At 28.5% G+C, this 55,210-nt stretch overlaps 2 protein-coding genes across 3 annotated transcripts; both read left to right on the forward strand.

Moving 5' to 3' along the window:
* The first annotated feature begins 7,272 nt into the window (after window positions 1-7,272).
* On the forward strand, window positions 7,273-11,062 carry LOC110283126 (uncharacterized). The gene is made up of 2 exons (XM_071177556.2): window positions 7,273-10,332; window positions 10,489-11,062. Exon 1 carries the CDS (start codon window positions 9,519-9,521, stop codon window positions 10,200-10,202), a length of 684 nt encoding a protein of 227 aa, XP_071033657.1. The 5' UTR covers window positions 7,273-9,518; the 3' UTR covers window positions 10,203-10,332; window positions 10,489-11,062.
* Window positions 11,063-14,587: 3,525 nt separating this feature from the next.
* Window positions 14,588-54,545, forward strand: LOC107437920 (U2 snRNP-associated SURP motif-containing protein). Of its 2 annotated transcripts, none has more exons than XM_016050066.3 (25): window positions 14,588-14,716; window positions 17,574-17,641; window positions 19,116-19,214; window positions 22,317-22,431; window positions 22,532-22,653; window positions 30,152-30,216; window positions 30,293-30,396; window positions 30,527-30,615; window positions 31,233-31,398; window positions 32,060-32,265; window positions 36,397-36,440; window positions 44,281-44,385; window positions 44,663-44,729; window positions 44,812-44,987; window positions 45,435-45,597; window positions 46,292-46,371; window positions 46,462-46,549; window positions 48,391-48,492; window positions 49,402-49,579; window positions 50,642-50,761; window positions 50,843-50,915; window positions 51,221-51,359; window positions 52,011-52,121; window positions 53,203-53,444; window positions 53,972-54,545. In XM_016050066.3, the coding sequence occupies exons 2-25, from the start codon at window positions 17,606-17,608 to the stop codon at window positions 54,090-54,092; spliced, it is 2,811 nt and encodes a 936-aa protein (XP_015905552.1). In that variant the 5' UTR covers window positions 14,588-14,716; window positions 17,574-17,605; the 3' UTR covers window positions 54,093-54,545. The 2 variants fall into 2 exon arrangements, with proteins under 2 accessions (XP_015905552.1, XP_042894653.1); XM_043038719.2 differs by having other exon boundaries at window positions 14,644-14,865.
* The last annotated feature ends 665 nt before the right edge of the window (window positions 54,546-55,210 follow it).

Raw genomic sequence — 55,210 nt, forward strand, 5'->3', positions numbered from 1 at the left:
AAAAGATTTTAGAGATAATAATATCTTTTCCTCGTTTACCTCTTATACACTGTTTTGATTTTTTTTTTTAAATATAAGTGTGGCATAAAATGCATAAATATTGTTTTACTTAAAATATTCAAAATACATTACAATAAACAAATTGCTGTCACACTACTCTTATAGCGCTACTAATTCTTCATGATTTAGGGTATTGACAATTATTCTTGACACGTGACTGCAATGTGTTAATCTATGAGCGAAAAAAGCTTCTCACTTTGATTCAAATTCTTTGCACTGAACGGGATGGTGAAAGTTTGCATGTTTATGGCTCCTCAAATAGATGATACTTGCTCTGTTTGCAACAATTTACATTATCATTTACGTAATTTACATGTACAAAACTTCCTTTCAACAATTTTTCATTTTTCAACAGCCAATAATCCGAAATAGTGCCAAATTTAAGTCTTCAGCAAACTTTGCAACTAAATGATGGCTACTCTAGAAAATTGCCGTCGGTATTTTTTATTTTTTGGAAGTTTTTTGGGGTTCTGGAAAACAAATCCGCATTTTATGACGAACGTTTTTTTCCCCAGGAAAACCCCGGAAGAATCAGTTTTGTGCGTATTGCTTTTTTGGTTTAAGATGGAAATCTTCTGAAAGCATATTTAAAAACCAGAAAAAATCTCCTACAAATTCTATACCTACAATGAGTCAGTAGGATAATAAAACAAAGAATTCTGAGCATGGGAATAATGATCAGATGTCATTCCTATAACATAGGAATGACATCTGAATACTTCAACGGGAAAAAAATAGAGCAGAATAATTGACAGATGTTTGAAATTTATGAAACAATTGTCTTGTGGATCTAGTATTATATTAAAAAAAATCTATATATTTCTATCCCCTGAAGGGAAGACTCCCCCCATTTAACTGTTATTTTTCCTAAACCTTCCCCCGAAATTGCAACAATTTATACAGTTGCTCTACTCCCTTTATAAATACCAAACAAAAGAGTGCAGTTCCGAACATTTTTACCCCCATTTTCGGTTTGTAACGTCATACATGCATTCCACATACTAATTTAACACCTCAACAATGTTTTTGTTTATTATTATTTTATTTATTTTTGGAAACAGTATCCACCACTTACAAATATTCATTTCGAATCTGTGTCGTGAAGTCTATTTCATCCATTTAAATATAAAATTACTAGTTCCCTTCAAATTTTATTTCCTCAGAAATTTAAATTATTTCCCTAGTAATTTTAATACTAATCCTTTCTTTTAATCATAGTTAGAAAACAATCCTGCGGTGCGAAAATTTATTAATAAAAACTATTTAGAATCCTCTATATGCACTTTCGTTTTAGAGAATCTATGGTCTAACATTTTTAATTTTTGTCAGAAAAAATATATATACTTGCATTGAAGATTCTCGCTATTAGTTTGTCTAAGCAAATTTATTTTCAATAAAAATACACATGGCTAGGAAGATAAATAGAATAAGATAAATCAGTTTCAATTTAGTAATGCTTAAGTCTAATTTCTAATAATCTAATTTCTTTCTTTTTGACACCGTTTAACACCGTATATAACATCTTTGTGCTCTTCTTCGAAATTTGAAAAAGCACTTAATCAGTTAAAGGTATTATTTCTGTTAAAATATCATCATGCCCGACCCTGACATGTCACACAATATAATTTTCAGACATTTCAAAAACATAGAAAGGTATTTTTTCCCCAAAATCTATCAATACCTTTACGCTTCTGAAATTTCAGAGTTTTCATGTCTCTTAACAGACTAACTAGCAATACAATAGGAAATACAAACCAAATCTTGCAGTTTTGTACCTTTCAATAGGGCCGGCCTAAGGTAAATATTTTTGCGTGCCTACTGGACACACGCGACATTTTTTTTATATTTGTAAGGAAGAATTTATTCCCTGATTTAATAGAATTAACCCAGTCTATTTAATGCTACAGTCTTATGTTGTTTGTAATAACATATTTTTCAGAAATGCGCAAGTCACGTTTATTACAATTTTTGTAGGCTATAGTTAAAAATTAAGGAAGTTTGTTTCAATTGGTTTGCTCGGTAATAAAATAAAAATAATGACCTAAAATAAAACCTATTTTGCAAATGAAGGTCTTATTGCATGACAGTAATCAATCGCAAAACGAAAAATTGAAAAAGCAAAATAGTGAAAATGAATTCATAAATTAGCCAAGAAAATTATAATCAAATTTACATTATTATTAATAATAATTAATCTAGTAGATTTTCTCTCTTCAAAACGAGATTGGTATTTTCGTATGATTTTTAAATCTATGGTCTAACATTTTGGAAAAGATTTTAAAAGCCACATCAAAAAGTATAATGCCTTGGTAGTTGCGTTGCGACAGTTCATTGTTTCATTTAATAGTCTCTTTAGCCTAAATATTTCTTGCTGCTTTCAGATCTTAGTTTCCTACAGCTGTAAGACTCTACTTCCATATTTAAGTGGCCAGTACATCTATATAAATATTATCCACAGTCCCTCATTCTACTCACAATCATTAGCATGTCAATAAGTATTACTACTTGGAACTGTCGCAGCATGAAAAAAAACTCCACTGGCTAAAACTAAAACCTTTCTCCCAATCTCAAGTGATAGTTCTTCAGGAAACATTTTTAACTAAAGAAAACAATTTTCATGCTCCCTCCAAAACAATATTTCGACAGGATCAAACTAATGGCCGCGAGGGGCGGACTAATCATTGCAGTTGACCATGATTTACCAACGAAAGTTATACCCATATCTTACCTACCACCATCCGACAACGAAGTTCTAGCAGTTCACATTACCACTTCTGACAGCACTTTCTCTCACGTTAACCTCTACACCCCTAAGGGCCGATTTTCAGTCGACTGGTTACAATCCCTTAGACAATGGCTAATTAACTCATTCATCTTACTAGGAGGCTTCAACTTACACCACGCTGCTCCAGGAGCCCAGTCAACGTCAAAAGATGTAAAAAGGTTTCTCGAGTTGCTTTCTTGAAGCACGATATTGCCTTCTAAATACAAAATTCCCAACCTGTTTCAAGCCAAAATGCCAACCCTCACTTCTTGATCTCATCATCACGTCTACTGAGCTTTTTCCAAAAGCAAACTTTGTTGTATCCTCTGATACAGTTGATAGTGACCACGCTTCGGAAAATATCACTCTGTCAATCTCCAACAACAACCCTCCCTTAAGCAAACAAATTTGAGTACTTTGGGACGACTTAATCGCAGACTTAGAAGAAACTATCCTGGCAGAAAATAACTTTTCCACGCAAAGCTTTCAAGTAATGTACCAACAAAAACTCAAGAAACACGGCTCAGTTAGAACGGTTCTTAATTCACGCTTTCCACCTTTCAGTAACAGTCGGTGTTTTGTTTTTTTCTATTAGGTAAAAAAAAAAAACAAATATTCCAGAATTGCTCGTCGTACTTAAAATCCGGATGTGTGGAAAAATTTATAGAAAGTTCGCCGCAGAGTTGCGGAAGGCACTCAGCCCGCAGGAAACACTGAATTGAAATCTGCATTAACGCTTGTCAATCTAAATCCCTCTATAAAATACTCCGTATATAAAATATATCACATATATCAAATGTAACCTGAGGTCCTTCATGCACCTTCAAATATTATCACAGTGAACTTTACAGTGCCTTAGCACTAGCAAACGCATTTGCAGTCTTCTTCTCTAAACCGCCAACCAAAAACTGGCTTCCCCTGGACTTCAGCGGAGCATATCAGGAATTCAATCTACGCTTCACTTTTCAGGAATTCAAAGATGCTCTCTCATCCTCCAAATGCAAATCACCAAGACCAGATAAACTTCCCCTAAAAGTATTGCACTCTCTCTCGGAAGCAGCTCTACAAAAACTTCTGGATGAATTAAACTCTATCTGGGCTTTTGGACGAATCCCAGAGTCCTGGAAATTGGTCCACGTCATTCCAATCTACAAAAAAGGAAAACTTACTGATCTGGTGTCTTCTTATGGACCTATATTGCTAACATCCACTCTAAGCAAAACTCTCAAACGTATGCTCCTAAAACGCCTCATTGACTTTTCACTCAAGACAGGAATTTTTCACACTTTCCATTGCGGATTCCTTCCATTTAAATGAGCAGATTCAGCTCTCGCCACCCACCTTTATGAAGTCCTTCGGGCTTGACATGAAAAGAAGTTCGTAATCTGCTGCTCACTTGACATCCACGCAGCTTATGACAATGTCAACCAGGAAGCCTTAATTCTCAAACTCCTAAAATCTGGCATTACAGGCAGAGCTGCCCTCTTCATCCATAATTTTGCTTCTCCCTCAATTAGAAATGGTTTTGTCTTTATGGCTACCGAGGCCGGTACCCCCTGAAGACGTCGGCTTCGGTGGTCATATTTTTATTTTTATTTCCTTCGTTTCCTTTATTGTTACTTTTTTCTGAAATTTCTGCTGCTTTTCAGCGCGTTTTTTTTTTCAAAGAAGTTTTATTTATTTAGAATTAAAAATATTTGTGTTTTCTTTTAGTATTTGTCAAACACAGAAAGATTGCCGTGTGATGGCAAAATTTGCTACCAGCCTATTACCCAATGAACCAAGCTGTTCCACATGGGTCAGTTCTTTCCCCTTTCCTCTTCATGATATACTTGTCTGATCTACATCTGAGTCTTCCTGGTGATATATTGAGCCTTGTTTTCGGGGACGATATCTATCTTATTGCAGACGCAGAATCTAGTTACGAGTAAAACGCAAGATCCAATACTCTCTCTCCACCAAATTCAGAAATAGTATAATGATTTGAACCTTGAAATTGTTCCAGAAAAAAGTACCACCATTAACTTCTCTGGAGGACTGATAGCAGATAATTGTAGCTTCAACGTTTTCGACAAAGCCATCCCTTGGGTCCAAAACCTTCGAATACTCGGCCTACATTTCTCTAGCAAAATGACCTTTCACTATCATTTCAGAATGTTAAAACAAAAGTTAATTAAGAAACTCTCTGTGCTCCATTGCATCTCTAGCACACATTGGGCTGCACAATCAGATCACCTGCTTAGAATAGTCAATTCTTGCATCAGGAGTGTCGTTGACTTTGGAAGTCACATATTTTCCTTCTCCAGTCAAACCGGTCTCCCAACCTTAGACGTATTATGCAATGCTGCACTTCGAGTCGCAACTGGTTTGACTTGTTGAGCGCCTATTGCTCTCCTACTCAAAGGAGTGGGAGTGAGCTCTCTAGCTTCACGACATAAATGGCTATTGGCAAAATTCTACTTCCGACACATCTCCCTCCAATCATCTTCTTCCGCTCACGATCACCTACATCTCCTTCCCTCCAGCTTTCCATAAGGTAAAACAATTCCACTTATACTATTTATGCATAGATGGATGACAACCAAGAATATCTCTCAAGATGAAGTTATTAAATATCACTCTCCAACTCAAATCCCTTCAAAAGTTTCAGTTTATCTTGACAATTTACCATTCCAAACCAAAAATTTACTCCCGCTACAGGTTCGAGCGCTGTTTGAAGAGTTTCACCTCCAGAATCTCTCAAACTGCATTGTTCAGGTAACAAATAGATCCAAACAATCAGACAAAATTGGCGGGGGATTATATACCTCCAAAGGGTACACCATCTCATGTTATCCTAGCAACGACCACAGTATATGTCTAACGGACAACCGGAAACGGCATCCGGAAATCTCCAAGAATCTCTTCTTCTTGATCAAATTATAAAATCAAGTCAGACAATGAGTTCTCTCTCATTTATTTGAGCTCCAACTCACACTGGAATAAAAGAAAACGAACACGTAGACCAGCGTGTGAAACAAGCACTAAACCAAAATTTCATTTCTCATCTCATCCTTAATTTCATTTCCCATCTCGCCAAGCTTTCCTTAACGAACAGCTCAATAAAGAACTCTGTGGAAGGAAGGATTGCAAATACTTCCGTTCCTTCCCTCATCTTGATGGATCTCAAGATCACCGTCCACTAATCAGCTCCCGAAATCTCTTCCAACAAATGCTATTTTTACACAAGTGTAAATTGATATAAAACCCAAACTGCCGTACTGTGGAGGTATCGACACAAACAAATACTTCCTACTGGAATGTCCCTCATTCCTGAACCCCCGGAAAGAGCTTCACCAGTCCTCATCGCTTCTGAATTCAACATATACCGATATCGTGAACTTGTCTTTTAATCCTCGAACCAAACTCAAATTGGCAATCGAAATGGGCTGCAGGTGGCGTAGAGCAGATTGTTGTTGTTGTTAATTTACGTCACACTAGAGCTGCGCAATGGACTATTGGCGACGGTCTAGGAAACATCCCGGAGGATGATCTGAAGACATGTCATCACAATTTTAATCCTCTGCGGAGGGGATGGCACCCCCGCTTCGGTAGCCCGACGACCTGCGCGCGAAGTCGAGCACTTTACGGTAGCACAGTTTAACGAGGACCAATACCGCACACCCTCGGTCCCTATGCAGACTGATCCAAGTGGTCACCCCCCCCCCGCACACTGACCGTAGACAGTGATGCTTGACTTCGGTGATCTGCTGGGAGCCGTGTCTTAACGATCAGTCCACTGCGGGACGGCGTAGAACAGAACTCTCTACCTATGGCAACACTTCTCATGCTTTCCCCATTAGCCTGTGGAAAGTCATAGAGGAAGGAAGTACACTAGTTTCTCTCCTGATTTTCATGTAGATTAAAATCTTTTAAGTTAGAAAACTACATTAAACATTGTTCTAAAGAAAAGCATCACGGAAATTTCAAAAAATATTTTTATTAAATAAAAATAGTCCCGCAGAGGACTGATCGTTAAGACACGGTTCCCAGCAGATCACCGAAGTCAAGCATCACTGGCTGCGGTCAGTGTGCGGGTGGGTGACCACTTGGATCAGTCTGCGTAGGGACCGAGGGTGTGCGGTATTGGTCCTCGTTAAACTGTGCTACCGTAAAATGCTCGACTTCGCGCGCAGGTCGTCGGGCTGCCGAAGTGGGGGTGCCATCCCCTCCACAGAGGATCAAAATTGTGATGGCATGTCTTCAGATCATCCTCCGGGATGTTTCCCAGACCGTCGCCAATAGCCCATTGTGCAGCTCTAGTGCGACGTAAATTAACAACAACAAATAAAAATGAAAAATATTAAGAAAAGGGAAAATATTGCAGTACATTCGCATACAACTGAAAAGAGGGGGAGAAGGAAGGGAGAAGGGCCAAAGGCATGAAACCGGTCTCTCCCCATCGTTCGAGCGTCCATCTTCGAGTGTTGCGATGACAACAACAACAAACCGCTTCTGACTTACTGCAACAACCTCCAGCTATCTATCAAGCCTCCACCCTAAACTATAATAATGGAAATGCAAAGCTATAAGCTAACGCAGAGAGCTCGTCGCAGTCTTATACATCCCTCACCACCCACAATAAAACAAATGTTACTGTCATGGTTACTGTTAGAATTTAAATAAGTCTAACTATAAACTAATTTAAACAATACTATCTTGCATAAACTGAAGAAGACTTTCGCAACTAAATATGTGTAAAGAAAATTGTTTTTGATTTGTATTTCACTTAATGTGACATTTGGATTTAGAAGATTTATCCGTACTTGGGGACAGGATGTAATAAAACTATTTCCATGCAAATAGTATTCATATGATATTATCTTCGTTATACTGAAAACAAAAATCGATGGAATGATAAAATAACATTTTCTTTGTACTGACAGTAAATAAAATTCCTGTTGTGCGTGCCTAAATATTGAAAAAAAAGCGTGTTTTCTGTTCGATTCGTTTAAGATAGATTACTGGCAGAAAGAGATATTATTATTGAAGGCAATATCTTTTTGTGTGGACAATAACATTCTTTGTAGCGACACTAACGGTAAAAAGTATCTCCGCCAAGTGTGACACACAGTTGCAATGATGTTCTAAGAGAGAAATGTTTTCGTAGAAATTTAATGTTTGCACTATGCTTAAAAGTTTACAAGTGTAATTGATGATAGTTCTGTAAAAAGTATGCAATAACAAGTGATTTCATTTAAATTTTTTATGTTTGCAATATAGGAATAATTTATTTAAGCAAGCATGATGAATGAAATTCGTAATTATCTAACACTTTATACGAACTTTTCCGTGTAGTGCATTATTAAACTGTAAAATAGATTGTAATTGCAAGTAATTAAACTGTCTCTTGCGTTCATAAAGCACATGTAATTTGATATTTATATACAAGTAATTGAGATTGTGATTTTCTTGACACTGAGAAAATGTATTTTATATGCAGTTTGTAAAATTTAAAATTGTTAGATAAAATTAAATTTTTTTGACCCTCTCATATTTATGTTAATTTATGAAAGCATGCATTTATCGTGTATGATGAAACATTGATACAAAAATTAGCAATTTAGTTTTTTTAATGTATATATATATTTGTAATGTCAAAATCTTTTAAGTCAGTGAAAATAAAAATATATTGTCTGACTTAAAAATATATATTGTGTACCATATTTTTGCGATGGGCATATGAAATAAATTGTAGACGAAATCTAATTTGATATTTTCATATTCATAATAGTAAATAGCATTACTGTTTATTTTTGTAACAAGTTTTTGTAATAACAAATAGCATTCATTTTGCAGTATGTCTAAGAATGCATTCATTCATAGTTTATTAAATTTAAAAGAATTTCCTAGATAAAGAGGTTGTTTCTGCAGTTTTTTGTGTAAAAAAAATATAAAGTAAAATAATTTAATTTAGTTTTGTATTTATGGTAAAATAGAAATATTGTTAAAATTTGTGGGGGGAAAAAATTTCATCTCAGTATAATTTAAATTGATCCTTTCACAGAACCTATTAATAAATCATATTCATGTTATAAAGTGATCATATTTCTACACAATTTTATTTTGCTTATTTAAAAAATTTAGTCAAAGTAAATTATTTGATACAACATTATAATTTTGAATTATGTGCTGTTGAAGGCCACTTTATACTATTAAATGACTTACTTTTGTAGTGAAAATTATTCTGAATTATTGCATTCATTTTAATTAATGGCTAATTATTTTTCTATTATCTAGTTATAGCTATTTGTTTCAAATAAAAAGGAAAAAGCAAAAATTTTATTTTGAATAAAAAATCTGTATTTTTTTCTTATATTTATGCATTTCTATTTTTAATATCATTGCAAAGTGGATATATGTCTTCATTTTTTGCAGCATATTTATGATTGTTATTCTACTCAACTACATACAATTTATCTGCACTTATGATGAAATTGTTTCTCAGAAAAGTAAACATATACTGTAAAAGTGTTTTACATACTGTAAGATAACCTTATTCTTGTAATATATGTAACTATATTTTTTCAAAAAGAAGTAGTCTCACTGAACACTGCAAATTTCATACTGATGAGAAATCCTATTCTTGTAGCATAAGAAGAGTATAATAAGAGTTTTTCACAAAAGAGATCTCACTAAGCACAATCTTGTTAATATGGGTGAGAAGCCTTATTCTTGTAATATATGTAATAAGAGTTTTTCACGAACAATTCAACTGACTAGGCACAGCTATGGTCATACAGGTGAAAAGCTTTATTCATGTACTATATGTAATAAAAGATTTTCAGATAAATTTAATTTGGCTCAACATGGTCGTCTTCATACTGATGAGAAACCTTATTCTTGTAGTATATGTGATAAGAGTTTTTTTCGAAGAGGTCATTTGACTCAACATAGTCGTGTTCATACTGGTGAGAAGCCTTTTTCTTGTAGTATATGTAATAAAAGTTTTTCATCTGGAAATATACTGGCTGAACATTATCGTGTTCATACAGGTGAGAAGCCTTATTCTTGTAGTATATGTTATAAGAGATTTTCAGTAAAAAGTAATTTGAATCAACATAGTCGTGTTCATACAAGTGAGAAGCCTTTTTCTTGTAGTATATGTTATGCGTCATTTTCATTCAAATTTAATTTGACTCAACATAGTCGTGTTCATACTGGTGAGAAACCTTATTCTTGTAGTAAATGTAATAAGAAATTTTCAACTAAATCTAATTTGACTCAACATAGTCGTGTTCATACTGGTGAAAAACCTTATTCTTGTAGTATATGTAATAAGGGTTTTTCAAAGAGACGTCTACTGACTAGACACAGTCATGTTCATGCTGGGGAATAAACTTAATTCTTGTAGTATATGTTATAAAAGTTTTCACAAATGGTTCTTTTAAATAAGAACATTTGTGTTCATACTGGTGAAAAACCTTTTTCATGTAATAAGACTTTTTCAAGAAAGGATTACCTAACTCGTCACATTCATGTTCATACTGTGTAGTAGCCATATACTTGTATAAAAAAAGTCTTTTTTTTTACTTAAAACGCATCCAACTTATCATAGTTTTATTCATCCTGGTTAAAACCTGCATTCTTATAACATTGATGTTTGTGTTTGCACTGGTGAGAAGCTTTGTTGTTGTACCATAACGTAATAAGATTTTTTCTCAGAAATGTCATCTGACTAAATACAGTGTTGTTCCTACTAGCGACACAGCATGTCTTTGAAGTATGTGATGAAGTAGTTTTTTTTTTAAATAATAGTGATCTGAATATTTACACTCTTGTTCATAGTGGTTGAGAAACCATATTCTTGTAGCATCTGTAATAAGTCTTTCTTAACAAGAGCTAATCGAACTAATCATTGTTTCATTGACCCAGATGAGAAACCTAATTCTTGTTGCACATGTCAAAAGAAACTTTCTAATTCATACTGGTGCATTTATTTTTGCAGCATATGTAAAAAGTGACTGACTGAACATAGACCATTTCTCACTGAGGAAAATCTTGCTTCCATTATAAGTAAAAACTTTCGCAGAAATGTCATTAGACTTAACACAATTTAATGAAGCTGAAATGTTTTTTTTATTTTCAAAATATTTTAAAATGCAGTTTTTCTGTTTTTACACTTATGTAATGCCTGTAAAATAAGTTCCAATATTGAAAAGTTGTGGATTAAAATTAAAATGCATTCTTGTAAACACATCTTAGTAGAAGTTTTAATGTTGGTTATTGGTTATAAATTGTCTTTTATTCTCTCAGCATTAGAATCCTGAGTTGTTGCTAATGTTTTTTAATAATAATAAACTTAAATAGCAGCCTTTAATTAAAATATCATGTAACATCTTTTATTTAATGAATGTTTTGAAGTAAATTCGATTTAATTGCAGTTATGAAGCATATAGATAAAGTAATATTTGCTTCATAAAATCAATTCCTTGTACTTAAATCTCAACTTTTTCTAAGTCTTCATCATTTTATAAATCTTATATTTATGTTACAGAAATACTACTGTACTGAATATTATGCCGGTTTTTTAAATGATTACTTGACATAAATTTTGTTAATCACATTTGAACGTCTTAGATTGTATAATTTATGAAACTTTTGAAAAAGAACTCAATCTCTTTTGAAAATATCAATGATCTAAATTTATAAGGACATTTAATTTTTTAAATGCGTTATTAATGATTTTACTCAAGAAATTTTCATGATTTTTAAGTTGGACTCAGAATCATCCCTGATTATACTAAACAATTCAAATTCGGCCACTTGCTCTGTTTATGGATTATTTAAAATGCAGTAGCACTATATAGTGATTAAAAATAATATTGATTCTTTTTTTAGGAGGTGGTCTACCTTAAGAGCACTGCTCACCTTTGGGTTACCTAAAGTGATAATAATAAACGAAAAAATTGGAAATAAAAATTAATGGAATGAATATGTTTTGAAATTTTTCTAAAAACGGAGTTTCTCTCGATGTTTAACACAAAAAATTAGTAGGCTTTATTTTAAAATTCTAATAAATTTTTTAATTATAATAAAATATATACTGTATTGTATTATAAATCCCATATTGTATTCACCATTGCAAATAGCATACTAATTTTCTTATCAAATGCTCTTAATTATGAATACTCAAAATTTTTATATAGTATGCTAAAGATACTTATCAGCCGATATCTTTAATACATGTCATTTTTGTTGTTGTTGCTAATCTCGGACTCCCATGAATCCGAACACCTCCAGGAAGTCCATAAAAAGACTGGAGTCTCTTAGGACCTCATCTTTACCGAACCCCAAACAAGTCAGAATATGCTCAGAGGAGGCCATGTCTGTCGAGCACCAATGGCATTCAGGATAGGTTTTTTGAACCCATTTGAAAGATAGGATTATAGTGTGTCCACTCAAGAAGCCTGAAAAGGCTCTCGATCTAAGATTGAAAAATTCACCCGTTTTTTTTTTTTTTTTTTTTTTTTTTGCAAAATACCAAGAGTGGTTGGGAGGAGTTCTTATGGTCTTGTTTAATTTCATTTTTGCCAGGGAAGAAATTTCACTAAAGGTAAGCTTCCCACAATGATCAGTGTCTTCTTCGGCAGCGGATTTGGCCTTGGAAGTCAGCCCTCTCATTCCCATCAACTCCAACATGTGAGGGAATCCACTGAAAGTGTATAGAATGGTTGGATGAAAGCCTGTCAAATAGGTCTAAAATATCAAGGCTGGTCTGATCTCCGATAATATCCCAATTAGAGATATGCTGGATTGAGGCACGACTATCGGTCAATATCCAAATATCTTGAAAATGATCTGCCCGAGCAGCAAATTGCAAGCCCTTTCTGTCATGTCATTTTTTCATAACTAATAAACTAAGTTAATTATAATTCAGAAAATAATCCTAATAATTTTTTTCTTGAGAATGTTTATTAACAGATTACTGAATTTTTAAATAAATAATCAATTACATAAGTTTTATGAAACAAACTACTTTGAACAAATTCGAACAGAAAATTATCCATGTAGTCATGAACAATTTAAATTGCATTTTCAAATTTAGGCTTTTTTTTTTTTTTTAATAAAACTTGTAAGTTTCCAAAAATGCATGTTAGATCAGAGGATTTTTTTTCTTAGATTTTACAGTATTTTTGATTTACTGATATTATAGGGTGATATGTTAGTACTTGTAGTTTTATTGTTAAATATTAGTTTTTTAAGGAAACGATTAATTTGTAACGAACTTCCCATCTGAAATTAACAAAGAATACGTTAGCGTGAAAAAAAAGTTGCAATGAAAATTTAACTCGTTAAAAAAATTAAAGTAATATTTATTTTTTTAGATAACTTATCTTTAAACAAAATATACAATAAGCTGAAAATAAAATACAAAATTTTCTAGCTATGAGCTTACACATTTATTTTGGAAAAGACGGATAACATAAATTGGAAATCAAAATAACTTTTAATCGATTATATAGATATTACAATTCAGAACTAGGGAGAACTTCCACTGTATGAAATTGCCAATTTTTTAAACCTACATATGTATACTTAGGGCAATAGGATTGAATGCGAATGGCCTTGTGAATTATCTATAAATATTAATAAAATGTGAAAGAAAAAAATATGAATACTTTGACAGACATCCTAAATATGACTGGATCATTCAAATTTTAAAGAATAAAAATACAACTAAATTAGACAATTATATACACAACACTCATTGGTGAATAAAAAAAAATTTCAGACCTAAATCTATATATATAAGCAAAAAGATATAAAAAATATAGTAAAAAGTGTCAGTTTTCGTTATTTAAACGTAGCAAATAGCAAAAATTTTTATTTATATCTTTTTGATATATTGTATAATATATATATACATAGCTGATCACTGGTTTAGTGGTGTTACTGTACTGGACTACAGAGCCAGTGGTCGTGGGTTCGAATAACACAGTAGGTATAGATGTAACTTTCTCTCTCTCAGTGTGAGCACAAACCCGCCCTGCAAACGGGTTTGTGGTTGTATATGACGTGGACGACGCCACTCCACCGCCGTGGCTTAGTCACAAGTGACCACTGTAACGGTAACTAAAAGAGATACTTCTCTTTTGACAGATAAATATTTCTGTCCCCCAAAACATATGGGGTAGCTGAAGGCTAGGAAAAATAGTACCAATGGTATGGTCAAGAGAGCAGTCCACACTTTGGACACCTTAATGTAAAATTTTACTTTTTGCTTATTTTGTCAATATAATTTTTTTAATTAAATTTTTGCTTTAATTTTAAGCGATTTTAATTTCGCTCCTCCCGCAGTGGAGAGATCGTTAAGGCACGGTTCCCAGCAGATCACCGAAGTCAAGCATTACTGGCTGCGGTCAGTGACCACTTGGATCAGTCTGCGTAGGGACCAAGGGTGTGCGGTATTGGTCCTCGTTAAACTGTTCTACCGCAAAGAGCTCGACTTCGCATACAGGTTGTCGTGCTACCGAAGCGGGGGTGCCATCTCCTCTTCAGAGGATCAAAATTATGATGGCATGTTTTCGGATCAACGCTCAGGGATGTTTCCCAGACCGTCACCAATAGCCCATTGTGAAACTCTAGTGCGACGTAAATGAACTATACTACAACAACAGCTTAATTTTGCTTTAAATTTAGATTGCTAAAAAAAAGTTGAAGTATTTTTTTACTATATCATTCATTATTTATGATGCTCGTTAGTCACTTGGCTACTGACGATATGTGTACTCTTTTAGATAATCAGATGGCAACTCATACATTTCGAGATTGTTATTGTTTTGTTAAGTTTTTTTACAAATTATGTGAAATATAGTTAGCTAATATGAAAAGAGTTTGACTTGTAAAAAGGTTTGTTTATTCAATAACGTATCCAGTAAAATTAATTAACAGTGATTTCTAATCATCTTATATATGTTTGACACACTTTTTTAATGCCTGCTTTTGTGGAAAAAAACAGCTTTACTGTTCTCACACAGTAATCACACGGCTTATTTGTAGTATGCTTTAATTTTATTTATGTGTGCGATTTTTTATTTTATTTTAGTAGTAAACATTTACCTTTTATTTCTTTAAGACTTCATTTTGTGCTTTTTGTAACGTAATTTCTCCCTGTTGCTGATGTCAACAATTTTTCAAAAATCGACTAATATAAATTCAAAGTTAACACCCTGAAAATTTGTTCATAAAATTATTTCCTTTAAGTTTTTAAATAATTAGTTTGGATCAGAAGCTTAAAACTATTTTTTACCTAATTTGGCGTGAAAAATTTATTCTTAAATAGGCTAAAATAACCTCTGCACCCTAATTTAAGAAATTCATGGCTTTGTGAATTTTATTATAAAGGCTGAAATTACATAATGTTATTAGTACAAAATAAGTTGCAAGTGTTTTCTAATTGGTGGTTATATATTAATTAACGAAAGTTTATTGCAAACCTTTAAACCTTAGTTTCATATTGAAAATATAACCTTATTTTGTGCTGTTGATTTTTCTCTCTATGAAAAAAAATTTGTGTTTATAGATATTTATTTATTAAAATAATTATAAAGTAAAAATAAATGATTGTATGCTAAAGCTATAGTATTTCATCATACGCATGTAGTCAAACTAACTTTATACAAATTTATTTTGTTAAAAATATTTAACTCTCAAAAAACTTTTAAAGGGTGTTTGAATTTTTCAACTACCAAAATTAAGAAAAGAATTTTGTATAGGTACCTACCCCAAAGTAATTGCTAAGTTTTGGCGAATTCCGAGCAGCGGCCAATGACGAACTGAAAAAAAAAATCGCAAAAGGAGAAAGGAGGAGAATCTTGAAAAGTTTAACTCATAGCCGACCATTGGAAAACCACAACATATTTTTTTTTTTTTTTTATCAAAAGACTATTTAGTACCTTGGTGAAGGTTGTAGAGAAAAAACAGATACCGATACATAAATATCCCCGAAATTAAAATATTGTGAATAGTTAAGCTTAAAATTAACCTCTCTTGATTCAAAGTTTTTGACAAATAATTTCTAAAAACTTGTTTAATGTTAAAATTTCAAATTTGTTTTACATTTTCAAGGGACTTTAGATGTTTAGACTATGTTTTTATCAATTTGGATACATTTTGCAAGACAACAATTTTTACAACTTCAAGCACTTTATCACAAAACTTTTACGGCAATAAGAATGAATTCTAATATTAATGATATCAAAATTGATTAAAAAACAAAGTGCTAAGCTCAATTTAATTATTAATTTTTAAAAATTATTTTTAGGAAAGAAAACAAAATATTATGATTTAAAAATTCTTTCATGTTATTTAATAGGATTGTGGAAAAGTTTAACAAGTTGTAAAAATGCTACTTTATTTAAATTTGATTTTATTTTTCATGAAATTTATGTTTAAATAGTTATGCATTTGTTTCTATATAAATGAATGTATCTAAAATAGCCTGATCTCTGATGGTTGATTTTTTTTTTTTTTTTTGTATTAGCCGGCAATAAGTTTAGGGTTTTGATTATTAATCAATAACTTAAATAAGTTTCTTGCCAATTATTACCTGTTTTTGATACTCATCCTACCAAAGGCCACTGTATGATAATTAAAATTCCTTAACATTATTTTGATATTATGAAAAAATGAAAAATTTTCTGTAAACACAAAATCTCAATTAAAAAACTGTTTGCAAGTAATTTCTTGACTCTTAAAGTTCAAACCCTTTTGCTGTCATCTAAATTTCATGAAATTTGTTTGAAAATCACAGATTTTTTTTCTTCTTTTAAACGTATCTTACTTTTATAAAACTATTTTGACTCTCATAAATACCAGCATAATTTTTTTTTTAAATTTTAGTAGCTTTTACTATTAGTTATTGACTTACCGTGTTTTACCTTATAGTTAGTTACTTCATACTCTCTATAAAGAGTAATAATTAAAAAAATTCCATGATAGTGATAAATTTTCCACAAACAGCATTCACACATTTATTTATATTATGGATATCTGTTTATCCCATACTGGGATTTATGAATGTCTTCTTTTTTTTAATGATGTGTTGTATCTTACCTATTAACTTTTTAATGTTGATGCTTATCGGCACAATAAACCAGTTTTGGTACTCTTCCATTTTCGGGGGCCATAAAAATAACCAAATCATTATTAATGACAGCTGTGCTTAATTAATTAATAGAATAGTTCCCATTAAGTCCCTATTACCATATTTTATTAAGCATCAATGACACATATTAATTTGAAAATCTTTTGCTACCTCTATACATGGAATAGATGGATGGTTATTAACTTTAATATTGAATGACGTTACTATGCATGATTAGAAAAGTTTGCCCAAAATCTTTACATGCTCAAAACGCCTGGGAACTGCAAGACGTTCCTGTAAGGTGTCTGTTAAATTTCATCTCGCTATAGGGCTTTCATGGTAATCATGGGGTTCGGGTACAATAGACCTCTGGTCGACGTGCCTTGCTCGTCAGAGGTGCCCAATCTTTAAATCTTACATGCTCAAAGCAAACTGTTTGATATTCTTAATTTTTAGTATAAGCCTTGTGAACTTTCATACAATTGCAATTTTGATATAAAGTTAGATTTTTGTCATATTTCTATTTCATTTATGTCATAACAAAGAATCAATATGAATTTGTAAAACATATTTTCCCTAAGAAAAATGTGTATTAATTTTAATTTTTTTATTTTTGTCCAGGGTTTTCCGGAACATAGATTTGAAAGTTAAAAATGGCTGAATCGAAAGGAAATGATTCTTCCTCTAAAGTAAAAATTTGATTTGTCTGTACTATTGTTGTGTAGTTGCGCACTTATATATCAAGTTCTATATTTATGTTGTTTTACATGCTGAGAAAGTATTTTTGAAGTGTAGCTTATGTTTTTGTTAATTTATTTATGATTATAATATATTTAGATTGTAAATATAAGTGAACCAAATTTGGTCTTATTGTATAGAAATAATTTTACTCTGTAAATTTGCTAATAATTTACAAAATATATTAATATGTTTTGTATGTTAGAAAGATACCTTGTACTATTTCCAATTGTAAATGGAAAGTGGATTTTTTCTTCAAAAAGTTTCCCAAAGCTAAGACTGCATGCAAATGGTATTGTGAAATATGGTATACAAACTTTTCACTATTAGCAATCAGTAACTAAATGAGTGGTAGTGAGGATGATTTTGTGTGCGAGAAGATCATATATTCTAATACGAGAAGTACTAAAAGTTATGATAGGCATCCAAACTCTTCTATGAGTAATTATAAGTATTCTGAAACAAATTTTAACATAGACTTCAAAGGAATATTTTTTCTAAAAAAAAGATCATATATTCTGATATGAAAAGTACTAAAAGTTATGATAGGCATCCAAACTCTTCTATGAGTAAAAATAAGTATTCTGAAACAAATTTTAACATAGACTTCAAAGGAATATTTTTTCTAAAAAAAAGATCATATATTCTGATATGAAAAGTACTAAAAGTTATGATAGGCATCCAAACTCTTCTATGAGTAAAAATAAGTATTCTGAAAAAAATTTTAACATAGACTTCAAAGGAATATTTTTTCTAAAAAAAAGATCATATATTCTGATACGAAAAGTACTAAAAGTTATGATAGGCATCCAAACTCTTCTTTCTATGAGTAAAAATAAGTATTCTGATACGAAAAGTACTAAAAGTTATGATAGGCATCCAAACTCTTCTATGAGTAAAAATAAGTATTCTGATACGAAAAGTACTAAAAGTTATGATAGGCATCCAAACTCTTCTATGAGTAAAAATAAGTATTCTGAAACAAATTTTAACATAGACTTCAAAGAATTTTTTTTCTTAAAAAAAGATCATATATTCTGATACGAAAAGTACTAAAAGTTACGATAGGCATCCTAACTCTTCTATGAATAAAAATAAGTATTCCGAAACAAATTTTGACTTAGACTTCAAAGGAATTTTTTTTTTCTTTGTATAAGTAAGGTTAAAAAAAAAAGTACTTTCCTTTTTTTAAAAAAAAAAATTCTTATGGGCTACAGAGATGAAAATAATCGAATATTTTTTGAGTGCTTATTTTTTGTTGACAAATCTGGCTATGGACCCTGTAGCCATTATTATCTAAAATATTGTATTTAATTATGTTTCACACTAAATTAATATGGATCAATTTAAAGCTAAACATTTTGCATTGTTTTTTTAATCATTTATTTATAGTCCACTGAAAGATGTCAATCTCTTTCTTTTTAGAATCAGAAGATGAAATCTTTTAATATATATCCTGTAGGAGTTAAAGGTCCTAAACCACCAGAAGTAGACAAATCTAAAGTTCCCAAACTTAAATGCTCTGTAAGTACATATCTTATGCATATTGCATTTAAATAAAATATATTTTTCTAAATAGTCAATTATTTCTTGTGACAAAAACTTAAATAAAACTTATTTGGGGTAATGACTGCTTCAGTTATAAATTCAAGGCCGATTGAATATTGGAAACTTTGTTAATGCTGTCAGATGTCATTCCTTATATTATAACTGCTACACTAAGTTAAAAAAAATTACTCTGTTTTGTTTAGCAGACATTAAAAAGTGTTACTCTTGCATGTTTTGTATTGCATTACATACACTGGTTTTTATAACATATCATTTATAGGGTCAAGTATTTTGATGATCTGCTTGCCCCTGAGAGTACACCTGACTAATTTTATCTGGTTTTATTTTTTAAACTTTTGGTTTACTGGTTTTAATATTTGCTTTTAGTATTTTACCTTGAATCTTGACCTTGGTGAACTTCAGCACCCTCTGTCTTACCTGGTGTTATCTTTGAGTGTTTCTCCTTTTTAGAGAAACTAAGGTTTACCTTTGAACATTTTTAATCTTAGAGGCACTTAGCCTTGAAAGGGGGATACTTGAACTTTTAGTCAACTATTTTAATTATTGTATTAATCTTATTTTAGTCTTATTTGTATTTAATGTGATTTTTCATATTTTTACCATTTGATATTTTACCTGACCTTTTATGTGTTTTTACCTGTATTTTCGACGCTTTTATTGTTGGTTAATTTTATTCACTTAGATGTTTTAAGCACTTTTAATTTTTATTCTGTTTTATTTTTATCATCTTTTCGATTTTGGGATTTTTCCTATGTGCTATCAATCTTTTTAGTTTTGATTTTACTTTCTGTAGTTTTGTAGTGTTTAGTTCACGTGACAGTGGGTGAGGTCGGTTACTATTAGTCTTATAGGGTCAGGTAGGGTACAGTGGGTATAAAATTAGCTTTTTTAAAAGAAAGCTGCTTAACCAAACCATTAAATTTGTTTAACTGTAAATTTTGATACATTTTATATACATTGGATTCATATAGATTAAATATGAAGCATAACTTATCCATTTTGTTTGATTATTTTCTTACAATAATGCATTCAAAAGAACATGTTTTGATATACCCTGGGGTAAAGTGGGTGTAGTTCTGAAATTAGTTTATATTTCACTAAAAAACATGTACAAATATTGTTTTAGAAATAACAATGCTCTTAAATAAATGTATCATGATATTTTTAAAAAAATGCTTTAAAAAATTTTATCATATTATTAAATTAAAGAGTTAATGTACATGGCTATCAAAATTAGGTTTCACTTTGAATGCAGTATATATTGCTGAACTCTACATTGTGGCTACTAAATACTGTAACTCTCTAAAAAATAAGAATTAATTGTATAGTAAAACAATTACTCTCTCACTACTTCTGTGAGTGACACTTTCTATAAGTGCAGACGATTTTTGTGTTGTGTAAAGTTAAATATTTAGAATTAGTTTAAAGAAGGATCGTGAATTTTATGCTATTTCTTTTCGATTGCAAATTTTCTGCAGGTAGAATCTTTAAGTAATTAAAACCTCTTGGGTTTAATGGAACATTAATAGATGAAACTATAAATCGATAATTAGATACTAATAGCTGTAAAGATCGACCCAGGACTGGTCGTCCGCTCTCAATTAGTACAAAAGAGCACATTAATAGAATTAGTGAAAAAATTGAAGAAATCTACAACATTCTGCTTATAAAATGGCAGTTGAAAAAAATGTGAGTCAGAGAGCTACGCAAATTATATTAAATGAAGACCTAGATTTTTCCTAGGAAGACCTTAGGATGATTGTCCACTTCCATATGTCACAATTGGTCTAATAATAGTTTTATGAAGTCACATTTTTAAAGATTTTATAAGCAGCTGATTTTTCAAAAGAGTAACAGCTTAAAAAGTATAACTCGTTTCCTTAAAGAATTTTTGCATGTATTTCTTTGGAGTTACTTCCTAAATCGGTAATGATGGAGCCAAGGTAGATGAAACCATGCACTCTTTCAAAATCAAAATGATCTGCAGTAAGCTTTGTTATCTGATCATTTGCAGATTTACATTTTTCCGTGTACTAAGTTTTTACAACATTAATTCCCATCTCCTCTGCCGCTCTAAATTGAATTTAGTTACTTTAAAGAAATTGTTTTGTATTACAGAAAGCAGAAACTTGCATGAAAAGTCATCTTTATCTTAAATATGCTCAATAAGTTGTACCATTATGCAATTTTTTTCATTTTTCTAATTGTATAATATGTTATTGTTATTCCCTCTATCATTCTTCGCTTTAAAAAAATAAAATTTAAAGGAATTTTTTTTAAACATTAAAATAACTATGTTCATGTTCATGTATCAAACAAGTTTATTATTTTTTAGCTGTTTTATTATAAAATATAGAGCATTAGAAACTTATGAGAGCTAAAACACTAAAAAAATAATAATAATAATAATAAATTAAAATAAAAAAATACCCCTATCATACAGCACTTATCTGAGCCTAACCATATACCCACTTTACCCTGCCTCAGAAAACAATTCTTAATAAATAGAATTTTAAAATTAATTCTTAAATTTTCTTGTTAATCTGTTCTTTAGATATCTCTCTACCAGTTTGAACTTAATCTAATAGTTTTTTGACACTTTTTAAAGATATTCAAAGAAAGTTCATCTACAGTTTAAACTAACATACTTTATGAGTTAATCATAAACAGATAGGTAGTTTGTAAACATAAAATTTTTTTATCAGTCTCCAAAATTGAAATAAAAATGCCTGCCAGAAATCCGTAAATGTCTCTTAAAATATTAAATAAATTATAAGAACTTAAGAGCAGAAAATATATATTTTTTAACATATACTACTTTACCCCATGTACCTACTTTATCTCAAGTGACCCTATAAAATTTGCAAATTATGGATTATTTTATGTCACAGCATCATGATTATAGCAGTTTTAATGACCAATAGTTTCTTGATTGAAGACATTGTACAGATGGTGATTTAAATTTTAATGAACTTCCATCACAACTTAATTGCATTTTTTATCATGTACGACGCAATAAAAAAGGTAAAATATTTTAAATTTTTTTTTTTTTTATAGGAAGAAGAAAAAGCTGCAGCTGAAGTCTATGAAGAATTTTTGGCATCATTTGATGAACCAGTAAAACATGGCAAACTTTTTGTTAGAGGAACTGTCATTAATGCAGGTTCTGGAGGTCAGTAATGAACAAATGTTTTTATTACTTTTGTTATTACTTTTATTGTAATTGCTTTTGTTGTTGTATCTCGAGAGTTAGAAATAAATTATATTTTTAGAAGAGAAGCCTACTGTTCAAACTGGAAAATTATATAAGCCCCCAAAAATAGCAGAAAATATTAAAAAACCTGAAGAAAAACCAGAAACTGCAAAAGAAAAAGCAGAAAGAATAGAACGTCAGGTATGATTTTAATCTTTTTTATTTATTTATTATTTCTTTCTATTTTTACATAGTTTATATCTTTCTTGCCATAAGAAAAGACAGTAATAGTAAATTTAAAACATTTTATTGTAAATATAAAAGATATAATATTGTAGTGTCAAAAGTAGTATTTCTTTATTATTAGTAGCTTTGATGTTGTTTGTATTCTTTATATCCATATAATTAATCGTCAAATTAGTACTCAAATAAATTTGTGCAAAATTATGCTAACAGTTCTATGTTGACTTAATAGATGCAGAATTTCTTACACTTCTGACTCTCGCATTTTAGAAAGTTTTAGGTGTAAAATATAAAATGTTGCTCATCAAAAGTTTGTTAACATTTTGAAAGAGCAACAAAACGTTGCTCATTTCTTTTTTTGTTGCTCAGTTGCTCTTCTTGAATTGTTGCTCATTTTTTTAGCTCATTTTAATGTTGCTCATTTTTAGCATTTAGTTTGATGCACATTTTGTAATAAAAATATTATTGATGCAGACATTAATTGTTGCGTTCTGTAAAGTCTAAGTTGAGTAAAAAAAAAATTTTCGTACTATATAATTCATATATATATATGTAAAATGTTGCAGTCGGACCGAGCAGGAAAACAGACACAGGATTTTAATTAAATCAGAGTAACTTTTATTTGAACATTCTTAGTTGAGTGAGAGCGAAGAAGTGATGTTTACTCCATCAGCAAACAGTCTTTCTGGTAGGGAAAATCTTGCAAAAAAATCCTAAAATGTCTCTATTTAGGGAAAAGAGGGAAATCTCAGAACTTACAATTGGTTAATGAACTTGCTCGAGTGATTCCCACGGCTTAAAAGGGGAAAAAAGATCTTTATTTAAATGTATGCATACTTTGGCAAAAATAGATTTAGAAACAGGATGTGGCTTTTAAAAGTGTGAGAAAGTATTTCAAATAGAATAATTAATTAGTAATAAAGTAGGAGTTGTTTTATAGCAAAGAAACTAACATAAAAAGATTAATAAAAGCTTTTTATGTTACATCCCCCCTCGCCGAAAAATTTTGACTAATATCGAAAAAATTTTTAAAATTATCCCTTTGCAAAACTTTCCCTATGATGACACAATTAAAATAAAAAAATAATAATAATATTTGTAATATCAACAAGGTATAAAGTAACATGAATCATAAAAAAAAACACACACTACTATTAAAATGAAGTGTTAGATCTCCATTTTCAATAATTTTTTGTGATTAAGTTTTTTCAGTCTTTCTTGATAATCACAGTAAATAAAGTTATTATCAGGGTTCATACTTCTCCTGAAATTCCTGAAAAACTCCTGAAATTAGCTTTTTTTTTCTAAGGGCCCTTATAACTCCTGAAATTGGTGTTTTAACTCCTGAAAATTAAGTTTTATCTCCTGAAAAATTTTTTACAAAAATAAAAAACGATTCTTATACGGAGAAAATAATTAATCATCCCTTCCGTCTTCCCATCTCTTTTGTCCCTGGCTAGCAAATGAACTGTATAAAGATTGCCTGCTAAGTGTTGTTACTGTGCCGGTTTATAATTTGAATCGAGCAATTCATTTGAATAGCCTCACTACAAAGGCTGAAATTTTATGGACTTTTAAGGTGTTACGCTCACATTATTCCTACAAATCTTGTGAAAATGCGAATTTTCTTTTTAAAGCTATGTTTTCTGATAGCGAGATAGCAAGCAATTTCAGTTGTGGTGAGAAAAAAACTGCCTACCTCTCAGTTTTTAGTATAGCGCCATATTTTTTGTCTCTACTTAAGTCAAGAGTGAAAGAGGAAACCAATTATGTACTGCTTTTTGATGAAAGTCTAAATGATGTTAATCAATTCAAACAATTGGATTGTCATGTAATATTTTGGAATGGTAACCACATAAATATGCGCTACTATTCTTCAGACTTTCTAGGCCATTGCACATCTGAACTTTTATTTGAAAAAATAACTGAGAAATGCTTTGCATAAATACTAAAAGTTTACTGCAATTATCTATGGATGGCCCGAATGTCAACCTAAAAGTGCTAGACATAATGATGGAAAAAATGAAGAATGGACAAAATGTGAGTTTCTTGAATGTAAGTTCATGTGGACTGCACATAGTGCATAATACCTTTAAGGGTGGCTGCTCTATTGCTTTTCCAAAAGTAGAGCATGCTGCATCATCTGTTTACCAATTTTTTAAAGACTCTCCTGCTCGAAGAGAAGATTTTGAATCTGTAAATCCTTAATTTGTAAAGCTCCCTTCAAAATTTTGCAAGCACAGGTGGGTGGAGAATAAAAAAGTTTTAGTTCAACTTTTAGAAATTTTGCCTGGTGTTAAAACTTATTTGAAGGAGATAGAAAACAAAAAGTTTTCTCGGTCAAACATTAAATCGTATACAATCTTACAGAATGTGGTTAAAGATGAACTATTTATTGCCAAATGTAATTTCATTTTACCTGTTGTGAAAGATGTTGAATCTTTCTTAAAATTGTATCAAACTGATAAGCCCGCGTTACCATTTTTAAATGGTGATCTCTACTTGCTATTAAAAGATGTGCTGAACAGATTTATAAAAGAAGAAAAGCTTCCAGCATCATAATAGATTTATACTTAATACAATGTGTTAAGTATAAATCTCGAAGATAAAGAAATTTGTAAAGAGGCAACCAAAATTGATGTTGGCTTTGTTGCCAGAAAAGAGTTGATAAAGACGAAAATTTTGAAGGATGAAGAGAAAACAATGGAATTTTATTTGAATTGCAGGCAATTTTTATTGAAGTTGTCAAAAAAGCTAATTGAAAAGTGACCACTGAATTTCTCTTTAGTGCGAAATGTATCGAGCATTGATCCTTGTACAATGCATGTTAATAAAGAAGCAAATTTAAACACGCTTTGAAAAATATTATTTCATTTGACCAGTGCAGGTAGAGTAAAAGAAGAAGATTGTGATAGCATTCTGAAGGAATATGTTCAATTTGTTGAAGATTTTAACAGCATGGATACTAGGACAAAATTTAGGCACTGCATTGGCGATAATTTTGATCCTAGCGTAGATCGACTAGATGTGTTATACTGTGAGTTCTTGTCAAGTTCACAATATCCCAATTTGTGGAACGTAATTAAACCTCTACTTCTGCTTTCTCATGGCCAGGCAACTGGTGAGAGAGGGTTTTCGGTCAATCGGTTGAAAATCTGGCAAACCAAACAATTGTGGCTAAAAGAATAATTGATGACCATCTACGATTTGTTGGTGGACTTGAAAAAATCATTATTTCAAAAGAACTCATTGTTTCAGCTACAGTTGCACTTCAAAGATATCTTGCACATTTGGAAAAAGAGAAAGTAATTACAAATAATAAAGCTAAGGGTGAAAAAAGAAACATTTGGAGGATGATATACAAGAACTTAATAAAACTTCTGATGATTATTCTGATCAGGCAGAAAAAAATGTGATCTCTCATTAATCTCAAAAGCAAATGCCTTAAGGCGTCATGCTAAAGAAAAATATCTAAGCTTAAAATATGTGAAGAACTGAATAAGACATATATGTCTTTAAAAAGTGTTTAAAATAAATAATATTTTAAGATCCTTTTTTTATTAATTTACTATTTTGTGGTTTTTTTTGTAATGTTGTAAATTTAATTTTATAAATAGCTATATTAAAATTATGCAAAGTATATAATTTTCCCTCGCACCTCCTGAATTTATTGTATTGTACTCCTGAAAAACTCCTTAGAAACTCCTGAAATTTACTTTCTTAGAAAGAGTATGAACCCTGTATTATTCATACTAATACAATTAAAATAAACTTTTCACTTAAGACAAGAAAATCTATAAAAATTTTCTAAAAGATGTAAATATTCACATTCAACAACATGAAAGATAAAAAAAAATATGAAAATGCAAGTGATCTGAGATATAAAAATACAAATTGACACTTTTTATCAAAAAAAATTTCAATATAAAATGTAAAAAAAATTTGACACAATGGTCTTTAATCTGAAGTTTAAGACTTCAGTGTTATTAGGGGAAATTGTTTTGCTGTATTAGGGGCTGTATTCCCCAAAAGGAGGAAAACAGTCCCTAGTCCCAACAATAATGTGCTGGAAGATCCTAGATTGAACAAGATGCATAAGTATTTATTTTTTTGGTTTTCACCAGAGACAAAACTACCATCGCCCCATATCCTACTAGATTTGGGTAAACGTTGAACTTGAAGAAAATTTGAAAGGTCGGATCTTCCAGAAAAAAGGGGACCGCATGTTCCATTGAACTATGCGTATTGTCGTCATATTCGGTGTTTTTAAATTTTACTTCAACAATGAAAAATCATTAAATTCAATATAAAATATAATTAATTCTATTATTTAAACTATTACATGTTTTTTATTCGTGACATAATTTAAGTTTGTCAGGTGGGTGGTACCTTCGCAATTTTGATATATGAACTATTTCTGAATTTTCTTTATTATGAATATTCTTTTTATTTATTTTGTAATTAACATCAGAAATTTTTTCAAGAATTATATATGGACCGGAAAAAGTTGGGGTAAGTTTCCTAGTATTGGGGTATTTAAAATCTTCATACATTACAGTATCATTTGGGGAAAATTCAATATGAGTGAATCTTGCATCATAATAAATTTTATTTTTTTCATGATATTGTTTAGTTCTTTCAACTGCAATTTTCCTTGCTTCTTCTATTGGTGGAAAAATTTCTTCAGATAAAGGATGATTAAATGGGAGAGTGCCAAACATTAAATAAGCTGGTGGGAATTTAGTTACTGAATGTGGAGTTAAATTATATTCTTCAGTTACTTCTTTTAATAGTTTAGGCCAGAAAATTTTAAATTTTGAAAATCGTTTAAGCCAAAGAGAGGTGAAAAATAATGTTCTTGAAAAATTTCAACTATTTCCTGATATGAATTACAATTAAGGCAGTTATTAATATACAATTTCAAAGCTGAACCTTTAATGAATTTTTGAAAATTTCTAACTTTCCATTCGTCATTACATTTAGCATCTAGAGTTTGTTTTTCGAAGTGTTTGAGCCAGGATGTGAATTGAACTCCAATGTCAGGCTCAAAGACTAATATGTCTGGTTTATCCTCTACATTTTGATGCATATTAAATTTGTAATTTTTGCCACTCAGTAAGGGCATTAAAATAACCAAAATAAATTTCAATAATTATATATAACATTTAGAAGGAAAAAAAAACTTAAGTATATGAATAGCACATCTTTTGCTTTTTTAAACACCATAATAAAATAAAAATTTAAATTTCTCTTCTACAATTAATATAATATACACTGTGATATATAATGCAATAAAAAGAGTGATTCCTTAAATAATTAAAATTATAATCATACTGAATCAAAAGTGAAAAAAAAAATATATGATGGTAATACTAAATTTTAATATTATTTAATTTAAACAAATAATATGGTAAACCATTGAATAGTAATATCAATAAATTGAAATATTATCAAAATATAAATAGCCATAAATTTGTTTGTTTTAATTTCGAGATATGAGCGTGAATGATTAGAAAGCATTCACGTTTAAAAATTTCACCATTAAAAATCAATTAAAAATTTCATCATTAATATCAATCATTAAAAATATCAGAGCACGATTTGTCAAGTAAGTATAATTGATATAAAATGTGTAAAATATTAATCCCCCCAAAGAAGATTTTCATAGCACTCATCTATTTTTGTTCACAAGTTTTCTTCACTAAGCACGATCCACTAAAGTTCACACACTGAACACATAGCACCAACAGTTGAGAATTTTGTTAACGGGTGTTGAAAACCATTCAAGGTTTTGTTTTTGAACATATGACACAGACTATCTGACCTCTGACGACGCATCGCGTTGCACAAACCTATCGTAAAATCATTTTCTTTTTATTATTTTTATATGATGACATTTCCATCAAGTTGATATACACAAATGGGATTCCTTCAAAATAGAAAGTGCTTCTAGCATTCAAGTGGGTGAGAATCAAACCAGGCAGCGTTGAGATCCAATTCTGTAATGGTTATAACGGAAACGAAGACGTCAGGCACTGTTAAATTACAGTTGAGACCACTCCAATGGACACTTGAAAGAGAAGTCCCAAAAATCTTCTTCGTTAAGATGAGTCACTGGATAGAAGGGGAAAGTGTCGCCAGCCAGGGTCAAGGTTCATTCAAATCCAATTAATTTCGCAGCATTGGCAATAAGCTGCTAAGCTTATTGCCTAAGCTAAGCTCTGTGAAGTCTTCGATCCTTTCGTTAATATGCTCAAATCTTCTAACATAGTAGAAGTGTGTTCTTTTAGTTAATTTTTTATTTTTATGTTTTGAAGAAGCATTTAATATTATCCTGCGCCCGTTTCATCAGTTCTTATAATCCTGCTCGGCTTGTAAAATGTTGCAGTCGGACCGAGCAGGAAAACAGACACAGGATTTTAATTAAATCAGAGTAACTTTTATTTGAACATTCTTAGTTGAGTGAGAGCGAAGAAGTGATGTTTACTCCATCAGCAAACAGTCTTTCTGGTAGGGAAAATCTTGCAAAAAAATCCTAAAATGTCTCTATTTAGGGAAAAGAGGGAAATCTCAGAACTTACAATTGGTTAATGAACTTGCTCGAGTGATTCCCACGGCTTAAAAGGGGAAAAAAGATCTTTATTTAAATGTATGCATACTTTGGCAAAAATAGATTTAGAAACAGGATGTGGCTTTTAAAAGTGTGAGAAAGTATTTCAAATAGAATAATTAATTAGTAATAAAGTAGGAGTTGTTTTATAGCAAAGAAACTAACATAAAAAGATTAATAAAAGCTTTTTATGTTACATATATATATACACTTTTAGAGTCATTAAATCATAAAGTTTTATTTTTTTCTTCTTGATTTAATTAATATAGTAACTGATCAAAAATGTTCCATTTATAAAAAGTTGATAGGTATAGATTTTTTAGAATTTTATGACCATGCAATCCATTTTTAAAGGGAAAAAATCTTTTTAGTTTATTTTATTAAGAGAACTGTAGTTATTTATTTAGAGTTTTAAAGGTTTCTCCTTCGTCTCTTTACTTTCGCTTATATTATATACTTTTCACCATTTCTATATCAAAATAACCTCTTTTTCTTTAAAAAGGGGGTGAATAAATATAGTGCAGTGTTTTTTTTTTTTTTTCACATATTGTAATCCAAATTTTGGTCAGTTTTTATGATATATTATACAAACAGTTGAAACAGAAATTTCGAACCACTTTTACAAATATTAGCTAAATTTTTAAGTATTTCCAGTTTACAACAAATCTATCCATTTCAATATCTCGGTGTTTTGTCAGAAATTTAAGCAGTGGTGATCAAGAATTATTTAAACAAAATAATAATGATTGTATTTATTTCTAAAATAATGTAGAAAGTAAACTTACTTTTAAAAAAAAAATTGAGTTTTAGTATTATTTTACATTTTTAAACTTTTTTCTTATAAAGAATAAGAAAAAGGAGAAAGAGAAAAAGAAAAGCAATCTTGAATTATTTAAAGAAGAACTGCGGATGTAAGTAGCATGCCAAGTTTATTTCCATGCATTAGTCTCTAATATAAAAATTTAAAATCAAATTTGTATCGTTTAGGATTCAAGAGGAAAGAGAAGAAAGACATCGGCTGAAAAACATTGTTAAGGAGCAAGTTAAAGTTGGCCGACCTGTTGAGCCTGTTGAAACACAAATTAGACTGGGTAAAACTTGGATATTTTTCTTTCTTTCTTATTAAATTTTTGAAATTGCCTTATCTAACATTTGAACTTTGTGTAGTTATTTAGGTAAAAGAAGCTTGTGTCCATTGATTTTCTTATTTTTCTATTTTAGCTGATGATTACCGGTATCCTTCATATGGATCATATGATACTGGAGATCCTAGTACAACTAATCTTTATTTAGGAAACTTAAATCCAAAGGTATTTATGTATATTATATATAAGTTATTTGCCTTAATTTATGCTATTTATAAATATAATTGTTATAAGTACTCATCCTTCTGTACATTTATTCATACAGTTAAAAGTACTGTATATGATTATTCAATGCTATAAATTGTATTTATATATGCAATAGAAATCTGAATATCAGGATTCTACTTAGACTGAATTTTATAATTATAAATCTGTTTTGTAGTTCTGCAAAAATATTTTCTTAAAAGCATTTCACTTGAGCGACAAGTCACAATCTCTGCATCAAATGTGTACTTTAAATAATTTATATAAAGTGGATGACACACATGCAATGAAATCATCGACAAAAAAAATTTTTTGTCATTAAATTATTTTTAAAATCAAAATATTTCTTGAAAATATATCATTAATCACTTTGATTCCAAAATACTTAATAGGAACATAAATATTACTATATGATAAGCAACATAATTTTCTTTGCTGTCTTATCTTGTTAAGCAATAGTTGCAATACATTTTTTTACCCTTTTGAATTATCTAAAACATTTTGTAAAAAGAGATCTTTGCAATTTTTTTTTCTCCAAATTTATCTTTTAAATATGGTTAATTTCATTTGAATTTTAGATGACAGAACAGCAATTATGTGAAGTATTTGGCAGATTTGGTCCCCTTGCTAGTGTTAAAATTATGTGGCCCCGTTCTGATGAAGAGAGAGCAAGGGGGAGAAATTGTGGTTTTGTTGCATTTATGAACAGAAAAGATGGAGAAAGAGCCATGAAAAACTTGAATGGTAATTATCACAGAAATTAAAATTTTTTTGCTTTTAATAAATTAAGTGTTCTAGTGTATACTAATTTTGTTTTTGTATAAATATGCATTTTAATAATAAAAAATTTATTCAATCAAAAATAAGTTATTTTTTAATTATGCCCAAATTTTGCAGTATTAATCATTAGGCATATAACTACTGAAAAAACATTCTGCAATAAAAATTTTAAAATTTCAATTATTACCAGTTTTAACCCACCTTATACCAATTTTATTCCATCTGTGAATGTAAATTGATAGTTAAAATGTTTATTACTTTTTAAATAATACAATCTTATTTTTCCAAGGTGATTCACTTTAGTGTGTACAGTATTTAAGAGATAAACTAATACTTAGCAGCCTAGAGTATGGGTTGCTAGTGCCAAGGGCAATCAAAAATTTAAGTCATCAAATCAAATGATTACATGTAAAGTGTACAGAATTTTAAGAAATTTTGTTAAATAGTGAACAAGTTTCGAATATTTTCAATGATTTTAAATATACTTTAGAGTTATTTTAATTTTGTTAATTTTCTTTTTGAGACATTTAATGATTAATTCTATTTAGTTCTTTTGATGAAACATAATATATATATAACATAATAGTGAATAATCAATAAATGTATAATCAATTTTTAATTGTAGGAAAAGACATCATGAGTTTTGAAATGAAACTTGGTTGGGGTAAAGCTGTACCTATACCTCCCCATCCTATTTATATTCCTCCTGCAATGGTTGAGTTCACTCTCCCACCACCACCATCTGGTCTACCATTTAATGCTCAATTAGATAAAAAAGATCGTCATAAACTTTGGCCTGGAGAGCCAGAAACTAAAGAGTCTTTTGAGAAGGTAAACAAATAATTATTTGTGTAATTTTTGAACATAAGTATATATATAAAGATCTGACCAAAAAGATTTTATTTACACTTATAATATTTCTAAATCATACATATTGAAACAATTGTGTTGGTTTTATATGTTATTCAAATTTGAGATTTCATTAATATATATTTTTTAAATTTACATATTGAAATAAATAATTATTTTCTTTTGTTTATCTCATGAAAAGAAATATACTTGCCCTTTCAGTTATTTTATTACCTGTATTTTGTTTCCAAATAACTTTTGCTGTTTTAAAATTTCAACAGTTTTGAGTTTTCAAAGCATTATTTGCTTTTTTAGGCATTATGTAGTGATTTATGAGACATTTTAATGAAATAAATTTGCATTTACAAGTCTCTGCTTAAATAAAATATTGTTCATTGTGAAATATTTTATTGTTGAAACCAAAACTACTTCCATATTTAAGATTTTCCACACTAAGCTTATGTGTATTTTTTGTTTTCCTAAGATGTTATTCCATTACTGAAAGAAAGAAAAACAATTTGTTAATGTCTATTTTAATAAGACTGAAACTTGTTACGATCATCTGGAATGCAATATATACTTAAATTTAACAAAGATAGTGAGAATGTTCCTGTATATGTCATTAATCATTAGTAAAAGTACTTTAATTCATGGCATCTTTGCTTGATCAGTTAATTTGTTTTCCACATAACATCTGAAATTTTCCTAATTTTAAATTGATTTTTTTCTTACAAAAAATATATGACTTCGATAAAAAAAATACATATATTTGTTGCTAGGATTCAAGAATTACTTACTCAAGGTGCTTGTACAGAAAATTTGTTGTTAATAGTTACTCTTTGGTGTAGTATTTGCTCATCAATATCATCTAGTGTTTTATTGTTCACTATTGACAAGTAGTGCTTTAGCTTTTTTTATTACTTAAGCCTTTTGATGCTTTTTTATGGACTTTTTACCAGAACTGAAATTTAGTTTCAAGTTCAGCTATCAAATTGAAAATGTTCATATTTTATAAAATAGACTATTGATATCTGAAAAAGTTATATGATTCAATTACTTGAAAACAATCTCCCAGAAGTATGTTTAAGTAATGTCTTACTTGGTTTCTTGAAACATATTTTGTTTAAAACCAGGCATATAGAATATATATAATATCCTGACAATCATATTCCAATAAGGTTTAAAATTTGTGTGAGAAGCAATTTTTGTTTTTATATGAAAATTTTTATTTTAGTTTACAATAAGGTGTTGAATAGTGAAACCAACTCTTATTTATTTTATGTTTTTAGTAACACTTCTTTCGCAGCTATTTCTCCCTTAACATAGTTATAAACAAATAGGTTCATGTAATAAAGTTTAGTTTTTTTCGATTGTGGATAATATGCATATTTTGGGTGCATAGTTGTCTGCTTTTGTTCCAACAAAATGTGTATTTTTCTGTTTATATTGAAATTAAGATAACTTTAATTCAGATTTAATGTGAACATAATCAAACATGTTAATGGTAGTATCTTTCTGGTCAGTTCTTTATCTATAGTGGGTATATATTAAATACATTTAAGTTTCAAAAATTAGAGTTTCATAAAATTATCAAATTATTTTCTGTTCAGGTCTTGTACGAATGTGATTTTTGTAATAAAATAAGAATAATAGTGTAATGATTTTAAAAAGATAACTTTATGAAATGTTAAGTTCATAACCTAATTTTTAAAAGCAAAATTTTATAAAAAGTTTCCATTTGAATTCTTTCGGAATAATGTATATATAACCAAAAGTAAATCTTTGGACTATGAATCTTAAAAATTTACTTTTTATATATGTTAAACCAATCCAAGTATTATAAATTCATATTACTAAATACATAATAAAAAGAATTAAAAGAAATATTTAAAAAAAAGTGGTATCAATACTGCGATCTAAATTTCAATTATACTCGTGGTGTTTGTATTCGTTATGTACTGCTAATCATGAGAAAATGTTTTATTTTCTCAAATGCAAACAACTAAGTAAATCAATTCACACAATGTCTTCTGGATGGGAAGAAAGAGAGAATAACTACCAGGAAAAAAGGTTTTTCCCATTGGCTTTCTGTTAGCTAATCACCTCTTATTACATTACTCATTCAAGTTGGTCTTTTCTTACATACATTTTTATCTTAATAGTTAAGACGAAAATCCGTTGAACCAAGTTTTTAGCTTTTTGCTGAGTTTTATTAAGATTAATTAGTGGATTATAATAGTTTTAGATTTATACACTGTGTGTGATGCCAATTCATTCTAAATAATACAATATGCATGCTAATAGAAATTTATTTCTTGAAAATATCAAATTTATTCAAAATTGAGTTTTTATAGTCTCTACTATCATTTTCTTTTTCATTAAAGGACTTGTGTAAAAATTTGCAAAATTATTGCATGTCTATCAATATCCAACTTTCAATAAATACATGAGCTGAGTTTGGTTATTATTTCTAACAGTATTTCATAAAAATTTCATTTTAAAATTCAATTATTACTTTATTGAAATTTAGTAAAAAAAAATTTCTAAACTTAACGAGATAGTTGTTTTATTTTGACGATTTCTTCCTTGTTTGCATTACAAATTTTATTAAAAACTTGTTCAAAGTCTGTGGATATTTTTTAATTTTATATTCAATAAATTTCTATTCACTGTTTTTTTTTCTTCAGTTTTTCAAAGAATTTTTAATTGTACTTCATTATCAATTAAAACATAAATTTCAATTTCTCTTAATCATCCATTTTTTTTATAGCTTTAAAAAGTTTTTGAATTTTTTCATACAATTGTTTTTCAGATTTTAAAACATTTTGTCAGTTCCTTATTTTAAAGAGTTTTATTAATATCTGAAACATTATGTTTCTTATGTTGGAAATGTACTTTCCAAACAAATAATTTTATTAAAATATTTTTCATGTGCAATCAGAACTGATTCAGATACTATTTACATTTCACAATAGAATCCTCTTTAGAATAATTCACTATTCTTATTCTCATGTATCATGTTTAGAAATCTTTTAATTTTCATGTCTAGAATAGTTATTTTAGCATTGATCTGCAGCTGATCGATTGTGGCAGCAGCCTTCTTTTTCATTTTTAAAATCATAATTGAGTATATAATTCGCTACTGTTAAAATTCCATTAGAATTATGGCAACCAAGCCAATCATTATATGCTACAAAATGTTATGTGTGAGAAGTGAGATCATCCAAAACTAAAAATAAGAAATTCAAATTTCTGTGAAAGATGTGCTTCCCTTGAGCAATGTTTAAAAACTTGAGATTATCCGAAAATATCAAATAAAACACAAAAATACAGGTGTTAAAAAATTTTATTACGTAATTGTTTTTTTTTTTTTTTTTCGTCTCTTAATAAATATGAACAACACAGTTTTGCTAAAAAAATTAATTAATTTTGTTTAGTATAATAATAAGTGAAAAAGAGTTCTCTGACAATTAACATTTTCATTCATTTTAAAGTTAGCATTATGACATTTGTGTCATATTTTTAAGTTGAGATTATACTATTATGACTTTTTTGTTCTTAACACTTGACTTTTATGGAAAAGGAGTGATTTATATAATCTAACTAAATAACAATACTTATATATTTTTGTTTTTTTCCATCATTTTTTTTCCGATACTAAATAAAATTTAATTTAAAATTTGTTTTCAGTTGTTTAGAGGATACTGTCAAAAGATTTTATGTTCAACTAATTTCTAATTCTTAAAGGGGGGATTTATGTTCAACTAATTTCTAATTCTTAAAGGGAGGGATTTATGTTCAACTAATTTCTAATTCTTAAAGGGGGATTTATGTTCAGCTAATTTCTAATTCTTAAAGGGGGGGGGGGAATCCTTTTTAACATAATCCTAAATTTTGTAAGGTTTATAGAACACTTTTAAATAAAGGATTTACTTTATTTTAATTATGATAGTTTCTGTTTGGTGAAAATTAATTATTTAGATTAGTTACTATAACTTTTTATAATTAAATATCTTTTTCTTATTTGTTTATTATATTATGTTCATTATATTGCTTTTCTTAATAATAATCGATATCTATTCTTACTTTGTTCGGTGTCGACATCTTCTGCAGCTTTTAGCGAATGCTGTTGTCAAAGTGGTAATCCCTACCGAAAGGTATATATTTTTCAGTGCTTTCTTTCATAACAGTTGCCTACCTAATATATTTTATTTCCAAAATTTTCTTGAGCGAAGCAAATTTGCTGTTTTATAAGAAACAGGAATGGATGTGAATGACTTGAATCCTAAAGTCGGTATATTTGAACTAAACATTTTATTTACTTTCCTCTGATGTTTCTTACACAATACAACAGAATTGTTATTTTTAAAAGTGAATTTCAATATTTAAAAATATTTCTGCAGTAAAGAGTTAATTATAATGTTAAAACTTGCTTTTTATACTGTTACTTATTCATTTACTTTAGTAGTGGTATTACTATATTGATTGAAATATAAATTGCCTTAAAAGTGATTGCCTTATACAAAAAATGAAAAAATTTATTAATTTCAAAATTTGGATTTGTATTATTTTCCGTTTTTATTTGTAATTCATATTTCCAATGGGCTTTCTAGTTTTTGTGGCTGTATATATTAGTCTATTATAAATAATTGTTTGCTAAAAAGTGTAGAAATACCACTTGAAGGTTTTTCATAATGCTATTAAAACATTTGTATGATTTTATTTTCTTATTTATTTTTCCCTAAAAAACATTCTACAGTGTTTAATTACTGTTGTATTCAACCATAAAGGAAATAAAGAATTTTTTACACTTACTCTGTTACTTGGTAAATGAGGACAATTGAACAGATTTTTCCACTAAATCATAATATGTTGGAAAAAATTCCCCCTAAACTTTGCAGAGTGTTCAAAGTTTAAACTTCACTGATGAGCAGAATTTAAGTGCAATAATCATCCATATATGTACTAGTATTTGGTGTTTATTTTGAAACACTTCCTTTTGCAAGGAAATTTTCAACGTTAAAATTGTCTTCTAGTTTTGTAGATCTTGATCAAGGCTTTTTAAAACTGTGTCATTTGTCTCAAATAAAACTTTTTGCATGCTGCAACGCTAAATAAAATTGAAAGGATTTGTTTTAGTTGTAATTCTAAAAATATTAATTCACTTAAAAAAAATTAGGGAATAAAATGTGGGGAAACTCAATGGAGAAAAAAGGTTAAACATAGAACTTCATAGATTATTATATAAATACATAATAAAGTATAGTGCTATCTAAAGGTTAAAATGGGCAGGACAATTGACAAAAATGAATAATACTCAAACCACAAAGAAAGAACTTTTTGGCTAAGGTCTCCTCTAGAAAACAAAAGATCAAGACTTAAGTGGTCCAATTGCTTAGAAAATGACTTAAAAACTGTAAAAGTACTAAATTGGAAATCATTTGCCAAGAACAGGACAACTTGGAATAAAATTCTGTGAAAGGGCAGAGCCCACCTGGGGCTGTTGTGCCAGTGAGGAGAGAAAGAAACTGATATAAATTGACAAAATATTTTTAAAAAATTTCAGTGTGATGTGTGTAGTTTTATAGCCTTTTTCTTTAATTCAAGTAACAAACAATCAATTGAAAGGCAGATAACTGAAATATGTTATTATATTCAATTATTGTTTTAAAATTTATATGTTGGATATTTGAGGTTAAAAAATAAGCATAAATGTAAATTATTGCCTTTTTCATTTCATATTGAAAAATTTTCTTTGTTAGCAAAGAGAAATAAAGGTGTGTAAGCATAAGTAATATGTGTTGATAAAATTTTTATTTACTGGCAACCAAGCATAGAGGCATTTATAACATGTTATTAAAAATTTTAAAGTTTGATACCTATCATATGTCATCTGTATGTGACAAACACCGAAGTGGTATTGTTTCTAAATGAGAAGTTTTCTTTATTTTTATTCAGTATTTTTAATGAATGCAATAATTTTCTATTTACTTCATAAATCCAGTACAATTTTACATGAAAACAAATTTTGGTATTTATTGTAACTAATTTATGTATTATTTCTTTCAATAACTTAGAACATTTAAGTTTGCAATCTGTGTGCATTGACTGTCATTAATTGAATCACTGGATTATGAAGTCAACCGCTTTTTACAATCAAATCTTCAAAAAACGGAATTATTACAATATCAAAACATGCTAAAATCTCCCCTTTTCTTAAAATCGATCACCTTTTTTGTAAAATCATATTTTTAGGTATGCTTAAAATAATTAAAAATTCTTTTGCTTGTCTGAATAATTAGAATTTTTTCTTTTCTCAAGTTTTGAAAGCATGTAAATAACAAATTTCATTGTTCCCCCTACAAATAATAAAGTTACAGGTGTGGATTGCACTTCTTATGGAAATTAAAAGATAAATTAAAAATAAGAAATTAAAAATAATGAAGCAGGTTGTGTAAAGAAAACAAAATGAAAACTGTTCATGTTTTATGAAAAGGGTTAGAATGCCTATCATTCAATGACAATGATGAGCACTCATTCACTAAGGTAAATCTGTCTTCAATAGATGTCAGAAAATGCTTTATACTTTTAAACAAACTTTGCAGCAAAGAAAAGAAAATATTGTTAGTTACAAAATAATTTTTTTAAACTTTCAAACCATGTTGAATATTTAATTTTAAACTTAAATTATCAAACAAATATACTAATATTTTAAAGTGAACAAAAAAGGAAAAATTTCATAAGTATAAACATTTTAGTTTATAAAATTAGTACTTTTATAAAGTCAAATGCTTTCAGAATGGCCGTTATTTTAATAGGCGGCTCCACTGTGCTATCAAAATGCATATAGTTTCAGACTGCGTGCAAGCATGGTGCTTAAACACTACACACTTAAGATTCATGTACGCTTACAAAATTGATCTAACAGAAACTTACAGAAGCTATTTTAGGGTTAGCAGATAGTGAGTTGTGGTGGGAAACCCCTAGCATTTTTAAATTTTTCTAATGTGTACAATATCCTATTTAGTGTTATATGATAGTTTTGACAGAAATTTCACAATTTCCAAAAATTTTTATGGAGTTCTTTTAAAATTTTGTTGCAGTTTTATAGTTGTGTCTGCCGTGTGAAGTGATATAGTATCAAGTTAAAAAATTTCAGAAATAAACATGAGCTAATATAAGCATTTTACAACTCATTCAAATAGTGCTATAATATGTTAGTAATTATCCATTTGGGGGGGGGAAGCTAAAAAAAACTTCCATCTATATTAGGTATCTATATTAGTATAATAGGTACCTAGTACCACAATAGTAATGCTTGTCACCACAATTAATTAATCATAACTGGTTGATGATTCTTTTTTGCGGCTCACAGAAGTGGACCGGTACCAATTTTTTTACTTAAGCTGCAAAATATTTGAAGCTTAATATAACTTTTTTAAAAAAAGTACTTATAAAATGTAAAAGAAAATTTTTTTAACAAAAAGTACTATTGCTGTACAGAAATGATTGATTTCATTTAGACTTTTTAATATTTTTTTTCCCTTTTATATTTTAAAAGAATGCTTAAATACATATATGAACTATCAGATATTTTTAAATTCATAAAATTCAGAGAGACAAATTGAGTGAAAATGAAAGAGGATAATATTAGAAGAATTTTTTTCCTCAAGCTGTAGTATTCTATATCTTTAAGCAGATAATAGCTTTGGTATGTTGAGTACCTTGAGAAAAAAACTTAGTAGTATTAAATATTGTAAACTGGAGAATTATTACCAACAAAATATCGGAAACAACTTAAGAAAACCAGGATCTACAAAGGGCTGCAGAACTACTAATGATGCACTAGTAGTTTGTGAACCAATAAAATTAAATTTCCTAAAACCTATGTGTATTATGCTTCTTGTTATAGTTTTCCTCTGCTGTAACCCAGTGTATTTATAATTATTTGTTACTGTCAAACTTCAATTTTTAAATCTGTTTATATGCTTGAAATTTGATGCAGTATTTGCCAAGTTGAGTAAAACTAGTAATTTGAAAGTGGAACATTGAAACATAATTTTTGCCAGTAAATTCTAAAAATTAATTATTATTGTTAAAGGAATATTAGCAGCATAAAAACCTTATTTTCCATGTTATATATTTATAAATAGTTTATTATAATATATTTCATTTTGCATGTTCTTTATATAAAGTCATTAAATATTTGGAATTGTTGAATTATATATTTAATTTATTAAAGTTTAAACAATCAGTAGTTCCATTTTTAGGCTTCTTTTTTTTTTTTCCTTATTAGTTCTTTTAAAACGTATCTGTCAAGTGTGCTTCTATCTAGCCTTTTTAACTCTTTTAAGTGCACTGAAAATTTTAGATTATTATTAACTATTTTATTGTTATTCTATCCTTTTTATGATTTTATCTCTTTTTTTTATTTTTTTTTATTTTTTATACACATTTTAGAACGTTACATTACAAACAAAATGTAATGAGAAACTATGGGTATCTGTGTACTAATTGTCAGATAATTTTTCCATACCTTTGAAATTGTTAAAATGTTAAATGTTTTGTGTGTTCTGTTATTATCAATGTCATTTTCATGTACTCTAATTGATTGATATTTCCTAAGGTTAAAAGCATAGGAAAATATGCTAAAGTTAGCTTTTTAAATTTCCTGTACACTTACTACGTACTGAAATATATTGACATATAATACAGCAATAAATATTTTGATCTACTGTACCTTATTATTTTACTAGAGGAAAAATTTATAATCAAATTAGAAATTTATTATTAGTTTTAAAGATAAGAAATTAAATTTTTAAAAAAAAATTTTTAATGATATTCCTTTCATTAACCCTTTCGCGACGGGAAGTGTGAAAGCGCTCTTATCGCTGAGGCCAGCAGTCTCTCTCACGTGTGTCTCTCCAGGGCCGGTGGGTTTTTTGAAGTTAAGCCTAATTACATGAAATTAACGAAATATCAACACAATGTTTAATATTTTTCTGTAGAGTGTTTAAATTACATGCTTTATATATATTTCTATGTATACATTATTTACTTAAGTTATTTCTTGTTTAAATATATATTTTACACATTTTATTTTCATTATGTACCTATCATTTAATAACATTTAACATTACATATCTGAAAACTAAATGTATGACTTAAAATTCTTTTTTCGTATGAAAAATTTTAAAACAGGGATCTACAAGATCTAACTATCCACTAAAAACTAAACCAAAAATCGAAAGTAGCGAGAGAAAAAACCTCCCCTGCTTACTATAAACAAATACCACGTGCGAATTTAAAGAGCCATCATAAAACATTCCTTCCCCCTCCATTCCTTTCCCTTAAAAACCGCGTGAATGTACTCTCATCTTGAGTTGAAGGTCAAATCTACATGTATCTGAAACCATATGTACATACAATGCCATCTTCTGAAAGAAATGTTATTTTTTAAAACGTTCCGAAACGCTGGCACAAACAAGTGACAGCCGGGGCTAAATGAGAAAATGCTCTGGCACGTGGGTGTGTGGGTCGGGAAGTGAGCACGTTTCTTGCTGGCACGTCTATGTGACAGTCGGCGCAAAAGGGTTAAACTTAAATTATTAATTAGCTGCTATTCTGAAGTATTAAAAATAATACTTGTGCTATTTTTGTCTTGTCCTTTCAAGGCTTATGTACTGAAAAAGTATGCAGCTGAGATATATTTTTAAAATTTCTTTATCAGGGGTTTGATATAAAAATTTTTAACTTATGAGTATTTAATATGGGTAAGGCATTTGTTTTTAAATGAATTCAAGTTAAACATATAACTAAATGTATTCAATACTGAATGTAGAAATTTAAAGTCTAAATATTAAGTCCATTACTAAATTAAACTATATATATTAACTAAAGTGTTTAGGAAATTCCTTATTTTATTTATTCAATAATATAAAGCAATAAGTAAAGTGAATTGTTGTTGTAATTATTATTTACTCTTTTAAATCTGACTATGGTTTATCTGTGTCTTCTGTGTAATATGTCTGAATAAAGGAAATATGTTGTAACTTGCATTTCTTCTAGCTTAATAGCTAATTCATGACTAAATTTGCCAAACAAATATGCATAATTTTTGCTACCAATATGTTAGTTTTATGTAGCAATTTTTTTTAGTTTTCACTTTTTTTTTTTGTAAATTTAATTATGTTAAGCTTTTTTTTTATATGATTATTTTGCTATTAATTTTCTTCCGATTATTTAGGAATTCTTTCTGTCAATTTGATTTATCACTAATTGAAAATCATATTCTATCAACTTTAAACTGTGTTGTTTCTATTTATTTGTTTCTTGAAAACCATTAACACTGAATTAATGAAGTTTTAATATGGTTTATTTCTAAAATTTGGAATGAAATCCTCATTTTTTAGATTGTTTTATTTTTTCTGTTTTCGTGATCTTTTGAAGTAGTTCCTATAAAATTATCATTCATTATAATTATTTTATTAATTTTCAGAAACATTTTGTATAAAGTTACCTTTTGAAACTCTTTAATATTTGCTGTAGGATTAATTTTATTTTTAGATGACTAAACAGGATCTATTTGATATTTGGCAGACTTAGTTGTGTTGAAAGTGCAAAAATAGATTGATTTAAAATAAATAGTTGTATTCTTTGATTGGTTTTAGAGGAAAAAACTATTTAAATCTAATTTCAAGAATCAGAATTTATGTTGAATTGTGTTCATCGTATTTAAAGCTTATCTTTTTTGTCATGTTATCAAAATTCATTCCCTGCGCAACACAATTTAAGTATGTCTACCTCGTTGTTTAACTGTGACATTAAATATCTTTTTATTTTAATTTACATAAGTATTTTGACTTAAGTTTAGGTTTTATGACTTTTAAAAATATTTTAAATGTTAAATTTTTATGATACAAAGCATATGTCTAAATTTATAACTTAAATTATTTAAAAATTAAATACAATTATATTTTTTTTTCAATTTTTCTTTAAAAAATTTAAACCCCATTCTTTTATTAATTTTTCAGCTTCAAATTTTAAAATAGTTATACACTATTTAAAAAAAAATATAGTAAATAGATAAATACAAAAAGTTTACTAATTTGCAAACTAAATGAATCCAATTTTATTTAAATTTGTAGTAATTAATGAAATGTGTAAAATTTGTTTTTATGACTTTTCAGACATTCTTTACAGTTATTTGTTCCAAATAATAAATTTCTTTTTTGCAACATATTTGTTAACCATTTTTCTACTTGTAACTTGCAATTCCTTTTTTTTTTTTTTTTTTTTTTTTAAATTATGTTGTTATTTTTATGGTACAGTGTATCCATTTCTTTAGATTTCTTTGCTATATCCTTCTGTCACCAGGCAAGAACAATTTAGTTTTTCTTACATTCTAAGAATTGCTATTCTCAGCTACAATTGTTGTGTTATAAGGATGCAATTATTTTATTTAGCTGGATTTTCAATACCAAAAAATGAAATGTTAGTTTTTACAAATTCCAATGTAATAATTTATAATTCGATTATTTCAATTAGTGCTAAATTTTTTTATTATTTTCAATACACAAATTTAACCTGTTTCAGCTAATAAACTATCAATAACTCTTTCATCTCTCAAATTATTCAATGTATCTTCTTCTTCTTAGTGTTTGTTATATCTATAGGTTTATATTTGAGTGATTTTGTTCCACATACTTTTTTCTATTGTTGGATCTCTTTTATTTACTCTACTTTTGTCTGTTCTGAACTTATTAAATATCAATATTCTAAAAAAAAACATTTTTTTACTTTTTTATTTCTTAGCTTACCAAGCAGCATTCCGAAGCTGTATTCCTTTTTTGTGATCTTAATTTTAGATATGTAATGGCTTTCAGTTTATTCAGCTTTCAAATTGTTCATTTCCTCCCATCGGAGTCCATTTGATTGTGATTAATTTAAGAATTAATATAAATATTTCCTATGTCCTGTCTTTTTCTTATGTTTCAGGAGTTTATTGTGCCTCATTCACCGTATGATCGAATTTGTTGTTCGTGAAGGACCAATGTTTGAGGCAATGATAATGAATCGTGAAATAAATAATCCTATGTTCAGGTATGTATATAAACACATTTTTATATCGATATAATATCTCAATGCTTAATGTGTGAATTTATATACCATTTTCATTTAAAGTATGTGTTAATATCTACATGTTATCTGCTAATTAGTCTATTTTTAATTTTGTTTCCATAATTATGAAAATTAAATTTCATTCTGAAATTAAGTTGATTACATTTATATGTTTATTTACTTTTCAGTAAATTTAAATGTAACTTAAATATAAATTATTATATTGAGTTTAAATTTGGGAAAATCTGTCCTATTTCAGGTTTCTCTTTGATAATCAGAGTCCGGCTCATGTGTATTACAGGTGGCGTCTGTATTCTATTTTAAAAGTCAGTATACCTATGTATGCATTAAAAAAACAAAAGTAAATCTTGTGAGAGATTTTGTAAAAGTGTATTTTCTTTTTTTTAGGGGGATCATCCTAGCAAATGGCATACTGATGAATTTCTTATGTTTAAAGAGGGCTCTTTTTGGAGACCACCTCCTCTTAATCCTTTCCACCTAGGTATGCCTGAGGAACTTGTGGAAGTTCCTCCGCCTCCCATAACCAGACCCATTGAACCTAAAAAAGGATCATTATCTGATACGTAAGTCAATGTCCTTTATTATTTGTTGATTAAAAAGTGTTCGGACACCAAAGTTATTCAACTTCTTTACACCAAAAGTTATTCAACTTGGAAAAGTTATACAAATATAATTTGGTTATTTGTAGTTTGTCTAGATAAAATTATTTTAGTAGAAGTCAAGTTAAAGAAACTAAATATAAAAAATTTGTCAAAATTTTTTAATGAAAGGGGAAATGAGAATTAAGATTTTCAATATAAGATGTAAATAAGCTGTTTTATTTAATGAAGCATGGTTTTAGTAGTTTTTCAGAAATAAGCAAAGCTGTAGTGCACTTTGGGATAGTGTTTAAAATATTGAATACATACTATGTAGGTATTTGTTCAATAAAAATCACCAAAACTGTGCTTCAAAAGTAAAATTTTTATTTATTTTATTTAAATGTTTAATGTTTCTTTTTTATATCCCAGACAACGTGAGAAGTTTGAAGATTTATTACGTGGTATCACTCCTGAGAAATTCAAGATTGCAGATGCTATGATCTATTGTATTGAGCATGCTGAAGCTGCTGAAGAAATAATTGATTGCATTGGAGAAGCCATTGCTACGCCTGAAGCCCCATTATATAAAAAAGTAAATAGAATTTGAAGGCTGATTTTTTTACATAATTATTTCTTTTGTACAAATGACTTATGAACAATTATTGTTAGTATTGTTTTATATAAAGAAATTTTAAAAATAATAATAATAACTCTCAAAATGTCAGCTACATAAAAATATAGTCTTCAGTATGATGAATGCGATTTAGCTTATTGCCAATGCTAATATAGAATCTTTTCATTTTTAGTGTTTGCATAAAATGCATGTCCCGAGTTTCTGTGGAGTAGAAGTTAAAAAATTAGAAGTTCAGTTATATATATTTTTTTCTGAACGTATTGGATATTGTAGAGATTGTACTTTTTCCATATTTAAAAAAATGAAGTTTAACTGAATGTCTAAAATTATTAATGCATATTAGTTTAAGGATAATTTTTTTATTGCTTAAAAATTAAATTATACCTTTTAAGTTTTGAATTTTATAAAATCTTGAAAGATTCCAGAAACACTTCTGATGTTGCTTATTATAGTAAGCAAATTATAAGTTATATTTCTTCAATTTGATAAAATAAAAATTATAATTAAATTTTACATTAGTAAAGAATGTGTAATAATACATATTTAAAATGTAGTATTAATTTTTGTAAGAACGAGATAAAAAGTGTTAAATAAATATGTCATTTTATAAATGTATTCCTTTTTGTGATAAATATTTTATTTATCTTTTCAGATTGGTAGATTATATCTCATTTCAGATGTGTTGCACAACTGTAGTGTCAAAGTTGCTAATGCATCATTTTATAGAAAAGGGTATGGCATAATTTTACAAGAGTATATTTTTTAAACATATTTTTCTTTCCTTAAATTTGATCCTTTCTATAAACTTAAATACACTTTTAGATTTCAAGCTAAACTACCAGACATTTTTAAAGACCTTCATGAAACTTTTCAAAGTATAGAAGGACGCTTGAAAGCTGAACAATTTAAGGTAAATCATGTATTTTTAAAATAAAATAACATTAACCTATTACTCTTTTTTAATTTAGTTATCATTATGTAACTGGTAAATAACAAAAGGACTCTTTTATCATTGCAAAGTAATTCGTTATGCCTTTTAGTTAATACCTTCTATTCATGGTAAAAATTCCTGTTTACAAAATAATTATAAATATTCTACGTAATTAAACATGAAGAAAAAAAATTACGCAAATGCTATCAAAGAATTAGGTTTTGGAAGAATTTACAAATTTTGATGAACAAACATTTGTAAAGTTGTGCTAATCAAGATTTTAGCATTAATTAATCATCGCTGCTTAATTTTTAACTTAACATTTTTCTATTCATGGAGTTTTTTCACGGTTTTCAGCTAAGCCTTAAAAAAACAGTTACTTCAAAAGCTAGAAAAAAGTTATTAATGTATTTTACAGATCAAATCTAATAAAAAATCTATATATATATTTCTCTTACACGGCGATAAAAAAAAGCCTCATTACAACTCCCCGAATGGCAACGCTAGAAAATAGACCAATGATTACCGCTAAAAATGTCACATGCCAAATTCTAGCTAAGATGGCTCAACATATAGCGCTTTTAAAAACGGAAACTGAAATAACCAGGGAGAGCATAAGCTAGGCAGAAGTCTTTGTCGATAAATCTCTATTTTGGTTTTTTGTCGAAAGCGTTTTTTTTTCACGAATTTATTTGACAATTTTTGATTTATATCACGAATTTATTTGTTTTACTAGAATTTATTTGTTTATGCAGGTTTTTCCATTGCAATTCACTTATTTAAATTTTTAATAGACTTAATTATAGCCGAAATTTTAATCTTTTTAAAGAGATATCAGTTTTAGAAATTTTATCTTAAGATTTTATACTATAGCACATTTCTAATAGATTTAACGAATTACATGTCATTTATTTGAATTCAAATTTATTTTAAGGACTCAGTACTTACTAAAAAGATGTAATTTTTTTTAGAAAAAAAAGTTGTTATATGGATTTGAATGATTGTTTTGAATTCTTAGAATTTTGTGCATTTGCAATGTACCTAAGTTAGTAGCAAGCGAAGCGAGCTTGGTTTGCGGAGCAAACCATATAACATTGCGTAGCAATTTTCGGGGGTTGGCGAGCGTTAGCGAGCAGGGGGCGCAGCCCACTAGTATTATTAATTTTTTGTTTGTGTGATGTTATTTATTTATATTTTAATTTAATGTTAAAAAGTGGTTAATTTTTATTACCTTAATTTAAAAAGTGTATTAATATATTTAATTTATGTACACAACTAAAAATTCACTCATTGTCATAAATGTCAAAATTGATTCATTGTTATGTTCCTTTTTTTGTATCAATTTGGTTAGATAGTTAGTCTAAACAAATTGCACACTAAATATAATGTATTAATTATAGAATATCAAAATTTATAACATTATAGCCTTTAACACATTATTTTCAAACGTCTTGCCACTTAAATCTTTTCTAATAATTTTTTTTTAATTTTCTGAGAGTAAATGCCAGCTTTAGATATAATTTCAATCTTTTTTTTTATTATTATTAATCTGCATATTATGCGATGATACTTGCATGAAATTTTTTAAAATTAATTTATTATTTAAGTGGAATTTTATTTTTACTCTTACTGCTCAATATCTCACCTAAAGGACACTGTAAATTCTCTTAATTGTTTTTTTCTTTTCTTCTCACTTTAATGATTTGAATAATTTTTTTATCAATCGATTCAATAATAGCAACCTGTATGTATTTGTTGTTTTATGTTTCAGTTATCTAAAAATATTTTTTTTATCAATTATTAATTTTCCTTCCTTCTAGCAAAGAGTAGTGAGCTGTTTTAGAGCTTGGGAAGACTGGGCAATTTATCCAAGTGAATTTCTTATCAAATTACAAAATCTATTCCTTGGCCTTGTTCCATTAGTAAGAAAATTTTTATATTCCTATCAATTTTAGCATTTCAATATTATTTTTTTAATTTGATTTTCAATTACAATCAATTGTTTTGGTCATTTTAATACATAGTTGAATTTAGTTGAATTTAGAAATTGCAGCTTTAATTTCTTATTTTTTGTGTAAGAATTTTTACTGCTTGTTTATGACATAGCAAACTTATTTTAAAATATTACTAAATTGCATTTTTGAAATGGTTAGCAATATTGTGTATCATTAATAAAATATAAATTAATAAAAGGGTAACTACAATTTTGTTATAAAAAGCAACATATTTTTATGATTAATGATAAATTTATATTGATAACTAACTTTTTTCTTAACATTGCAAAAGTAGTTTTTTTGCAAATAAGTTGTTATATCCAATCCTTCTTTATATCTTTTTATCAATAAAATCTGGCACTCTATGCCTTTACTGCTTGCTATATTGTATCAGTTTTGCATTGAAGCCAGCCAAATTCATATAAATTGGCTACTGAGATAGGTTTTCTTTTAGGTGCTCTTATAGGTGTTAGGTGATAGGTGTTCTTATACCTGATGGCAAAGCTACCTTCTTTTTAGAGTTCAAAGTCACAAGGTAGCAAGAAAGAACAATAAAAAATTACTAATTTCTCATGTGAAACAGCTATTTATTATTGGTAATAAAATAATGAAAACACTTCATATCAGATCTAATTAAATTCAGAATCAAAGTGGATGTTTTCAGCAAGTAGATATAAGTTTTTATCAGTTTGTACTAAAAAAAAGTCATAAACATGAAATAAAATTAAATGTTCTATGATTCTATGGTGTTGAAGTAATGCTGTCTGGTTTTTAAAGTAATTTGCAACTTCAATAATACCAGAAATTAATTGAATAACTTTGTTTTCCACCCTGTAGTCACGTGACATGAATGAAGATAGCAATTCACCTCAACCAGGACAAATGGCTCCTACTGATACTGAAGTACAATCTTCTGATGATATTGATGGTGTGCCTTTATCTGTTGATGATATAGATGGCGTTCCATTAGATGGTTCTTTAGTTGAAGACCGAGATGATATAGACGGTGTTCCTTGTAAGAATTTTTTTTTTACATATATAAATTTCTTTGCTTCTCATAATTTTTGATCAGTTTTTTTATAATGCAACGTAAAATAAGGCATGATTTTAATTCTGTTCTATATGTTTTCTTTTTGAATTTCCTTTTTTTTTATTGTATTACTACTTATTTTTAATACCATTATGGAAATTTTTACTATCTTTCCTTTTCTTCATTTTTTTTATTGTTGTCTTGCATGTTTTTATTTTTGAGAAATTAAGATGAAGTTTATTTTATTAATACTTCTATTGCTTTTTTTAAAAACAATATTGCACATTTCCTAGTTTTAGCATGCATAAATTTAAGTTATTAATGCTTTTTGTTTGTATCCTATGTAATCATAAAATCTTTTAAATAACAAGTGGTTCTTGGACCAAAAGGACCTCATAATAAAGTTTTGTTATTTAAGTGGTAGTAAATAATTTATAATAACTTAATCATAATTGCCTCTAGATTATTTCTCTATACTTAGTTTTTGCTCAGTTCAGCTTTTTTTCACCTCATGTTAGTCGCTTGAGATAATGACATAATGATTAAGGCACTGAGCTATCATTTTGAAGGGCTGGAGTTGTATCCTCATTAGAATCTTAAAGCTCACAGAGTTCAGATCAATGGGTTCTGTTTTGTTTGGAAAAGAAATTCAGCTGGGGAGCAATGCTGACCACATTACCAAATGATGTCATTGATCTCCTACAAATGATAGAGCCTTAACCTTAATGTTAGAGCCTCGACAATTGGCTGTGGCGGAAATGCTTTATTGATATTACAATAATTACAAGTATGAAGAACAGTAGTATGGTACCCTATATTGCCCTTTTGAAAAAAGATTTTATGCTTAAAATAATTTCAACAAATTATTGAACAAATTTCTTTAAAAAAAATTAAAATAAGCTGCTGCTTTTTGAAATTTGCTGCAAATATGGAAAACATTATTATGACTTTCTGCAATATTCATTTTGCTTAGTTCACATATTTTAGATTTCTTTCTTTCTTTTTTTCTTCCTCATACACTTAATTCTACTTATCTTTCCTTATTAGTAAATGACGACTTAGATGGTCAACCATTAGAAGACATTCCTCAAGATATGGAGGATATATCATCCAAGTTTAAACCCTCAAAATGGGAAACTGTTGATCCTGAAACTGTAGAAGCACAAGGTAATTTTTTTAAACAATAAATTTATGTAAGTTATAATGATTTCAATTAAGCTTTATTTTAAATCTTTATAATTTTTAAAGCTATTACTACCTCAAAATGGGATCTGTTAGAACAGAATGAAGAACATGAACATGTTGATGATATTGATGGACAGTAAGTTGCAATGTTTATTGCTCTTAATAGAGCATCTAAATATTAAATAAAGTTGGTAATTATTTTTTTCTTGCAACTAAAAGGTTAACAAATAGCCATTTTCAAAAATTTCTGATTTAGAGTTTTTTGAAAATGGCTGGAATGAAAACTATTAAATTTCAGATTACTGATTAATTATTCTACTTTTTGATATAATATAAAATTGTAAAAATATCATAATATGCACAAATAAGAAATATCTGTTGTGTTCTGCTTGCAACGCATTAAGAGACTCTCAAGTTTTTAAATTTTACTGTCTCAATTAGGCCTATGGATGATACTGCGTCAACAGTTGATGACATGTCCTACCAAGATGAAGAAAATAGTAAAGATTCTTCTACTATAATAGAGCAATTGAAAACTGACATTAATGAAGAAAGAAGGGCAAAATTAAGAGAAGTAGAGGTCAGTATTTTACTTGCATGTGTGTGTATATATATACTTAACAATTTTGGCAGATAGTTCTTCATATTGTGACAATTTATTTGTTATAGCATTATAGTAGATAATCGAATATAATAAAAGCAGATTTATATTTTTTAAGTAAAAGTACTGGTATTTTTTACTGGTTATAAACTTTCTACAGCTTTTAATTTTTTCTATTAGTTTATAGATTTGTCTCAAAATTTCCAAACCTCAAAAATATACTTAATATAATTGTTGGAAATTTTACTCTTAAAAATTCAAAAAGTTAGTAATACTGATTCAAACAGAAAGCAGTCAAACTAATTCCATTTCTGTGTATATGCATTTCATTAGAATATGGGGGGGAGGGGGATTTAAGAGAAAAAAAGCTGTTAGTAATTTTTTTGTAATCAGATATTTAACTGTACACTATCTTAAAAATAGTCTTAGTGAAAAGTACTAAGTACTGCTTAAAATTAACTTATTAAAATTGTAATAAATTCGACTGATGAGAAATCAAATGTAAGTTATAAGTCATGCAGAGCCATTATTTGCCATACTATTACATTTAAGTTTATTTTTATATGTTATGAAACCTTTAATTAAAAATTGTTTATAATGTATTTTATACTCTGGAAAAATGTGTTTTAGGTCAAAGTTATGAAATATCAAGATGAGTTGGAGTCTGGCAGACGATCTAGAAAACCAAATATGAAATTTTATGAGCAGGTTGAGCACTATCGTCAAAAATTATTGAAAAGAGTAAGTTATTTCTAAGATCTGCATGAAAATTTAGCGGTCTAGTCATAAAATATTTGATCTAAGAATAAAACATAAACTTGTGGAAGTAGTTAGGATCATATATCAAAAATATATTTTGTTATGAATATTATATTAGTATAATTTAAGTAATCTGTCATTAATACAAAAAATTACACATTAAACATTTTTTAAATGTAACATTATGTAGAAAAGGTTAAATGATTAACCTAAGTATCTATTTTCTAATGAATAAAATATGGTTAATGATTCTAGCTACTATTACTTTCAAGATTAGTATAAATTTTTGTAAATTATAAAAAAATGTTGGGAACATTTTTTTTATACAATGGATTAGATTTTGCATGCATGTAAATGAAATTTTTGATTTTAAATACAGCTAAAATAAAATCAAAATTCAACTATATCCATCATACAAGGACTGAGACAACTCCCTGGCCAATCAGAGAGTTCATTATACCATCGAGATAGTCTAAAAAATTATTGAAAAATCAAAGCTGTAATGCACAAAAATGAACTTAAAAATGGGTTAACTCTTGTTTTTTCATTAGACTGTAAGGCAAAATGTGCAAACTTTGTATGTAATTTAGCTTTGTCACTTGCTCATACTTTATCATGAGCACTTGAATAGTTAATGTTAAAACAAAACTGTTAAAGAAGTTAACCAATACTTTCTATAAAGGTCAATATTATTCAACCGTCACAAAAATCATATTTTTTTATGAAAAAGAGTAAAACATTGAAAGTACTATATGTCAAGCAAAATTAACTACAATGGCTTAGCAAAAATTAACTGAATAATTAATTAATCTTGAAATTATTGTTGTTAAAATTTTATTACTGCATTAGCTATTTTTATAATAATGACATTTAACTAAATTAATAATTGTTAGTTATTAACTTCTACTTACAAAAAGCTGGCAGTCCTTTTTTTTCAATATTTTGTAAACCAAATTATAGTAATTACAAAGAGAGTAATAAAAAATTTCATTGGATTATTTTTCCTTTGTCAAATTAGTATTTTATTTTATGCAGCATTCTTTTTTGTTATGTATTTTTATAGATTGAACGTGAAAATAAGTCTGATCGAGAAGGATGTGAGAAGCATAAGCGTCACAAAACTCATTCACCTGCTATTGTTGAGGCTACACTTGATTCTTCAGATGAAGCAGATCACAGTCAAAGTCCTAGTTATTACTCATCAGTTCGTAAAATTAGTCCACGCAGTGTTGCATTCACGCCTGGAGATAATATACATTCCCCACACAAATCTTATAGATCATATTCTCCGAAGAAAACGCGGAGGTAAGAAACATGATCAGGCTAGCTAACCTTCCGAGTTTAGGCCGAAATCTCTGGATTTTTTCGTTATTTTCGACACTTCCGTGTTCAACACCAAAATCTCTAAATCCATTTATTTGTACTCTTAAGAGTTATATGTTGTTATTTTTAATATTAATTATATTAATAGGTTGAAAATTAAACATTTCAGGAATATATATTATTTTAAGAACTAATTGTAAGTGTAATGATTAAAAAATATTGACATAACACCTTGTCATAGTTTTGGAAAATATCTCCTCTTTTTTTTGGTAAGGTTGGCACGTCTCTATCATGAAATTGTATTTTTTAATTTAGTCTTAATATTTTGTATACTATAAATAGAATAGAAAGAATGATTACAAATAATGTCCAAAATTCATACAACTTTCTTAAAAATGTTTATTTTTTTTAATAAAATTAAAAATAAGAGGGAAATTAAAATGTATTATATATTTCATATATTGTGTAGAATTTGGTTATTCAAATATAAATTAAAAAACTATTTTTAGATCTAGAAGCCGAAGTCCCAAAAGATCCAGACGCTCAAGATCGAAGTCACCATATAAGCGAAGACTTTCACCAGATTCACCTCCTGCTCGTAAACACAAATCCAAAAAAAGTAGACACTGAACATTATGTTTTTTCCTACTTTGAATGTCATTGTGTGCTTTTAAATCACATTAACTGAGAGCATAAACTTCTCACCATTAGAAATTACTCTTGCCTGAAACTGTGTACAAAAGCTCTAAATGCATTATTTAATAAGATATTTGCTTCAAGATTTATTGAATTACTTTATTTATAGTCATAAATATTTGCAAAAATTAAGCTTTATTATGAAAATAGATGAATCTTAATTTATTTGTTATATTTTGAAAACACAAAAAGATATTTTTTATACCTAATTTCTTGTATAAAATGGTTTCTCTTTTGTTTTGCATTTGTATGGGATTTCAATTTCTGTCATTAAGATTATGTGACACCGAGTCAAAAGAAAATGTAACGTTGCAGCATACATTGTTTTATTGTGTACCATTTTAAACCAACATTTTATAATAAAAGATCTTGTTGAAAATGCTAAAATACCATTTTTTGTGTTTGATTTCTTGTACAGTGCAGGCCTGAAAGTGATACAGAACAAAATAAAAACTGGTAGTAGAATCATTTCAATAATAGATTGTTTTTTGGAGGAGTAAATCCATTCTTAACAATTAACTATTCATTGCTATTAACTTTTTTACCAGAATGAAACAATGCTATGTATTGTACCCATTAAGATATTTTATTATGCCCAGAAACTAGCTAAAAATGAAATTTAATTGTTACCAATATTTACTCTTTTCTGTCTTGATATATATTTAAACTTTCAGCCTTGGTAAAGTGCTCTTCTAAATTTTAAGTGTCACCCAAATTTTCCTTACTTATTTTCTCATTTGCAACTTTAAATTATAATGTTATTTATTAGGCCTATCGATATTTGTTTCAAAATTATTATATCCTGTGACAGAATTAATGTAAGTGTAAATAAAAAAATTCTTTCCGTGAAATTATAGCGTTTACTTTAATTTTAAAAATGGTAAAAAGTTCAATTATGGCAGAAACTGTTATACTACTCTAGCTGTGACAAAATGCAAATTTACATTTATACAATAGGCAATATGAATTTGTTTTCTTTTGGTAAGGAGGCTGAAGTTTTTTAATGGATTTATAGTGGGGATTTCGCATAAGCTCTGGGAAAACTTAAATGC

The sequence above is a fragment of the Parasteatoda tepidariorum genome, chromosome 2 (assembly GCF_982258835.1).
Source record: "Parasteatoda tepidariorum strain Cologne lab strain chromosome 2, Ptep-v5.0, whole genome shotgun sequence".
Taxonomy (NCBI): Eukaryota; Metazoa; Arthropoda; class Arachnida; order Araneae; family Theridiidae; genus Parasteatoda; species Parasteatoda tepidariorum.

What these genes read in the sequence shown, in the direction of transcription:
- LOC110283126 (XM_071177556.2), top strand. Translation starts at nt 9,519, where the DNA reads ATGGGTGAGAAGCCTTATTCTTGTAATATATGTAATAAGAGTTTTTCA.
- LOC107437920 (XM_016050066.3), top strand. Translation starts at nt 17,606, where the DNA reads ATGGCTGAATCGAAAGGAAATGATTCTTCCTCTAAA. An exon ending in TGAAACACAAATTAGACTGG is followed by an intron (nt 30,397 to 30,526) that starts GTAAAACTTGGA and finishes TTTCTATTTTAG; the next exon opens with CTGATGATTACCGGTATCCT. An exon ending in TCCTTGGCCTTGTTCCATTA is followed by an intron (nt 48,493 to 49,401) that starts GTAAGAAAATTT and finishes TCCACCCTGTAG; the next exon opens with TCACGTGACATGAATGAAGA.